Source organism: Sceloporus occidentalis, unplaced genomic scaffold (assembly GCF_023333645.1).
Source record: "Sceloporus occidentalis isolate IW3139 unplaced genomic scaffold, rSceOcc1.0.p SCAF_1, whole genome shotgun sequence".
In the NCBI taxonomy this organism is placed as follows: Eukaryota; Metazoa; Chordata; class Lepidosauria; order Squamata; family Phrynosomatidae; genus Sceloporus; species Sceloporus occidentalis.
Window position 1 is genome coordinate 290,950,881 of NW_028316981.1, and position 55,425 is coordinate 291,006,305.

Here is a 55,425-nt window from a genome sequence, read left to right on the forward strand (position 1 = left end):
GGATTCTGTATCATGTAGTATGGAAGGAGGTCAAGGGGGGGATGACACCATGAGTTATTGGAGTGAGTGATGCCAACACTAGTGCCACTACTGCCCACCAACTATGTCAACATCTTTAAAGTTTGGGGAATTGCTTAGCTCAAATTATGCTTATGAGAGGCTGGGTGACTTGAGAATCAACTCCACCTTTGTATACCAGAACTAACTGATGGGGGACTCCCAGTTTGGTGGATAAAGAAGATTTTTATTTAGAAATATGGAAGATTGAAATCACACACGTGGTAATAGTTCAAACAGATCCACCAAACTGATATAACCAAAACAGAGGTATGGAAATTGGATGGCAGAATTTAAGGGGTGTAGAGAGGGGTAATATTTTCTTGTCCTGGCAAGGAGACAACAGAAGTGGGCTGTGGCTCAGACAGAGTTTGAGGGGACACTGAGGGGGATTGCAGCCTTGTTGTATTCTTTTTACTGTAAAACAGGACCGGATCATTGTGTTGGTTTGCATGTCCTGCCAAACTGGATGACGGGTGTGTATGGGGGGGGGGGGGGTATCAAATGGAAGTGCTTGGGAAGTCCACTTCTAGCTTTGAAACACTGACATTTTTTATCTCAAAGAGCACAGAAGGAAATTGTAACAGGTTTAAAAGGTGAATTGTCATTCATAATGGCTTCCAGAAGGTGCAGTCCACCCTCCAGTTTTGGCCAGAAAAAGGACACCAGAGGGCTTAATGACTACCCCCCCCCCCCAAAGAAAAAGGTCTAGTGGGGCACATGTCACCTGAAGTCTCCATTTTGCCCACCTCTGATGTAAACTGCTCTTGAGTCATTTTAAATGAAAGATGTATTATGTAGAATTCTGCAAATGAACAAACAAGGCAGCCTTATCAGCTGGTCAGGCCCTACTGCAGAGACATGACAGGAATAAAGAAACATTCTTAAGCTATCTGGACTGTTGGAATACATCTGGTACACAAACCTGCTGAGAATGATATGCTGTGAATTTGACTGTGTTTGTCCTGTCTATTTATAGCTCAGGCCTTTGAAGGTTGGATAAGGTTTCCTGTAACAACATAAAACTCTACTAAACAGATCTGAGATGCAGATTCAAACAGCCCAGTTGTGTATGTAGAAAAGAATATATCAATTTTTATGAAGTTTGGATAGGTTAGTTTATAGGGCTGGATTCAGAGGTCTGAGCGTAGAAAATATTGGATGGAATTTGATCTGCTTACTTCTTCCTAAAGTGTCCCTGAAAAGGCTTCCATGGTTTTTGTTTTGGTTTTTTTTTAAAAGAAGAAAATAATGGAAAATAACATGGAGGCACCTTCTGCTCTAGAGCCAACATGATATTGTGGTTTGAGTGCAGGACTAGGACTCTGGAGATCAGGGTTTAGATTCCCCACTTGGCCATGGAAGCCTACTGGCTGACCTTGGGTGAGTCACACACTCTCAGCCCCAGAAAACCCCATGATAATTTTGCCTTGGGGTCACCAAAAGTCAGAAATGAGTTGAAGGCACAGACCAAAAACAAACCTTTTGCTCTACCAGTAGAATGCTGGGCATACACCTCTGCCTGATTTTCTAAGTTTAAAGAATTTCTAAGTTTAAATTAAAATAATAACTGACTAGGCAGAGAATGAGGGACTTGCTATATGATTAATTATAAAATAGTATGTTATGTGGAATGATCCTTTTGAGATATTCATTGTTCTCTCTCTCTCTGTCACTACTCTGCATTGACATTTTGCAAAGCAAAACAAGGAAGTATTTCTTCACACAACAACTCAAACATATTGAATTCACTCAGTCATGTAAGGAGAAAAACTTAAAGAGGCACTCATTATTCTGGGAGATTACATTGATGTTCTGTGATTAGCTTTTTCTCTTTGCTCCATCCCATCATCCACAGCACTTATCATGGTGATCTGATTCTGAACAGAACATTTGGAGGACAGACTCTGAGGACTTACAAGGTGATGTTGAGATGAGAAAGACAGGTTTTGCATCCCCTTTTCCTGCTTGGGATCTGGACTCAGCACACTATGTTCAAAATTTGTTGCACCAAATTATTTACTGACTGATAAGTAAAATTCTAAGAACACACTTGACCATAAATAATAAAGTTTTACAACCCAGTGTTCTTCAGACAAACCTCTAAACTTGGACATTGGTTTATCCTTAAAGCTTATAGAACTCCTTGACCCTGAGGATTTTGACTCGGTCATTCTCATCTTTTGGCCAACCCTAATATCAGTGTTGGGGTTTTTTTTCCAAAATTTATTTGGTTCTTAGGGATCCCAATTCTTGCTTCATAAATTTATCTAATTCTGGAACTCGGGGGGGAGGGATACTCTTTGGATTACAACTATCAGAAACCACTATGGAGTGGTTAGATCTTGAAAGGGTAATTAAGATGCATTGGCTTTACAAAACACTGGATCTGAGTGGCGATGAAAACTAGTAATCTGGATGATGGATATGAATCAACACAGATGCTGGAATTAACCTGAGATCATGGTTATGAGGACCGTCATGATGAGTTCTTCCACTTTAAAAATATACCACTGTGACTCGGTATAAACGGGCCCGAAAGGGCAGGCTGGGGCCACCTTTTGTTGCTGTGCAGCAGCGCCACAGCAAACAAATTGTGCAGTGCTGCTGCCCAGCAAAAAAGGAGCACTAAAAAGTGGCTCTTTTTTGCACCACCACAAGCAGCCTGTGGCGACACGAAGACATTGCTGCTGCACTGCTCCATTTGGACGTAGTACATCAGCGATGTCATTGCTATGCATGCCATCTATATGGTGCTGTGCAGCAATGACACCCTAGTCACGTGCTAGGGTTGCTGCGGGGCATGTGGGCACTCCACCCCGAGGCAACCCTAGCATGTGACGAGGACATTGTTTAGGGCCTGTTTGTAGCGGGCCTGTATCACTCTTTCTTTCTTTCTTTCTTTCTTTCTTTCTTTCTTTTGTAGAACACTAAGTAACCAGACCCCTGTTGGTTTCTTGAATATGTGTGGGTCCCTTACAGAGGTAGTTGGATATTTTTTGCTTTTGAACAATATCAGACTACACTGTTATAGTGCCATTATTCCACTTTAACTGCTATGGCTGCTTCTGGTGGAATTGTGAGGTGAGACCTAAGAGCTCTCTGACTGAGAATTCTAAATGTCCCTCTTCTAAACTGCAAATCCCAGTATTCCACAAGAGGTAGCCATACCAGTTAAAGTGGAATAATAGCACTATAACAGTGTAGTGTGATTCATGTTTGTACAAGCAGAATTGTGCATGCAACATGCACGCAGATGTTCATAAGATGTACACACATGAAAAGCACAAGTACATGAGATGCACACTGAGTTGTGCATTTGGTTGCACATTCAGGTGTGCAACCAATTGCACAATCTTGCTATTCAGCACAAAGAATACATAGTACAATCAATGTATTACCTCCCCACCCTCACCCTACCTATGAGAAGAGTTACTGTATTGATGTCCAGCATAAGCTTTCAAGGCATCCTCTGCTACTGCATCAGATGAAGTGGGTTGTAGCTGATGTCATGGTGCCCGCGGATTCATTGTTTTTACTGCTGTCGACTAACACAGCTACCTTCTTGGAAAGCTTTTGCCACATGTTAAAATAGCTATATAACTTGCTGTTGTTTTCACAATGTATTATTATTATTATTTTCTTATATCCTGCCTTTCTCCCACTATAGGGACTCAAGGATGCAATGTAATCAAGATTAAGACAGCATGGTGCAGTGCTTTTGTGTTGGACTGGAGGTCAGGATTCCAGGGTTCAAATGCCTGTTCAACCATGGAAACCCACTGGGTGATCCTGGGCAAGTCACACTCTCTTAGCTTCTTACGAGAAGACATGGCAAACCTCTTTTGAACAAAGCATCCCAAGAAAACCCTAGGATAGGATCATGATAAGTTTTAGTAAACCCGAAGGCATGTAAAAACAACAGTGATCAAACATAAGCTGTTATCTGTTTCCTTTCTACTTTTTTGAGCAGTAAGGCATTCCAGAGACACTGTTATCAGGGTTCATTTCCTTTGAAGGAGACAGAACTGTGGAATGTGGATAATTAAACTGGCCTAAGATTTGGTTTACTACAAATATACAAGTATGCAAAGGAATCTTGTAGCACCTTTGTGACTAACTGTGTGAAAGAAGTTGCAGCATAAGCTTTTGTAGACTTGGATCCAAAACACACTGCAGAAACCATTCAGTTTGAGACCACTTTAACTGACCTGGCTCAGTGCCATGGAATTCTGAGAACTGTCATTTTCTGAGACATTTAGTCTTCTCTGTCAGAGAGCTCTGCTGGCACAATAAACTACAATTCCCAGGATTCCCTAACAGTGAGCCAGGGCAGTTAAAGTGATTATTTCTGCAGTGTGTTTTGGACTTTGGTCTACTTTCCTAAATGCATGGACATCTGAGTTAGTTTCAAAGGTGCTATAAGATGCCTTTGCATAGTGACATTCCAGATTAAGGAGTTTATCACATGGGGGAAATCCCATGCAAAAATGGGATTTAAAAGCTGGAAAAAAACCCTGCAAACCTGGGTTGATTTTCACACACATCATTGTTAAACTGGTGTTAACCTGAACAGAATGTAGACAAAAGCCACTCCTTTTTACTTTCGGGATTTTCCGAAAGTAAAAAGGAGTGGCTTTTGTCTACCTTCCATCTACTTTTCATTTGGGTTAACCCCACTTTAACAACAATGTAGTGTTAAAATCAACCTGCTTTTGCAGGCTTTTTCTGATTTAAACCCCCATTTCTGCATGGGACCCCCCCATCCCATGTGATAAACTCATAACATAGCACAGAGGTCCTTGTACAAAGCAAAAGATTCTCCAGAGTGCATCTTGGGCAGTTCCCTAAGGCTTTATCCCAGTTTTAGCCAGAGCCTAGCAAAGCTGCTTTTTTGGTCTTCAGTTCCTAGAATCCCTTAGCAATGTAGTCCTAAAACCTGGTTCCAGCTATTTTAAAGTAGAGAACTGAGCTTGCATCTTTCTCATCCTTTTCCCTTTTTCTTTGTCTCTCACACAGTTGTTGCTTCCTCTCAGTGGGAAGGGTGTTACTTCCTCCAAGCTCTGATGGTAAACTCATTGGTAAACTCTCATGGGTATCTCATTCCTTAGATTTTAAGGAGACCATCACAACATCATTAACTTCCATTGATGAAACTTCCACCACAACCAAATCCTCATCAGGCTTTATAATTAGTAATTTGCATCTCAAAGGAATCAACATCCAGTGGCTTTAACCATTTCAGGCAGCCAGTCTCTTTAACTTTGAGTGTTGTCTATCAGAATTTAGCGGGGGAAGGTAGGAAAATTAGACAGCTAATTAATGGAATGGGTGGGGGGTGGGGGTGGAGTAAGAAATACCAGAAACCACTTTCTGCTTAGGGCTATGTGTATGTGCCTTCAATTCACCTGCTCACTTATGGCAATCCCATACATTTAATTTGGTCTTCTTATACTCAGAGGTGGCTTTGCCTGTTCTAGCCTTCAATATAGCACCTGGTATTTATTGGTTGTCTCCCATCCAAGTACTAATCAGGGCTGGCCCTCTTTGGCTTCTAAGATCACACTCAATCTGGTGCCTTTAAGGCCCTTGCTTAGTTATATATAAAATATCAAATGGATGTTTTACATTAGTTATCATACATGTATAAGAGAGTTACAGTCAATCATTTCTTATTTCAATTGAATTGCATTGGTTTTAATAATTCTGATGCATCATTATTGAAATGATCTTTTAGATCTAGTAATGGTGTGGAGGCTGGCCTAAATACCCTAAAGGCACCAGATTCTGTCTAACCTTGAAAGCTAAGCAGGGTCAGCACTAGTTCATATTTGGATGGGAGACTACCAACAAATATCAGGTGCTGTTGACTTATGGTAATGCCATGAATTTCATAGGATAAGTCAAGAAGTACTCAGAGGTGGTTTTGCCAGTTCCTCTGTACAGTATAGTTGTACAATATTTCAGAGGAACTGGCAAAACCACCTCTGAGTACTTCTTGACTTATCCTATGAAATTCATGGCATTACCATAAATCAACAGACGACTTGAAGGCTGATACACACATGCAACAGTGCAGAGAGAAGGAACCAAAACAATGAAAATGTAGGCAACTTGGAATCTTGCAGATGTGTTGTACTACAGTTCCCATAATCCCTGACCATTTGCAATGCTGGTGGGATCATTATTTATTTTGGAGCATTTCAATATTGCAATTCGTTTTTAAAGTATCAAACTAATTTACAATAAAAGCTAAATCCGATAATGGAATCAGCAGCTCAACCTCCCTCCCCCCCAAAAAAACCCCAATAAAAATGATAGAATCGTTGTTGTTTTGTTGTGTGCCTTCAAATCATTTCCAATTTATGACGACCTTACACTACACTACACTATGCTGGTTCCCTAATAAAAACAATGTAACCTATTAAAACAATTAGTTAAAAAACAGGGGTAACTGATAACATGAATAATCAGGAAAATGTCAAGTTAAAGATATAGGTCTTCAGTTGATGACAATCATCCATCACTGGAGGTCAGTCTAAGATCATCCTGAACCTCATTAAACCAGAGTATGGTAAGCGATCCCTTTCCCCAATTATTTTCGGGAATTATAATTTGAAACATCTGGCCGATGTTACACCGAGTGGGTGATGGCTTCCATGTCAGTGGGTCAGAGATTCTGCTTCAGGTTTTAGGCTAAATTTTAAAGGTGCTATCCAAACTGCTGAACTGATCACTAAAACAGTTTCATCACCTTACACAGCTCCTTCAGAATTTGGATTAAAACGCAGAGTGAATTCACTGAGATGGAAATCACAAACTTGCCACTGAAGGCTGGCCATTCCCTTAATGAACTGGAATTACTGTACATGGAAAAGTTAAAGCACTTGGGATTTCTGTGTTTGAGGAAAAGATGGCTGGCCAGTGGCCAGACAGGGAATGATTAATGATGAATATTATGAGGAAAGAGGCTCCTAAGAGATCATCACTATGATAATTTTTTTCCTTTTCTTTGTCAGAGCATCAGGTTGCTTTTAGCACAAAACAAAGAAACACCTCTTCATACTCTTCAAAATCAGCATATGAAATTAACCTAGTGGTGTAATGGCAAATGTTGATGTGGAAACACTCACATGGACAGACAAAATGACCAACAAATGGGTCTTGGAGCAGATGGATGGACTCTATTAAAGAGATAATGAGTATGAGTTTGCAGAAACTGAGCTGAGCAGTAGAGGACAGAGGGTCTTGGAGATGTCTCATTCGCAGGGTCACCATGGGTCGAGATATGACTTGAGGGCAGTTAACAACAACAATGGCAACCCTATCATGGGATTTTCTTCACAAGATTTCTTCAGAAGGTGTTTGCCATGGACATCCCTTGAGGTTGAGAGAGTGTGACTTGCCCAAGGACAGTGGTTCCCATGCCCAAGCCAGGATTCAAACCTCGCTCTCAAGTGCTCAAACCACTACATCACAGTGGCTTTGTAGCTGTGATAGCTCCCAGCACTCTTTGGTAGAGAAGTTTAGAGACTTTGGAAAAAAATTACAAATCCCAGGATCCCATAGGCTTGGAGTTACAGCATTCAAAGTAGCCTGAAACTGCATTCTTTCTACAGTGTAGATGCCTCTTAGTCCAGGGAACAAGGTTTGGCATCTTGGACCCAAACCTGGCGCAGAGTGGCTGCTTATGTTGCCCTGGGGGAGCTTTGGTCCAAAACACACTGCAGAAATAATCCAATTTGGGACTGCTTTAACTGCCCTGACTCAATGCTAGGGAAATCTAGGAACTGTAGTTTTGTGAGCAACTGAGTCTTCTCTGTCAGAGAGCGATGTTGCCACAAAAAACCCTACAATCCCTAGGACTCCCTAGCACTGACCCAGGGTAATTAAAGTGGTCTCCAACTGCAAAGTTGTTTTGGACCTTAATGCATTAATTTCATTTGTACGCCGCCTTTCTTCCAGAAGGGACCCAAGGCGGCTTACAGCCACCCAGGCAGGAGAAAAGTTCTATTCTTGCCGCTGCTGCTGCTGCTGCGCCGCCTTCCTCCTCCTCTGCCTCTGAGTCCGCAGAGCCGCTGGCGATTGGCTGGTGGTCCTCGTGACGTCACCCTCCCGGCGATGAGCCTTTCAAGAAGAGCTGGAGGAGGGCAGGGTTGAGCCTCGATCAGCCACTAGGGGCACTGCGGAGTCCGGTGCCCACCTTTTTGGCAGTGCGCTTCCAGCCTCCTCTGGACAGAGATGATGAGCGGCTGCTGCATCTTCTCTTGGCGGCTCCTCCTCATCCTCATCGCCTTGGGTCTCCTGGATGCCAATAGCACCCCAGGTAAGGCGTTTCTTCCCCCTCCTTCTTTCGTTCTTTTGATGCGATGCAGCCAGGGGTGATGCCTGGGTCTGCTCCAGAAGGGAATCAAGTCACCTTGAGAAGGCTGGCTCCAAGGAGGAAAAGCTATAAAAACACTCCATGTTATCATGATTGTCCCCAGCCAGGAGATGGAGGGACAGATGATTTAGCATTTTATTTTATTGTATTTATTTGTTTTGGAGGGGAGAGGGATGCTTTTAAAAAAATTGTATTTATAATGTGGTTAGTTTAGTGTCTGATGTAATTATAATGTTGTTATTTTAGTTTAGGTAAGGGATCACGGATATGTGATTTTGACTATGTTGTATTATGTGTCTGATAAATTTTGTGTAATCCGCCTTGATACTTCGGGAAAAGGTGGGAGATAAATCATAGAATCATGAAGAAGCCACAAGGCCCATCCAGTCCAACCCCCCTGCCATGCAGGAACTCTCAATCAAAGCATACCCAACATATAAATAATACTAATAATACTAATAATAATAATAATTTATATGTCGGGTATACTTTGATTATTATTATTATTATGCTTTGAGCTTGGGTGCTTGCTTTGATTGCAGTCACCCACTGTGTCAAAAGAGAAAAAAGGATGGGGAGCATTATTGGAGAGCCCTAGAATGTGCCCCACAAACTGGCTATGCCTGGCAGAGGTGCCAGAGATCCCTAAACTTTGCCCCTCTCCTCCTTTGACCAAATTCCTTTTCTCTTTGCAAAGGGGACTAAAAAAAATAAAATAAAATTTCCCCTCTCTCTTTCTACTTTGCTTTTTTAAAAAAATAAAAGGAAATAAATGGAAATGCTAGTGGGCAATGCGGCGGAAGAAGCAAGCCAGAGTTTTTGTGTTGTGTTGTGATCAGTGGTTTGGGTAACTTGGGGATGCTGGAGGCATCATTTCCCTTTGGCATTAACCGAGCCGATTATCTCAGTTAGCCTTAGTTGGCTGCCTTTACCTACATTGACACTGGGCTGCTAAGGACTAAGCACTGTCAGGTGCCTTCAGTGGGGCTTACTACCAGAGAAAGATTGTGGCCTCAAGTTTTACTTTACTTTCTTTTCACAACTCTGTGGAGTCTATCACATGAAGGCGATCGGGAGTTTATCCCATGAATATCTTGGGGAAATTGCATAATTACGATTTCACACGACATTGCACAAATCCCACCATTAAAGTGGCCACAGAGAAGCATTAACGTGCATCTTTTTTACTTTCTAGGATTTCAGTGACAATGCATTTCCGATATCACTTTATTTGCGCAATTGCGTGTGATAATCATTCGTGCGATTACTCGCCATTTTCGTTTTATTTGTGGGATGCTTTAAATGCACTTTAATCTCTCTTTCAGGCTGAAGTTAGTGATAAACTCCTGTGAAAGTTACCTGAGAAAAGGAGTGACTCTGGGAGGGAGGCCCCCCTCAAAGAAAAATTCAGCCTCCCCAAGAACATTTCCTTCAGTCCCACAATTTTTTACAGAGCCAGAGTGGCATAGTGGTTTGAGGGTTTCTTCGACAGGGAATCGAACCCTCTTCTCCAGGGTTGCTCAAACCACTAGACTATGCTGGCTCTTGTAAAACAACAAATTCCAGGATCCTGTGATTCAAGTGTTGGATTCTGACTCTGGAGACCAGGATTTGATTCCTGCTCAGCCATGAAACCCACTGGGTGACCTTGGGCAAGTCACATGCTCTCAGCCTCAGGGGAAGGCAATGGCAAAGGCAATCCTCTTCTGAATGAATATTACCAACTAAACCCCATGATAGGTCTTTAGCCTCCCCTGCCAAAGAGTACTGGTACTTTCCCAACTAGGAAGACACTGTGATGTAGTGCTTTGAGCTCTGGAGATTGGGGTTCGAATCCTGGATGAGCTTGGGCAAGTCATATGCTCTCAGACCCAGGGGAGGGCAATGGTAAGCCTCCGCTGAACAAATCTTGCCAAGAAAACCCCATGATAGGTTCACCTTTAGGATCACCATAAGTTGGAAGTGACTTGAAGGTGCACCCATACATTTCTAGCATTGTAGAGAATAAGAAAATCACTCACACCTAGAACTTGTATTTGCTGTGCTTCCCTTCCCTTTGGTCACTTCACCTTCCTTTTTCTTTAAATGCTTGAATTATATTTCTAAAAGCTGAACCAAAGTTTCAGGTTACTGCAATGCTGGAAATTGGGGGCAGAATTATTATTTAGAAGGGGCAATGCTCTCATCCCCCCCCCCCATAATTATACCCCTTGCCCAATATCACTCAATGACTGGGTAACTCTTGCTCTTATTGGTATCAGAGCCAGTGTGATATAATGGTTAAAGTAGCTCAGAAAAAAAATCCTTGGTCTGTAACTCTATTCTGTCCAATAAAGCATGATGCGTTGTTGTTGTTGTTGTGTGCCTCCAAGTCACTTCTGATGAATGGCAACCTGTCATGGGGTTTTCTTGGTAATTTGCTTTCCTGTAAATTTCTACAGAAAAAAAAATGTGGAATTATTGATGTTTATCACACTATACTCTTAAAGTGCTACTATTCCACTTTGACTGCTCTAGCTGCCTCCTGTTGCATTCTGGGATTTGCAGTTTTAAGGAGGGGTATTTAGAATTCTCAGGCAGAGAACTCAAATGGTGATTTTGGGTCAGTCACTCATTCATTCAGGGAGATCAACTTCACATGTTGTTGTGCAATAAAGGAAGGAGGAAGGAAGTCATGTGCAATGCTTCAAACTTGTTGGTGGAAAGGCAGGGCATAAATATAACTGTTGTTGTATGCCTTCAAGTTGTTTCAGACTTATGGCAACCCTATCACAGGCCTTTCTGGGGCTGAGAGTGTGTGACTTGCCCAAGGTCACCCAGTGGATTCCCAAGGCCGAGCAGGGAATTTAACTCAGATCTCCATAGTCGTAGTCCTTTCAAACCACTATACCACAATGGTTCTTACAGAAAAAAATGTAACTGATAAATGCAGAAGTGTGACCTCACAATTTTCAGCCCAAGAAAAAAACTTATGCTTCAGCCTGAGTGGCCTCCATTCCCCTAAAACCTATGCCCTATGCATTTTGTTAGTCATTATAGTGACAAAGTGTTCTTTGTTATTTCCTTCAAACCCCCACCTCCTCCCCCTCTTCTTCCTTTTGTCTTACACTCTCCTAGAGTTATAAAGGTTCTGTGTATTTTTTGAATTTCCGGTGAAGGAGCTTAATGTGTATCTTGTGGACAAAACAACCAAGCACTTTTAAAACATGCCTCATTTGGCATACGCTTTTGTGCAGGCATCAAGTGCCTGCAATGTTGGTCCAGAAAGCAGACATTTATACACACACTGGCATGGAAGATATTTTGAAAGAATTATATATAATTCTTGTCTGTTCCAGTACTGGGGCTTTCAGGAGACAGGGAAATATTTACCGGTTTACTTTACGTGTAGAGAAGTAGAAGGGATAAGAAGCCAGAGCCAGCAATTCTTTTGGACTTCGGACCAAGATCTATGATGGGTGGGGAAATTGTGACCTGTACATTTCATGCAACCTCAGCAACTTTCCCGTGTAGCCTCAACCCCCCCCCCCATCCCCACACATGCTTGTCCAGTCCCCTCCAAAGTCCCCGCATTTCCCTGTTTGGGAGAAGGAGACCCATGAAGGTCAGTAACCAGTCTTGAAGGTATTTATGGGGAGCACAGATTGATCCCCTGTTGCTCACCCCTGTTGCTCACCTCTGGCCTATAACTAAAGGTTGAAGAACTGGTAAGTTTGGAGAAGAGACATATAAAAAGTACCATGATGGCTTTCTCCACATGTTTGAAGAGCTGTTCACATAGATGCTGGAGCAAATTTGTTTTCTGTTGCACCAGAGGGGACTACCTAAATCAAAAAGTCCATACTACATGAGAGTAGCAGTTTGAGTACATTTCAGGAGAACAACCTCTTCAACAGCAAAACAGACAGTTTCATAAAAAGACAGACTTTCCTTCATTAGACATGCCCTATGAGGAGCAGCTTTGTGAGTTGGGTGTGTTTAACCTGAAGAAGGTTAAGAGATGACATGATAGTCACACATAAATATTTTAAAGGATGTCATATTGAAGATGGAGCAAGCTTGTTTTCTGCTGCCCCAGAGAATAGGACCCAGAGCAATGGATTCAAGTTACAGGAAAAGAGATTCCCTTTCAACATTAGGAAGAACTTTCTGATGGTTAGACTTATTTGACACTGGAATATGCTGCCTCAGGATGTGGTGAGTCTCTTTCCTGGAGGTTTTGAAACAGAAGCTGGGTGGCTATCTGTCTAGAATGCTTTGATTGTGTACTCCTCTATACACACACTCTAAAACCAATTTGTGTTTTATTATGCCAAGGGAGAATGATAGTTCATGAAAGGTTTCTTCCAAATTATATCTGTTCCTAGGAGTCTTTCAAGAGCCACAAGATGCCCTATTTTTCCCTCTGAAGTCTTACCACAGATACCCCATTGAAAGCAATTTCATTATATGTTACATTCAAACTGAGTTTTGCACAGGCCTCATTTTGCACAATATCTATTAATCAGATTTGCATCACCACAAACTACTTGGAAAGTGTCCTCCATTCTTCCTGTCTGAAAGTGAATTGGGAAACCATATCACTAGATCACATTAATTTTTTTTTTAAAAAAGACTCTTTTTTCAAACAGGTGAACATCTGTTAGGATTAATTAGGGCCTAAATCTAGTTGTTCACCCTACACAGAGTGGGCTCACAGAATGAATGGGAACTTGATAAGTTTTATTGATTGCAATTCTAGGCCACATACAGACAGGCCAAAATAAATCTGCTTTGGGTCACTTTGGAGGTATGCTGTTTAAATGATGCATGCCAGGACTGGAGCATGGCTTAGGCATGGCTTCCGGACTCTTAGAATGCCTGCATCATTTAAACAGCATACCTCCAAAGTCATCCAAAACAGTTTTATTTTGGCCTGTCTGTATGGGGCCCTAGTTATGACAAGTGATAGCTGTGATGTAGTGAATCCAGGTTTGTTTCTGAACTTTTAAAAGATGTATCCAAGGGTGCATCTGCACTGTAGAAATAATGCAGTTTGACACCACTTTAACTGCCATGGCTCCATACTACAAAATCCTTGGCTTTATAGTTTTGCGAGGCATCAGCACTCTTTGGCAGAAAAGGCTAAAGACCTTGTAAAACTACAAATCCCAAGATTCCATAGAATAGAGGTACAGCTTTTGAAGTGATGTCAAACTGCATTGTTTCTGCAGTGTAGATGCACCCCAAGATACTGAACCTATTTTGGGGATCAGGTCCAGCACCTTGGATAGATCCTTAGTTCAGATTAAAAACCAAGATGGATCCAATGATATTGAAGGCATCAGCTACCACTGGTTGTGAGCTGGATTTAGACCTAAAGGTTGAATGTTTATTAAGTTTCATTGCACATTTGATACTCTTCTTGCTATGAATGCCTTGGAGAACAAACAGCAGTTGACAAACAGTAACTAGGGAGATTATCGCACTGCGTTCTGAGAACGTTCTCATCACGTGATGAGAACGGAACGCATTTGAGTATACCGCACGTATGTGTTCCAATCGGGTTCTCAGAACGTTTAAATGTGTTCCAAATGTGTTCCAGGAGGGTACAGATATGAATGTGTTCCCAGAGAGCTGAAACGTGATGAGAACGTTCCAACAGAGGTGTGTGCGATATTCTTATCTGTTCTCAAATCCGTTCTCTCATTCCTCCGTCTCCTGATTGGCTGAAAGAATGACAGGCAGGGAGGGAGGCAGGCAGGTGAGCGACTGCAGTGAGGGAAGGTGTGTGTGTGTGAGGGGGGAAAGAAGGAGGGAGGGAAGGGAGGAAAGTTGGGACAAGTGAGAGAAGAGGAAAGAAGGGAAAGAGAGAGAAAGAGAGAGGGAAACAGGGGGTCCAGAGCAGAGAGCAAGAGGGAGAGGGTCTGGCTGCTTCTGCGGGGGCCTCTAGTGTCATGTCCAGCGGGGCTTCTGTGCTGGCAGCCTGCAGGAGGCAAGGATGGCAGGGATGCCCAGGACCTTCTCCTCCTTCCCTCCAGGAAGGAACCCACAAAAGCTCCTCTGTTTGGAGCAACACACAAAAGCAAGCAAACAACTCCCAGAATTCCATAGCAAAGAGCCAGACAAGAATTAAAGCAGGGAGGGAAGCTCACAGGCCCCACCTGGAATATTGTGTCCAGTTCTGGGCACCACAATTCAAAAAGGAGCGTGTCCAAAGGAGGGCGACTAAAATGGTGAAAGGTCTGGAAACCATGCCCTACAAGGAACGACTTAGGGAGCTGGGGATGTTTAGCCTGGAGAAGAGAAGATTAAGAGGTGATATGATAGCCCTGTTTAAATATTTGAAGGGATGTCACATTGATGAGGGAGCAAGCTTGTTTTCTGCTGCTCCAGAGACTAGGACCCGGAGCAATGGATGCAAGCTCCAGGAAAAGAGATCCCACTTCAATATTAGGAGGAACTTCCTGAGAGTAAGGGCTGTTCAACAGTGGAACACACTCTTTCCTCAGAGTGTAGTGGAGTCTCCTTCCTTGGAGGTCTTTAAGCAGAGGCTGGATGGCCATCTGTTGGGGATGCTTTGATTGTGATTTCCTGCATGGCAGAATGGGGTTGGACTGGATGGCCCTTGTGGTCTCTTCCAACTCTATGATTCTATGATTCTATGAAGGCACACATTACATGCGCACACACACAGGAGGCAAAAGGCTGACAAGCAGCCAAAATGGGGAATTGGGATGACAGCAGAGGACTCTTCTTTTCTAACCGGTTTAAAGAGCTGCTATGGCTGCCGGGGCTCTGCCCTTGGCCCAGTCCCCTCCCTGGCAACTTGCTTTTCTTTGGCTTGAAGAGACCTGCATGGAGCTCCTCCTTCTTCCCAACCTTGCAAAGGAGGTTTGGGATGTAACTTGCAAGGCTCATCTCTCCCCATTTCTCTTTCTCCCTGCCTTCCTCCCGATCCCTCCTTCTTCCCTCCCTTCCCTCCCTCCTCCTTTCCCCCCTCTCTCTCACACACACACCCCTTCCCTCACTGCAGTCGCTCGCCTGCCTGCTTCCCTGCCTCCCTGCCTGTCATTCTTTCAGCCAATCAGGAGACGGAGGCGGCCTTGGTGGAATATGTTCTCGGAACGGTTTCAGGAATCGCTGTGCGGTAAAATGCAGTTCTGATCACGTTCTGATCACGTTCTAGTTTACTAATGCAGTAATATCTGTTCCAGGAAAGTTCTCATCCCGTGATGATAGGAACGTTCTCAGAACGCAGTGTGATAATCTCCTAGATTTGAAATTGCTAGCATACCAGGGTCATTTAAAACATATGGTTAAGTCTATACTAAGGCCTACATCCAATTAGACCCAACAAAACTAGATCTGTTCAATCCATGGAGCTAACATGTTGACTTAAGAAGTGCCCTTTAGTTTGTTTGGTCTACTCCAGTTGGAGCTGACAACTGGATTTAGGCTCAAATTAGTCATAGTTAGACTAACATTCTATATACCAACATATCTATTTAATATTTTAAAGCTCTGATTTACTTGGCCTGATCCAGCAGGGTTTCTCTCTGCACATACACCTTAAGAGAACAGGAAGAGATCAGGCCAAAGGCTTATCTCATTCAGTGTTCTATTTTCACTTTGGCCTATGGAGATCCCACAAATAGGTCATGGGTATGACCTATTTGGGCATTCCTAAAGCTGCCCATCCTCCCACTAAGGCTTAAGTATAACCATACTAAAATAATAATTGATGGTTTTGTCCCTGATACAGCACCCCCCATACATTTTTTTTGAAAAAATGAATTTTTCATCCTTTTTTTGTATTTCAAGATGGATGTTGTAAGATCCAATGTGTTCAGGCCGTGGTTGTTCTTCCAAAGATACAATAATGTCTGCAGTTTTAGGAATGCCCAAGATAATCTTGAGAACTAGTAGCCACCATGGGTCTTTATGTTGCACTAAGGCAGTAATCAATAAACCAATGAATAAAATATTTAATTATATAGCATCATGATCCAATTGTTCCAATGTAAATAATGTCCTGAGCATAAATATTTTGTCCTAAATCCAGTTCTTGGTCCCAACTAAACTAGACTAATTGAATCAAAGGAAGATATAAAGTGTTGATTTACCAAATTCCTACTGATTCTATGGGTCTAATTAGTATTAACACTGTGATTCAAATCATTAAAAGAAAATAAATTAATATTATTTTTATTATTTTATTTTATTTATTAGAGTACAGTACTTATACCCTGCCCTTCAGCCTTAAAGGCTATCAGTAGTACTATTCTACATTTTTTCTCACTTTTCTCAATTTATTCAAATACTGTGACCCAAGACAGCTCACAGCATGATTAAAAAAAACAAACAATCTGAAATATTAAAATACAGGTAAAAAAATTAGCATATTAATTCAACAGGCAAATTAAAAACAATTGGAAAACACAAGGAGGGTGTGGGAAGTACTATACAGATACAGCAACAGTATTAAAGGCCTTCTTCAACACCCAGTCAGCTGCCAAAGGTCCGCTTGAATAAAAAGGCCATTGCCTGCCAAGGGAAGGACAACCCTGTGATTTATTATTTTGTGCAACACATTGAGCTGGAGTGTGGAGGGCATGAGCCAATTGAAAAATACAAGCAAAACATTACAAATTCTGATATACATTTTTATGGAAAAATTAAGTCCTGCAATTGCTAAAATGTGAAGGTTGCTGCTATGTTTCTGAATTACTGAAAATTCTGGCTAAGAGGTAGGTTCTCCCCTTCTTTCCCCCTGTATATTGCCCATGAATGGACATTCATAGTTATATAATCCATGAATCAGTGGTGCTGGTACCTTCCATGGTAGTATAATAAATTCACTTGAGGCTTTGGTCTGACCTTTAAGAAATTGATACAAGATACTGAATGTAATTGGTAAAACAGGTTCAACACCTTAGATAACTCCTTTAACATTGGGAATAAAACCCAGAATGGCTTATTCCACTACCCTGGAAGCAATAGCCATCATTGCCATACATAGACCCATGAGTTGTCCAAGATGATATGAGTTCCTACATTTTGTGGAAACATATTTCAAGTTTAGACTTATGTTTGTCTAGATCTTGTAGTTCCAAAACATACTGCAGAAATAATGCAGTTTGAGACCGTTTTAACTGCCCTGGCTCAATGCTAGGGAATCCTGGGAAGTGTAGTATATTTTCACACCAGAGTGCTTTGATAGGGAAGGCTAAATGTCTCACAAATGACAGTTCCCAGAATTCCCTAGCATTGAGACAGAGCAGTTAAAGTGATGTCAGACTGGATTATTTTTGCAGTGTGTTTTGGACCTTAGATGAATAATTATGTTGGTAATTATGTTTCAGATGTATAATTTGAATCCCATTTTGGGAGAAAGATGGGATATAAATCTAATAAATAAATAAATAAACTAATGCATAAGTCTAGACATTTTAGTTAAAAAAATGACTAAAAATAGTGGGTCAATTTATCCATGAGTCAATGTAAGTATGGTATAACTCTTTTCACACACACAAAAAGGAACCATCCCCTTCTCTGAGTAGAGTGGCAAAAGGCAAGAGCTTAGTCCATCTGGGAGCATCTAAATGTAGCACAGACCCTTTCTACTCTCTTTACCATGGTTCTGCTTCTGACCTTTTTGAATGCCTGGGTGGGCACATGACACCTCTTTGGTGCTTCCACTCAATGGAGTGCCAAGAGTAATTAGTCTTTGAAAGATCTGAATAAGACATTTTTGTATGTTTGTCAGCTTTTCCGGGTTAAAAATCAGGCAAAGTTATAAGCGTAAATTTAAAGGCTTTAATCACTGCTAATTTGCTTTGCTTTATCTTGTCATTCTTTTTGACATCCATGCATTTTCTTAGTCCCATCCACAACTGTTCACCTTCCCCTGCCCACTTAAGACAACCAACATTTACCATAGTTCCCCTGTAATCCATCCATCACAAACACTCGTGCTTGCCAGAATTTTGTACATTCTTTTGCACTGTTTTCCTTTGTTTCATCCTATTATTATTGTTATTATTTATTTTATTAATCTATATCCTGCCTTCCTCCCAGTACAGGGGCACAAGGCTGCTTAAATCATTTGTTACATGCCCCTAAGTTTTACCCTTGACTTTTCCATGGATGATATCAAAATCCATAATTTTGGCACCAAAACCTGCCCTCAATTTATAGATTAGGTCAATTTATAATCGAGTATTATAAGGTAAATAAATAAATATAGTCTAGAAGGGTTTTTTTAAATGTAAATTTGTTTTATCTGTTTTTAGCTTTTGTTTGTTTTAAAATCAGTTTTATATTATTTTATAGTGGTGTTTTTAAATCTATGTTTGCAACTATTTCCTGGTATAATTTTAGGATCTCTTCAGGAGCTCTTGCTAACATGAGAGACTCCCGCAATCTAAGATTATTTTCTGTGTTAAGCAATGCAGTTACCATACTTTCTACCCTAGTAGACCATCTCACTCTAGGTGCTCATGTGTCCAGTTCAGTAGTCAGCAATGGTTCGTAATCTGCATGAACAACCTGATTCTGAACAGAAAAAGATGCCATTAAAGGGAAATGGTCACTCTCTTTTACACGCCCAAATTTTAAAACTAAACACCAGGTTTAATAGCTCATAAGACACAATAAAATAATTAGTAGTAGAAGCTCCATGTCCAGTCAAAAATATATATTCTCCAGGCTTATCTCCCTCCATTCCACCATTAAGTAGAACTAAATCTAAACCATTTATCATCTTAGAGAGATAAAGCCATGAGATATTACAAATTAGGTCTTTGGACTGCCTATCAGGAATTAAGTGGGCCTTTTCTACATCAGGTGGAAATTCACTGAAATGGTTATAGAGAGCATCATTTTGACCAGTTCTGGCACTGAAATCACCTACCAATATAGATGCATTGGGATATAAGGAAGACATTCTACTAATAATTTTTTGTAATTCAACCCATCTGTACTTGTTTTGATATTTATTCTGGAGTGGTATAAACATTAATTGATAATATAGAACTAGTTTGAAACTTAATAACCAATGATACTGCAGTATTAGCAAACTGGAAAAACTGATGAATTTTAGGTATCTTATTTGCTGGCAGACTAGTGCCCAGTAGTAACAACAAGGGTGGCCAATTTTTGCGCAACAGCAATGGTCTGTCGGCGTAAGATGGTTTATTAAAAGTTCATAATATTTTTTAGTCTGAAGTCGAAGGCTTTCATGGGCGGCATTCATAATTTTTTATGGGTTTTTCAGACTATGTAGCCATGTTTTAGAAAAGTTTCTTCCTGACGTTTCACCAGCATCTGTGGCTGGCATCTTCAGAGAATGCTTGCCTGGAAAGGAGTTGGATATATATATTGTGTGACCTGGAAAGGCAGGAGTGATTTGCATGTGTATAGTTCTGTTGCTAATGGCAGGCCTCAGGGTGGGAGGGTCTGCAAAAGAGGATTAGTGTCTGCTTGATTAGTACTCATTGTCTGCTGGGAAACCCCTGACCCTGGGAGATTTCTCATTTGCATTTGTTGAGTCTTACTCTTGCTATTTTTCAGGACTGGTAGCCAAACCTTGTTTACTTTAAGGGTTTCCCTCTTTCCTGTTAAAATTGTCCAGGTGTTTGTGGATTTCAGTGGCTTCCCTGTGCATCCTGACATGATAGTGGTTGGCATGGTCCAAAAACAATATTCTACTAACAACAGATTACATATGGATTGTGGTAGGGTTAGAGAATATTGGAAAGAATATAGTTATTTCATTTTTATATGTTGTAGCAAAAGAGGAATGCTTTATTTTTCTGCAAAGACATTGTTCTCTCTACTTCCATTCCAATATCTTTTTATCAGAGAAAAGACTTTGCAATTGAAGACGTGTATTTCCTTCCCCAGCCTCTCATAAAAACAGTGACTGTGTCCCACTTTCCTCAGAAAATGCAAAAGCTTAATTTATGGTAGGTTTTAGTGCTGGAACAATGTGGTTTCATTAAGCAGAGTCACTAAAAATAGATTCTAAAGCAGGGGTGGGAATTGTAAAGCTTAGTTTTTGTGGGCCCTTCCTGCCCCTCTCCCACAAATCTGGAGTGTGCAAAACAAGATTATTGCTGCCCGTAGAAGTATTCATGAGTAGATATTCTAAGGTTCAACTACCCCCTATGCCTTGTTTGGATCACCCCACCCTAAATGTATTTCTAGAAAACAGAAAATTGCTTACAACTATGTCAAGTTTTGTTTTGTTATCTTTTTTTGGTGGTGGTGGGGATAATACATCCCTTCGTCAGTTGCAGGGAAGAAGCATAGTACTTGGACCCCTAGAATTTTCCTACCCATTTTTTGAACACAGTTGCCAGACTGAAAACTGGAGATGTGTCCTATGCCTTTAATGACTGTGTAGAATGGAGGATTTCAGTAGGAGTTGCTGGTCACACAACCAGGCAAAAAAGAGCACCAGCTCGAATTTTCTCTTTTACATAACTATTAAAGGTATAGGAATCCTTTCCAGTTTTCAAACTCGCAATCTTTATTTGGAGGGCAAAGCATTCCTTTAATAGAGTAAAAGAGCTATACAGTTGCACAAAAGATCAAAATAAATAACAAGATCTCCAGGGTAGATGTCATTAAATTTAGTCAGCTTTACATACAGCTCTGGACATACTCAGTATTCCCTTCCCATATCACAGTATACGGGGAGATTTTATTAAGCAGCTGTTGTTGTTTTTAAAGCGGCTGTTGCTTTGTAAAAAAAACAACAACACTAAAAACCAAATAAACCCTAAGAATGAGAAGTATCTCAGAGTTCTAACATTGTTATGCAGTTTCAATGAAATGTCATACCTCTAGTCAGTGTTTCAGTAGCATCTAATCTGAATTTGTTTTTCTTGGTTCACTGATTAAATTGTTTGTGTTCATTTTGCTCCACTTGAATCCAAAAGCTAGGACTGGGGTGCATTTGGACACCAGGCTGTAACTTAAACATGATTTGGAGTAAGTTTAGAACTCTGTTCCAGTATGCACTACATATGTAGCTTGTTAAAATATTAACAGTGATATATTCATTCATTCATACCAGGGCCTTTTATCCAGATCCTTACTGTACATATAGCCTTCTTTCCATCATTATCCACTCCTCTTATCATCATTATCATTTTGTGTGTTAATTATAGGATCAGAAAGCATGTGGCTCTCCAAATGTTGGACTAAAGTTTCTATCAGTCCTAATCACCATGGACAGTTCTGATAGATCATAGGTCTTACAGTCCAACAATATCTGAATGACCACAGTTTTCCTTTCCTGATGGAATTGCCTAAATGACAAAAGAGAATAAACAAACAAACAAACAAACAAAAAACACACACACAACCCCCCACATCCTCAGTAGTGATCAAATACCATATTTTGATTGATCTGTTACCATTCTGATGTATTTTGAGTTCTTCCTGTAGTCCACTGAACTCTTAAGGAAATAATATATGAATTAGTCTCATATGGTCTTTGATTTCATTTTTTAATTACTCATCCCTCGCCTAAAGATGATTCATAGGTTATGTCTGAAATGTACTTGCTTCATAGAACATTAAATAAAAGTTTGGTGTGCATATTTGACCTAGCTCCATTACACTTAGAGGTCCTGTCTAAATGTTTTGACATGAAGAATACTCATGTGAGTGTGTGTGTTGGGGTGTGTGTGGTATTTTCAAATGATATTCATCCCTGTGAATCCTTTAGGCTTGCTCATCCTTTTATCCTTTATGAGGGCTATCTGCGTCTGTATCTTGTATCTGGAATTATCAGTTTGCCCATTTCTTTGTTTACTTATTACTATTATTGCTCTTTGCTGTCAACTTCAATGTATGACCACGCAATGATTTAGAGAACTCCTAGAGCCCTGTTCATGTCTTGCACACTCAGGGCTGTGACCTTTTTTACTGATTTAATTCACTTGTAATGTAGTCTTCCTCTTTTTCCTACTGTCTTCCAAGCATTATTGTCTTTTCAAATGAATCATGTCTTCCCATGATATGTCCAATTTACAGCAGCCTTTGTTTAGTCATTTTAGCTTCTAGTGAGAGTTCAGGCCATTTATTTGTTTTTTAGCAGTCCAAAGTATTCATAAAACTTGTTCCCATCACTGCTTATCAAATGAGCTGCTCTTCTTCCTTATTTTCAAAAGAGTTAATTTTGTTGCCTTGTTGACATTAACAAACACATACATATAAAACCATAAAAACTATAAATCAGCTGTATAGATTTGCAAGGGAACAGTTGCCTGGTAACATCATGGGCACCAGCCAATGGATGCCACATATCCAGCTTCTTCTACAAACTTGCATTAAAAAAACAAAACAAAAAACAAAACAAAAACAGGAAATTGGCCTGGAAACCAAACACTTAATTTGGACTGAATGCAGTAGGGCATTTCTGGAGCATCTCCTTGTCTTAAACGTCTTGTGTCTAGAGCTACAGAAAATCAGAACCAACTGTTTTAAGTTTGTACTTCTTACTATTCCTGTTTGTGTATTTAGCAATGGATATGGTGGCTGGGGATAATGGGAGCTACAGTCCTACACATCTGAAGAAGATCAGCTTGAAGAAGCTTGGCACATAACATTACTCACTATTCTTTCACAGACAGCATTGCTCAACTGTGGCAATTGAGGAAGTCACAGCATACTGGAAGCCACAAACAAGTTTCTGTTATTTGGCATAGCACTATGAGTCAGATTAGCTTTGAAATACTGATTTTAAATATTTGGGGACAAAAATGGGGAAAAAAAATTTTTTGATCCCTTGGGGGCTCTAAGCATGATAAAAATGGTATGGGAAGGCCACATACAGCCTGTGGGTCACACCTTGCCCACTCCTGGTCTAGCTGAATGACCTGCTGAATTCATGACCTGCTCCAAAGTGAAACCAAGAATTCAGTCCCAAAGTTTATGTGTTCCCCTTCTCCCGTTCCATCCCATTCTCCTTTCTGTTTGGTATCTTTTGCATTAAACCCTACAGGCAGAAACTGTAAGATTTTTAAATCTGTGAACCCCTCAAGGAGCATTTTGGAATGGACAGCGGGATAAAAATCTGACAAATCAATGTGGAAAATAAGACTCTACAGAGCTACTCATTTTCAACAGGGATGAGCAAAGAATGGCCAGTGGGTGGCATGTGGCCTCTGGACCCCACTTCTATGATCCCTGAAACCCACTACCTGTCAATCCCAAACCCCAGTCCCCCTTAAAAAACTACAGAGACAGCTTGACACATGCATGAAAACACACAATAGTCCAGAGGAAAGTATCAGGCTAATTTAATTTCCTAGTCATATTGACAAAGGCATCATTAGCAATTATGATCTCAGATAAGACATTCTGTCTTCTTTCCACTTCGGGAACCTCGCTGAGATGATTTCATCCGTCTGGTACTGGCACAAAATGTTCTTTGTGGATTGCCAAGAGAAAAAGAGGAGCAGAAATTGTGGACATTAGACAAAGGTGAATTTCAGCAGCTGTGCCACTCCAAAACTCAAGACTGGCATCCAAAACGTCTTTGCATCCAGACGTTGCCCCTTGCAAACTCAGCACAACATTTTATTATTCTTTCCATGACTGTGCAGGAGGAGGAAGCAAAGCAAGCAAGGAGGGTAGAGCATTTGGGGCCCTTTTAAATTACAAGCACCTGCTTGACCCAGATCTTGTCTCAAGTAAAACATCCTCCAGCAGCATTTCAGGAAACCGTTTGACACAAAGTGGAGCTAGAGTGAAAGAAGCGTATGAATATTAAGCACCCTGCAGCCTAAATCCAGTTGTTAGGTAAAACAGCCCCACTGAATCAATGGAGATTCAGTAGATTTAGCCAGGACTAAGAATCGGATCAGGGATAAACTTCTAAGAGTAACATGGAATTAGAACTTCAATTAGACGCTCTGGAATTAGCAATTAGACATTCAAGCAGAGGCTCAGCAGACACAAATCTTACTTCCTTTTTTCATTTTTATCCAGCCTTTTCTCTAAGGAGCCCAGGACAGAATAAACAATTTCCCCATTCTTATCCTTGTAGGAGATACAAGAAGTGAGGTAGACAGAAAGACAGTCACTAGTCTGACATGAAAAATCAAGATCATTGGCTTGCCCACGTACCAAGATTTCATGTACAGGCCATTGATATTTCATGAGCAGGGCACTACTGTGGAGTTTATCACACAGCCATTTTTGTCCAATCCAGGCACAGGACAGGATTGGGACTCAATGGGAAAAAAACAGGTGTTATTACATGGAAAAATGCATATTTTGTTGCAGGGTGACCACAAGCTGTCCCCCAGCCATGCTTCTCCTGCTGATTTTGGTAGTATGGAAGCTTTCTGTCCCACAAAATATGCTGGCTAAATGTGGCTGGGAGACAGCTTGTGGTCACCCTGCAACAAAATACACTTTTTTTCCTGTGCAATAACACTGATTTTTCCCTGTTCAGTACCAATCCTGTCCTGTGCCCGGATAGGACAAAAATGGCTGTGTGATAAACTCCTATGTATTCATAAATCTCAGAACCTTTTCTGTGGTGGCACCACTGGTGATTCCAGTACCAATGGAGTATTGGAATACGAGAAGTAATATAATTTTGGAGAGAAAACTGGGGAAATTCCACAGTTATATAGTTTGAAAATTATTTTTTGAACTTATGGCCTTTGTTCTATATATGTGGTTCATATGTGATATTTGTTGTTGCTAATTTTTTTGTAAAAAAATAGAAATATTAAGCAAAATTGTGTAATCTGTATTGTTATAAAATATTGTCAAATATTGCTATTTTCTATCTCTCTCTCTCTAATAGATGCTACTGCGGAAACACAACATGTCAGCCAGCAAACTACAGAGAGCACTTCTAATAATGCAGCATCGCTTCCAGAAAGATCCAACACAGGTAACAACTTGTTCTTTTTACTCCAGTAAGATATAACTACTTTTCACATCTCACAGTTATGCTGTTTTTAAAGCAACAATGATGACTATACAACAGACCTATGGCCTAGATGTTGCACTATATTTTCCTATGCTGGCAGGAATTGGTGGAAGTTAGAATCTGACCTAGTTGTGGATTTCCCATAACTATGTATCTGGACATTGCAGTAACACAATGCTTAACTCAAGAAGATTTTGCTCTGACCCAGCAGGCCTCTTCATATAGTAACAACAACAACAACAATTGCAAGACCACGTTTCCTTCCTTTGTCAAAATAATCTCACTCAACAAGAGTTTACACTCTGTACTCCTGAGAAAAGAAAGATAAGCCTCAGGAATGCTTTGTGCTGTGTGTGTGTAACTTCAGCTTACAAGACTATTGTCAGTCATACAATGGGAAGTGTTCACCTTGTTCTACATTGATGGATGCACATTTTTCAGGTCAGGCCTCTGGACCAGATAGCTTTACTGTTAATGCTGTTTATGGAAAAGCAGTATATGAGGCAGCCCTTAATGAAGCAGAAACTGCACGTAGCAAAATTCTTAAAACTGCAGCTCATAGTTCATTTACATTAGAGACAGACACATGACCAACATGTCCTCTTGACATGAAACAAGAATGGGAAGAAACTTCATGGGATTTCGAGAAACTCGGCAAAATCAAGACCGAGAGGTTTTTACATTCCTAGTCTAATGGTCTCTAAGAACTTCATGTCCTTTTAAATGTCTTTGGTCCCATTTTTGGATATTCAGTGATATCAGGAAATTCTTTTTCAGTTGGCCATGCTTCCTGTGTACAATGTCTCTCGGTTACAGTTAAGGAAAGTTCAGATGTTTATGTCTCACTTTAGAGGCTTCCAGTTCAGGTTTCCTGTAATGTAGCCACTTTCTTCACTTGTGGTGGAGCTGCCTGGAAACATCTGCATAGCCACTGCAGGGAAACAGGACACGGGAGCAGATGCTACTTTCATGTAACCCAGTGGGGTGCTTTTGAAGTTCTGAGATTCCATTCTCCATTCTCCAGTTGGGCCTCTCATTGCATTGTGGAGCCATCACCCAAGGTGTTCAGCAAACAATTGCCTTTATATTATGCTCCTAAAGTAAAGAATATTCCCAGCTCCCAAACATTTAAGCTCACCTACAGGAAGAGAAGAACTTTCTCAAAACAGCAATCCAAATATTATATAAGACCTAGCTTTAAAATGAACCAGCCATCCTACAAAGAGTAATTCTATTTTCCAGCAGCCAAGGCCTAGTCTCCTAAATGTCTTCTTTTCCCTAGTAGCTTCTCATCAAGAACATAGATAGACAAGGCCAAAGTAAACATGAATATTAATACGTATGTACATAAAAGACAGATTCTTTCCCCCATAAGTAGCCTCAGGTGAAAGAACTGCAAGCTGGTTTTGGATTCTAGAAAACAGGAAATGAGAGGATAGTTAACACTTTCTGCTCTGCTAGATCCTCAACCAGAGACCTTCTTGCACTCAGAATTCATTTCTCATAGTTCCAGTTCTGCTCTCCTGGGCAGTGGCAGCTATTCACTCTCCCATTCTCAGAAATATAATACTAAATGTGATAAGACATTTCTGCTCTCCTGAGCAGTGGCAGCCATTTGTTCTCCCACTCTCAGAAATATAATGCTAAATGTGACAATACATCCAGCCTCCTGTTTAATTTGGTCAATGGATTGTGGAAGGAGAGATGTCTACAGTGACAGCTAATTATTAGGAAATGTGAGGGATTACAGTGGATCACTCAAGCAGAGTAATCACACTGGCAAGGCAGAAGTTGAACACCACTCTGCCCAGTAGGCAGAGAGAGAGAGAGAGAGAGAAGAAAATGGATGGAATTTAGAGTAATGTGGGAAGAGAGGGAGTGTGGAAACCCACACAGGAAGGCACATAATGCAAAGTTAGTGAGTATAGGCATGCAGCGGTTATTAACTCTAACACTAATTTCCAGTGAACATTTGTTAAAATTGAGCACATATTTGTATTTGTATTTGTATTTGTATGCATAAACTTAAGTGCAGATCTTGGTATTTCTATTAGAGGAGGAAATCTGGTAGATCCTAATGGGAAAGATCTCTGCTGGAGAAGAACTGTCTCTCAGAGTAGACAATACACAACATTTGGCTCAAAACACACAAATGTATGTGGCAGCTACCTTGTTGTTGTTCTTGATGTATGTCTTCAAATGGTTTCTAACTTACGGCAACGCTGAGGTGATCCTGTCATAGGGTTTCCTTGACAATATTTTTTTCAGAAGGGAGTTTGCATTTCCCTTCCTTTGAGGCTGAGAGAGTGTCACCTGCCCAGAGTCACCCATTGGGTTTACATGGTTGAGCAGGGATTCAAACTCAGGATTCAAACTAATACATTATGCTGGCTCTTGGCAGCTTCCCATGTACCTGTTATTAAGCACATTTCAGGCCTACCAAGCAGATTCTCCCCATTGTCAATGCTATGCTCACAATAACCATGGTAAGGAACTTAGATTGGGAAATCTAAGGTTAGCAGTAACTAGAGTCAGCAGTGACTGGTTGTTCTGTCAGTGAAGTCATGAATCTGCTCTGAGTTTTACTCCAAACTTCAAAGGAGATAAAAAAGCAGCAAGGTTTTTTTTTAAAAGCTAGTTTTCAACATTGTGTTATTGTTTCATGGTCAGACTAGAACGAGATTTGGTTGACCACCTCCATTACATCAGAGCCACTACTTGCTACTGGGATGACCCTTTATTGAAGTTTGTGTCTATTTGAACTCTTAAAAACACACCAGATTTGGCTTGGCTATCTCCAGATATGGCTGCGTCCTTTTTACATTTGATGAAATGGCATTGGCCAGAGCATGTGGAAGTTATTTGTTTGGACTACAAGTCCTAAGTTGGCTAGTGGCCATGTTAGTTATGACTGTTGGATCAAAAAAGTAACTTTTGCCTCAGATGTTGCTGTCAAATAACCACAATACAACAGGTTGGAAGTAAGGCCACAACTTTATTTGCAAACAATTGGTAGGGTTGGCACAAAGCATAAGGTCAGGATCTGTGAAATCAAACAACCCGATGTTGTCTGATTATCCAAACCTGGCACCCACCAGGTGCTTGGGATGACCTAGGGGCTATGGAACACAACTTGACCACAAACATTGTCTTGTGTTCACAAATTCACTAAGCCCCTAGTCACCAGGAGGCGCTCCCGCATTCTGGCCCCTGCAATGGCCAAACGCCTGCCCTATTCGCCCCCGGGTACCTATTGACTCCCAAACCAGAGCTCCATAGCCCTGGTACAACACCGTGCAGATCCTGGCCTATGCTACCGCCAAAGTTGTGACAAAAAAACACCCACAAAACAGCGGTGGGCGGGCGGGAGAAGCTCAAAGTCTTTCTCCCTTCCTCAGCTTGGCTCCGCTCTGCTCGAAGCCAAGCGCCAACTGAGGAGTGGGGCCGGCAACGTGGCCTAAAATAGGCTTAGGCCCCGCCCATATTGCATGCTGTGCGGAGCCCCTCCTCCAAGGCCACCCAACCAATGGGCAGCCCTGGAGGACCGGAAGCTCCGCACCAATGAGCCCGGCTCCCAGAGCGTCGCAGAGTGATGGGACCGCCCCATCCGCTCCGTGCACCAATAGGGAGCCGGAGCAAGCCCCAGTGCACACTGGGGCTTGTAGTTCCAGCTGCTTCTAGCGGCAAAATGGTCTGCCTGCCGAGTCAGGCAACCGTTTTTTTCCTAAGCTCTGGCAGCACCAGGTGTTATATGTCAGAAAATATACTTGAGAATAGAAGTGCCCATGTGCATACAAGGGAATCTATGTAAGGTAAGAAGTGGATGCACCAGCAAAGGTGGATGTGATGGAGCTGGAGTACAGCATATTCCCAATATTTGTCCACAAAGAGGATAATCGTAATGCCTGAAGAGGATTGTGAATGAAATAAAACGTGTGCTGAGAATTAGACCATATATGAAGCAAAGTTTGAGTGAGCATTTTTTGGTAAAATTATTTTTTCCCTTGAAGTCCTTTTGTTTTCAGTTCAATTGATTGAAAAGATTTTATACAGTACAAATTAATGCTTGACTAAATCCTAGGTAGAAGAAAATAATTCGAGTCTTATTTTTTTTCTTTTGAACAGAACTATCCACCAGCACACAAGATTTTGACCAAACTGCGACGGCGTCTTCCCTTGTATTCAGGCTAGAGAATATTACTATAAGTGGTCAGTTTTTAACTTGTATGTTTGTTTGTTTGTTGTTGTTTTTTGTTCTGTTTTTTAAATATTGCATTGAATTTAATACTTTTTTAAGGAGGGGAGGGTACCAGGGATTTTATATGTTTTGTATTTTTAACTTTGTTAGCCGCCCCGATTGTTCTCAGAGGGGCGGGATACAAATAAATTTTATTATTATTGTTAAGTGGTATGATTTTCATCTTCATCATGAACTTTGGCTAGCAGTAGAAAAATCTATGCTTTCTCTTTTAAAAACAAATTACTAGGAAGTTTCTAAGTATTATGGAGGTAGGTTTCAAAGTATCTAGCAGTTATTGAGGTCAGTTTCAAAGCATTTGAGTAAAGTTTATTCAAATTTCAAAGAGTACTACTTCAGGAGACTACTTGCAGTGAAGGCTGAACGGTATTAGTTAGTCTGTGTTGACACTGATACTTGGATTTTTGACACAGGACAATTTTTCATGTAGAACAAAACAGTGGATGTTGAACTGGCAGGCAGATAATCTTTTAATATACTTGTCTAAGGCCCTGTCCAGACTGACCTGAAAGTCTGGCCTGGGAGCAGAGTTGGGGAGTAGCGTCCTGATGACACACACCTGTCTCCACACCCCCCCTGGCTGCCATGTCACTACGTGCCACTCTGGATGGTGGACAGTATACTGGCATGCCTCCAGCACTGCGTCCAGAAGACCCAGCACCGAAGGAGCACCATATAGCCATGCCCACTTCAGCTATGGCGCCCTTTCAAGTGTGCAAAAAGGAGCCACTTTTTGTGGCTTCTTTTTGCTCCCTCAAAGGGCCAGATTGGGGCTGCGGCATGAGGTTGCCGCGGCCCCGATTCGGCTGAAGAAGGAGCGGATGGAGGCTGCCCCTTCAGGGCTGTTTGTACATCCCCTATGCCACCAAACAGACAGGGCAAATAGCATGGCTTCCAGCCACTTCAAGGGCTTGGTGTTTAGATGATGCATTACCCTGAAGTGGCTGGAAGCCACTCTATGGCTACCAAAGGTGGTCCCAAACCACTGGCAGCATTAAATCTGCTCCTGTCAGCAGCCCATTTGGGACTACTGTGGCAGCCCACTTCAGGAGTGGGCTGTCTGGTCACCATGGTCCTGGAGCAATCACAGCCAGAGTTCACTCCTTCCGGGCCATGTGCTTTGGCCCTAAGGCTAAGGGTGCATCTACACTGTAGAAATAATGCAGTTTGACATCATTTGACACAGCTTTAACTGCCATGGCTCCAACCTACAGAATCCTAGAATTTGTAATTTTGTGTGGCACCAGCACCCTGCGGAGAAGACTAAAGACTTTGTAAAACTACAAATCCTCAGATTCCATAGGACAGAGTTACAGCATTTAAAGTGTTGTCAAACTGCATTGTTTCTTCAGTGTACTTGCACCCTAAGTTTTCTCTGCAAAGAACTCACTACAGGCAGGCATGCAATAGATTGACTCACAAGACCTCTGTTTCCTGCAAACCTTTCATTTGATATCTGCTGCAAGAGTCATGGTTTTCTTCATCCCCTTTCTGGGTCCCTCCATGAAGTATCTTCCGTAAACCAGTTTGTCAAGTTTCCCCTTTCTGCCACAACAGGTAGTTTCACTCTCTTTTCTTGTCATTTTGATTACTTGCAGAGGCTGCTTTTTACTCTCTGAGAAAGAAAAAATGAACAATTTGAGGAAGATTTTCACAACCTAGCCCAGTGGCTTTGTGCCTGATTATTTTCTGAATTGATTTTGCTTTATTAAAAGGTGTATGTCCTACTCAAATGCTACCTGTAATGAAACTGAAAGACAGGAATCAAACATCAGAAAATAAAACTAATACAGAGTATAATATATACTCGATTCTACAACACTATAGAAAGGGGAAGAATCCCAAAATGTGAATATGTTAAGCATTTGTACTAAAGTTCCCATGCAGTCATGCTGACTGAGGCGGGTTACAGACCACCATTAGGGACGTCCTGAGGACGTCCCAGTTTGAAAAAGGGGCGTCTCTTCCAGACGCCCCTAACCCTATCACGGACAGAGTCCGTGACAAATGGTGGTGGCCTTTCCACACAGCTGCCGCCATATTGACGTAGCGGATGCTGTGTGTCCGCACATCGCGCCCTGGAAGTGATGCTGCGAGTGTGCGACTAGCGCCTCGTGGCATCTCTTCCGGGGCCCAGGAAGGAGCGCGATTTCCGCGCTCCTTCCTCGGAGTGTCCAGGAGCCGCGCGGTTTGGCCGCTGCGGCTCCCAGACACTGCAGGCGGAGGCGGAGCCAGACCGCCGCAATCCGGCGGTCTGTAATGCGCCCCCCTTATGGAAGATTCAGTCCCTAAACGTAACATTTCTAAGCTGTGGCTCAGAGATGCTGAAGGGAAAATTGGCAGCTGTCCTTTTTTATTATTTATTTTTTAATTAATTTCTATTTAATTTTTGTTATGTGGGGAAAAATAAACACTGTGTGACATCAACCATACACAGAAGAAACTTCAACAAAGAACAATTAACTACAAAAACTCTTTTTATTTTTGAGGTCCTTCCCTCTCCTCATACCTAGACAAAACAGGCCATGTCTAACTGGGTAGTCCATATTTCCCAGTGCAAAATGAGAGAATTCAGAAGAGCAGCATATCTCTGCTAGGTTGGAAACTGTTATTGTTCAGGAATGCAGGACAGACTTGCATCAATTTCAAGTCTATCAGTAACCCATCTCCATGTGAAGGAAATAGAGTTTAAAATTACCAGCCTAGGTTTCCACTTACTAACAAGGGCTTAAGGGTATTTATTTCCTTTCTGTTAGCTGCACCTTAATCAGAAATAAAATAATAGGTCTTATTTTTAAAAAGTTCAGAAGAAGAGGTTAAATGTAGTTATATCCCCACATTCTATTGTTATTCCTAATTTAAGTAAACCTACAAAATCTGTTGGATTTACTCACATGTTTACTCATCATTCAAACATGATTTAATGGTTCTCTCTTAGGTGAGATTAACTAATGGGACCCCACCTGTTTAGGTTTTTCTCAGTTTCTTCTGCAGTGCTGAAAACACAGCTCCATTTAGATTCTAGGTGTTATAGTCCATACAAAACCAGGTCCAAGTGAACATTTCATTAGAAAGAACAAAAATTGGCCATAGAACATGTAGGAACATAAGATGAGCCCTAATGGACCATCGAGAGGTTCATCTAATCCATCATTCTTTTTACACAGTAGCCAATTAGTTGTCTATGGGAAGCGAAAAATAGGGCTTGAGAATAAGTTGTCTATAGTTCCCATGTTCAGTTCCTGGCATCTCAAGGTTGAGCTGGAAAAGACAGCTGAAGTCAGATCTTAGGAAAATATATGCACTTTTGGAGCATGAAGCAAAACAGATGGAGAAGAACACATTGTGTGGTTTAGTGTAAGACAATTTTTAAGACACACACATCATTTCCATTTAAAAATAATGATGATGTTATGTCAGTCTAAGTCGTTTGAAGTATGGACAGATCTAACAAACAAACTTATCACACTAATTGCCTTTAAAACCTCTTCAATATTTTTATCAGAAAGTTTTTGAAACAGTAATACTTCATTTTTGAAATAGCAACACAATGATACAAAGTGTGCTGCTTATTCTTCTAAAGTTTGTGTAGCATGGGGAAGCGGAGTATGTGCGATTCACACTGGAGATGTACTTCCTGTTTCATCAAAGGAGATGAAGGCACTGAAATGAACTTCCATGTGCAGATCCCCAGGCACAAATGAGATTGCAGTCCACATGTGCAATGGCATGTTGCCGAGTGGCTGCATATGGAACAACTGGTGCCTCAGAAAAAAAAAGTCCCTTGAAAAAGAAGTGTGTGAAAACAAGGGATGAACAATTTCATTAGAGCTGGGGGGCAGCCTGTTTCCCTCCGATAACTCAACATGGGCTACAAGTGAGGTGGCAGAAAGGACTGAAATCCACTTAAATTTTTCAAAAAGAAACGTTCTTTTCACTAATAACAAAGCACACCAGAGGCCATGCACCCTGTTTTAGGGTGGCTTCCACGAATGTAGTTTCTCCTTGTTTAAGCAAAATAAATAAATTAAAAAGGTAAAGGTAAAGTCGTAACTGACTGTAGGGAGCGATGCTCATCTCTGTTACTAAGCTGAAGAGCCAGCATTGTCGGAGGACTACTCTGATGGTCGTGTGGCCAGCATGACTGCGCCAAATACTGTTACCTTCCCACCAAAGTGGTACCTATTTTTCTACTTGCATTTGCATGCTTTTGAACTGCTAGGTTGGCAGACACTAGGGTTAGCGACAGGAGCTCACCCATCATGCAGCAATCAGGCCTCAAACTGCCAACTAGATGATCTTCTGGTAATCCTAACTGATGTCTTAACCATTAAGCCACTGCATCGCTTCCCTAACCTGGTACACCATGGTATAAATCCATCTGGCTGAGAATTCTAAATGCCCTTCCCTAAACTACAAGTCTCAAGATTCCACAGGAAGCAAGCATAACAATTAAAGAGGAATAATAGAGCTACAACACTATAGTGTGATATTGTCCTTGGAGGCAAGCACCATAAAATGACATGAAGCCTAGGATGGTATAGGAATGCTAGGCATGACTGTGGTGTTTCAGGAATGTAGAACTGACCTGCTATCTTAATTACAAAATTAATATAAATTTATGTCAGTCTACTATTAAATGGTGTGTGTGTGGGGGGTGGGTGGGTGGGTGGAGAAACCAAGAGATGTCTGAATATTAATGTCATATTTTAAGTTACTTTCTTTTAATCAGATAACAGGTGTCTTTTAATTATTTCCGGCAGGATTTCCTAACACTCCAGTAACAAAAAGTGTCACAGTAGAGAAACCAACTAACCTGGAACTGTTGTGTAGTTTGGTTATTGGACCTTCTACAGAAGTGGAAGAAATGGAGGTTGCCTGGAAAACTGGTGACAACCTAATAAAAGAGGAGAGCCTCAAAAGGACAGAGACCCATACTAAATGGTGCACTCGATACACGTGAGTTGCTTTTATAAGATTTGTTTGGCATGGTGTAAAACATATGTGTATGAACTATGCAAAGAAGGAAATGGCATGCAGAGATATCAATCTACATTGATTACTCCCTCATTGAATTTCCTGTCGCATGATAAATGTAAATAGTGTTTAAAAAATTGTTTGACATGATATGAGATACAAAACTGTAGCCAAAAGTGGCATCCCTGTGCTGTTTTTTCCCTCTTCTCATTCATGATCATGTCTGTAGAGATAATTACAGTGATATATATTTCACACTAGTGGCAGCCAGCAATAAGACAGTCATAATGAGATCATGCCAGAGCATAGAAAAGAGCGGGATACAAATAAATATAATAAATAAATAGGTATTACAGTATTTCACATCTGTGCAAAGTATAAGTCAATATAAGGATGCCATGCCTCCCATAATGAATAATTCCACTAGGAAAAAGTCATCTGTAGTGTTTAATCTTCAATGGCCCATAATGCAAAACCTTTCTGCCATCAACTGATGGACCTATATTAGTATAAACAAGCTATACTGTACAATTTGAATATCTCTTCCATAAGGTCAGAATATCATTCTTTGTAGCTGATGTAACTAAACATTTCCTTTCATACTGTTTTCAGTTTTTACTTTTATTATAAAATCCTTATTATTATTGTCTCATTTTAAATCAGTTCTGCATACCATCAATTATTTTACTATTCTTTTAAGGATACAACTGGAAAGGAAAGACCAAATGGAAAGTTATATGTGCATTTTTAAAACTAAGCCAGAAATAAATGCTACATTTCATTTACAAGGTAAGATTCCAGATTTTTCTTCTTCAATGGTCAAATTAATAATACAGTAAAATTCTTTGATTTGATTCTTTTCCTGCAGTTGACTGCCACTGTTGATGGATGTATATGTTGTTATGAGAGAATAGCAATTTGATCTTATAAACAGCTGCAGTCTTATAGAACTGTGATTTTATAGTCATAGCTAGAACAGTTACATAGATGAGAGATTGAGGATTTTTTTTTAAAAAAATAGCTTTTCTACTCTTTTTTAAAAAATGCCTGACTTGTTGTATGGTTATACTATTTAGTACATAGTTTGCAACTCAAGAAGCTTTCCCAGATCTCTTTTGAATGGACTCCCAAGTGCACTTACCCTCCCTACTTTTGACTCTTTGTTGATACAGAGGTATATCTGCCTTACTGAAGGGAAGAATCCTGTTTTTCCATTGTGAATCTACTGACAAATAATTTTTCCAAGAACAACATATCAATACAGGCTACTCAGATTGGTTTAAAGGAGTAGAATATTTGACTCTGCTCCCATTCAGCCAAGTGCTGTGATCCCCATTTTATTAGAACTCCAAGCCTTCATGTTTTGATCAGGCATGAACAAAATATGGTCCTTTTTGCAGCCCTTAGCTCCCCAAAGTGCCTCCTTTGTAGCACCTTTTTGATAATAAAAAAGAGCCATTTGCTTCTTTATTAGGCATGCTGCATAGGGCTGATGGGAGTTGCAATCCAGCAATATCCTGAGGGCCAAGTATGCCCCATGCTAACATAGATCAAAGAGCAAGCCAAATTGAAAGGCATTAGATTTATGGCAAATTCTAAGATATGAAACTCTTCTGATTAATATGCATGAGAAATTCTGCTTTGCATAGAATGCATTGGTTTAGACTTTTTTGAGGGATGGGGCATATATAGCTTTATATTTTAAAACATTAATATTTGTTCTCTATTTCTGTCTTCCTGACCGTATGTACATTGGTTTATTTTGCTTTGTTTTTTTACCTTCTCCTTCAAATCTGTATAGGATTTGTACCAGTTTTTACTGATATTGCCCATTTTACTGTAATGGGATAGAAATAAAAGGTATCCAGATGTAAGATGATGTTTGATTAACGATGCAAGTTGCTGAATTATTAAGATGTGACTAAATATAGAATGGTGATGCACATTGATAAATGTTATTTAAACATTAATGATGTGTTGCCTTTTATATGGTTACAGTTTTAGATCTGAGCAAGAACATTTAGAAGACCCATCCCCTTGGGCTATGACCAGAGCCATTGTCCTTCTAGTTATATGGCTTTTTTGGAGGGGAAAATAACAATACCCTGATTCTCTCCATGAAAAGCCATAATTTTATTGTACTTGAATATCATTGTTGCACACTCAAATTCTCCATTTAAGCTGTAATAAAATGACAGACAATAATAGTCTCTAGCAGTGTGATGGAATCAGGGTTCACAGATTTAGAGGATTACATTTTTTTTTATTAGTAGGGCCAGTGACAATTGTCAGAATGCTTTCTTCATTGTTTGGAATGCCTACTGATTCCCAGAAGTATCCAGTTTATAGCATGCTGACAGCGTTGCCTACTTCATGACTGCTTGGAGAATCAGAAACAAAAAATATAATTGTAGGTAGAGGAGCACTTATATTTGTCCATAAAGTTGCATTAGAGATATGAAATATATTTATTTAACCTTCTCCTGATCATATGTTTGTTTCCCCAGAAGGCCTTTGTTTTTGTTGTTGTCGTGTGCCTTCAAGTCATTTCCAACTTATGGTGACCCTAAGGCAAACCTATCATGGGGTTGTCTTGGCAAGATTTATTCAGATGGAGTCTGAAGTGGCTTTCTGTGGCTGACTGGGGATTCGAACCATGAAATTACATTGGCTCTCTCAAAAGGCCTTCTAGCCATAGGCTGAAATTTAATACACACACTAGGTTGGATCCAGATTTAGACATGCCTAATAGAGAATAAAGATAGCCAGCATGATATAGGTGTTCAGAGCATTCGACTATGACTGTGGAGGATTCTATTCCCCGCTTGACCATGGAAACTGACAAGGTGACCTTAAGTGAGTCACATACTCGCAACTCCAGAGAACCCTGTGATAGGATCACCTCAGGGTCACCATAAGTTGGAAATGACTTGAAGGCAAACAACAACAGATACAGAATATGAAAAGGGAACTTGTAGCACCTTTGACACTAACTGTGTAGTTTCATCTGAGGAAGCAGAACAAGTCTATGAAAGCTCATGCTATAACATCTTCTACACAGTCTCCAAGATTCTACAAGATCTCTTTGCATACTGATATTCCAGACTAAAATGGCTGTCTCTTAAATATAGAAAAATAGAGAGAAAAGGTAGTAATTCCTAACTTAAGTTCTACTCAGGTTAGTTCCCTAAACATGAGTCCATCTTGATACAACCCCATTACCTGAGACCCATTGTTACATTGTAGTCAGTGGGGTTTACTTCTGAATGCACACTGAACAGAATGGACATAAGATTGTGTTTTCAGTTTTTGTCTTCTAATGAGCTCAAGTTGGCTTGTGTATAGACTCTCTTTCAGCTAACCGATATGGCCACACTGACTTAGTTTACCATTGGAACTCTTCCAGACTGTGCCAAAGGGGGACAAAAATAGGAGAAAGTTGTGCACATATCATGTTCACACCATTGTGGCTGTGGCATTTTATCCATAGCAAAGCAGGGGTTGAAATAGTGGGACCTTTAGGTGGGAATGACTATTTTCTCTTGGGGTTTGTTATACAGGAAGACCAGTGTAATCAGAGGCTTATTAGGCTCAAAGAAAGCTGATTTTAGTAAGATTAGGGAAATACCATGGTAAAAATGCTCAAAGGGAAGGAAAGACATGGTGTATGGGAGTTCTTTAAAGGTGAAATAGTGAAGGTACAGTTGCAAACAATTCCAATAAGGAAGAAAAATGAGAAGTAACTAAAGAAACCAGGGTGAGTGTACAAATAAATTTCAGATGAACTGAAACCGAAAGAGACATGTTTAAGAAATGGAAGAAGGGGGAAACTACCCCAGAGGAATACAGAGAAGAAGCCAATACAATATTAACAAGATGGAATGTGTTCATAAAAGGGCAACCACAATGATCAAAGTTCTAGAAACCAAGCCTTGTGAGGAATGACTTAAGAACGGATATGTTTAGCTTGGAGAAGAGAAGACTGAGATATAGCATGATAGCCTCTTTAAATGTCTGAAGGGATGTCGTGTTGTAGAATGTGAAGCAAGCTTGTTTTTCTGCTTCTCCAGAGATTAGAACATGAGCCAAGGGACTCAAATAACAACAAAAGAGAGTCTACCTAAACATTAGGAAAAAAATATAATAAGAGTGATTCAACATTACACTAGATTGCCTCAGAGGGTGTAATAGATCTCCATCCTTGGAAGTCTTTAGACAGGCCTCTTTCATGACTGATTTAGTTCATGGCAGAGGGTTGAACTAGATGCCCCTTGTGGTCTCTTTCATCTATATTATTCTATTCTGTGATTCTGGTGTGTGCTAACTAAAAGAAATTCCATTAAAATAAAAGACCATCGCAAGAGAGAACATGCTCGACTGACAAATATTAATCAGACAGAGATGTGCTGATAATAATCAGATACATTTTATTTCATGGTTTATGTGCTCAGCCATAATTGATTGGTGAGATGCAAGCAATATGTTTAACATTGTTCTACTTTTCAGTTGGCTGGGCTTTCAGTTATGAGAGCAAAGGAAATGCAGTAAGGACATTCAGAATGTGTTGTTCTTTCTTGGCTTCATAGATCCAGCTTTTGCTTTTGTTTTTGCCCTCCTAGTTCTTACATTTAATGAGGGGAAAGTGCCAATATGGCATGGGGGGAAAGTGGCACAAGACCACTGGAAGCACATACATAATGCACAGTGTGGACTGGACTTAGAGGAGTTCCTTTTTTGGCTGCAGTTCCCAGAATTTCTCAGCCAGCAAAACCATAGACCATGTTGGCTGGAGCATTCAATGAGTTATAGGCCAGAATCCCACCAAATTCTGGAATTGTTGTCTGATGTGATATCTGCATTCAGTTAAAAGTTGCAGAAATTGAACTTTTCATGTGGTGCACATTGTACATTGCGTTGTACATTCTATTCTGCAACAGTGAGGTAGTATGCAAACAACAAATAAGGCTATCACTGCAATATCCTATATGGCTCAGTGTAGTGTGGTAGGTCCACATGTGGTCCTGTGTTAGGCTGACCCATATACCATCACCCTGACTTACTGAACAGTCTCTGAAGCCTCCTGCATGGCTGTTCTGTGCTTTGTTGTGAGTGGACAGGTTACATCCCAGTTGCCAGATGCAAAATGATGACATCAAAACTTAGATTTGCTGGGGTCTTCCAAAGGTCTCAGCACTGTTGTAATTATTTCTCATCTCGCTATGGTGACATATCCCAGTGTTTCTGTGATCCTACCTACTCCTTACAAAACAGAGAATAGCCATGCAGGGAGCTTCAGAGGATGTTCAGTAAGTGTGTGTGTGTGTGTGTGTGTGTGTGTGTGTGTGTGTTGGGGGGAGAGTTGGGCATTGCAGAGGGAGGAAGAGACTATCAACCTCGGCATCACCCAAAGGAGGAAATGCACATGTAAGGGAAACGTGTGTGTCCCAAACATGATGTCACTCCATGAGGGTATATTTGTCTTCATCTCTTCAGTGTAGGATTTCAGTCAGTGTCTTTAAAAACAAGTGTTCTGACCTTTAGAAACAGATGTCATCTGTATGAGTCCTTTTTAAATTGACTTCTCCTAATTTCTTTCTTTCTTTTTGTGAAAGTAGGGAAAAATCACGCAAGCCAGTCCTCTGTGTGATGGGTCACTCATACAGAAAATGAGAATCAGACTGGTTATTTATCTCGCAATGTGCAGGGTTTAGTATCGCTCATTCACAGTGCTAATGCAGTGTCATCCAAAAATAGAATTATGCATCAGCACATATGCAGACATGCCTCCATTCTAGAGAAAGAAAGAAAAGAGAGAGAGAGAGAGAGAGAGAGAGAGATGGCATATTATTTCAGTTCTGTCTGGAAATTTTATATTAAATTTCAGAGAGACTTTGATTTAAACACAGATATGCAGTACAGCTAATCATGGTTTCTCAGGAGTTAATCATCATCTTTTGGTAAGATTTAGTTTTTAGAGAAGTATGTTCAGGACTATAGCCTTTTGGGGAAATCACCCAACAACTGAAATTGGCTGGGATCTTATTCCTATGCATTTGTGATAAGCCTGTGAGCCTGCTGCCTCTGGGTAGAAGTGGGTGCAATCCAGAAAAAGCTACTTATCTGTAGGATGCTATTAAATTAATTTCAGTTGTTTTTAAGAAATAGTTTGAGGAGTGGCACCACCCTTCCCCAAATGTGACCTCATGGTAAGAAAAATTTAGTAGGTTGACCAAAAGGTTAGAAAAATGGTTTCTTTAGACTACTTCTCCAAGAATCCCAGAGGACATACTGGTTTGGAGATTCTCTGAGATGTAGTCCAAAAATTATTTTTGTCCAAGCTCTGCTCTGCCCAGTATTCAAGTGTAGTTACTCCAGTCTCTTGGACTATTATATATCCTATACATTTCATGTATATCAATTACCCACACATCTACTACTTTTTCCCATTCAGACATGGAAAATTATTCCTTGTTGTGATTTAGAGGATTATTTGAATGCTGGTTGCTGCTTTTCAAGTGTTGCTAAGTTTATTCTTAACTGTCTAATCCTACTTTTTCCTCTCCCCAATAATATGCAAACATTAGAAATCATACATTTAATTACAAATCCTGTGAAGAGGTGACTGAGAGAATATACCTGCTAACTCTGCGTGTACAATGAAATAATTGTAGTAAATGACATAGACAGTGTGTATATGCTATTGATACTTGGATATGTGCTCCAGAGGTTTCCTGTTTTTTTTTCTTAGTGCCTGAAATACACATAAAATCTAAGAGTATCATCAGTTACGTGGGTGATTATGTGGTCCTAACATGCACAGTTGGCGATGAGGCTGTGCATTATAGCCCCTCTTCTTGGGTCTGGTATACAACCAATGGAAGTGCTGAGGTAAAGTTCTGTTTCATTCATCATTGAAAAATTGAAAAATTCTTATTTCATGTTATTCATATTCTAAACCACCTTTTATAGCAAAGGTGAGCAAGTACACCAGAGGTAAGGCTGATTTTTCATACTTTTCTTTGCATTTCTGGAAGTACTGCAAACCACCAGAACAAAGTGTGTTCTGGTTTCATTTTCAGCCAATCATTTTGCTTTTTTTTGGGGGGGGGGTATTTTGGAGGATTGGAGGAAGCCTACTACGAGCAATATAGCTGCATCTGCAGAAGTCTTTGAGTGGTTTTTGACCATTGTATGATTAATTTTCACTTTCACTTTTTTAAAAAAGGTAGTAATGTTCTGGAGTTTGTGGGATGTCCTGATGGGTTACAGGGACCATAAAAACAGATTGGTCCACATGCTGCCCATGGGTGCACTCTCTACACATCCTCTTTTACAGGTCCATTTAATGCTTTGTCTGCCTGAACCAAAAGTCTGTTTCCTCCCAGTTCTGATGCCATCCTGTTCAGATGATGAAGGTCCCAAACCCCTGTTTTAATGTGAACAGCCTGGACAATGTCCAGCACATTCAGCACAAAAACTGGGATATAACACCTTTCAAATGAATTTTAAAAACATACCTCTTCCTCTGAATCTCCATTCCTGCACTAAGGGTGACTGTCTGCACAAGTGTCCCACCAAGCTGCCCAGTGTGTCTGCCACTGTTGCCAGTCACTTGTTCTGAGGTTAGAATGAGGTGCCTAGCCATGTGATTATCACTGGGCACCTCATTTTGACCTCAGAAGCAAGTAACCCTTGGTGGTGGCAGATTTGCCAGGCAGATCAGCCCATACAAATAGTCCCTAACAGGGTCAGATGTAAGGTGTACTGGGTGGGGCAGTGCTCTTGTTCCTCAAGCCACTGAGGGCTACATGGAATCACCTGACCTTCTCCTGCTCAGCCAGTGCTCCATTTCTGCTGTTCAACCTGGCTTTGCCTGGAAGCTCCACTACTGATGCTGATGTGCCCCTGTCACATGGAAGGTGGGAAGGTGTCTTCCACATTCCAACAATAATAGGTCAATCTCTTAGGAGTCACCCACAAGGCACCCATCAAGGAAAAAGGCCATGACACATGACCTCTACTTACCTTTGTGCTTTGGGCACTAAACTAAACCACTGGAGCTTAAGAATTTGTTTCTGTCCAAACCTGGACTGAGCTCACAGGACCCAAAAGTCCACTTAGCCCAGATTTTCTTCATATAGCTTAATATAGATAGGGTGGGGAAAATCAGGACCTTGTTTGCTACTGTTAAATGACTGGGAGAAAATATTAGGGTGTCCATGTGCCCTGTTTATTTATTAGGGTGGCCATGTGTTCTCTGTTTGAAGTGCTTTCAGAGGACTCTGTGAAGAATTATTAATGTCTCTTTTAAAGATACACAGTCATTAGAAGGGGAATGAAAAACTCTGCCAGTAAAATCCCATGAACTTTAATGGGATAACATATTTGATAGAACATTGTAGCCAAAGAGAATACATGCTTCATGAAACAACATCCCTAAATTGTGCTGTGGGTCAAATACTTGTGCATTTGTTCCCTGATTCCATTCTCATTTCAAATACATATTTACAGTCTTCCTGATGTTATGCTTTACCCCAGTGTGTAAACATTTATGTTTCTAAATTTTATAATGATAGAATACTTTAATGTTACTAAAAATTTTAAACTTATTTTTCCAGCAGCTTGTTAATATTGATACCACTACTACTGTGCCAGAGAAATACATCACAACCCAGAATAATGCCAATGTAACCAAACTGAAGATCTCAACCCTCTCTGAGATAGACAGTGGCTTTTACTGGTGTGAAGCAATTTTTCCGTTAGGTGAAAGCAAAGGAAATGTGTCACTGACGGTTCTCACCTATATGGCCCCACTCAAACCTTTTCTTGTCATCGCTGCTGAAGTTATTGTTTTAGTAGCTGCTATTTTCATCTATGAAATATGCACCAAAAGGAAGGAAATTCAAGTTGGTAAGACACAAAAGAAGTACATTTTTCAATACATTCTTTTTTTAAACAGCATGCATTTACTGTTAATAAATAGCAGGGTTTGGGAGAATTATATTTTTTGGACTACAGTTCCCTACAACAATCAGCTAGTATGGCCAGTGAAATTCTCTGAGGAACATCCCTCCAAAAGTAGATTTTCTAACCTTTGATAAATCTTATATCTCTGTCTGTAGGCATACATACCTGATTTATACAAAATTAGACTGACAGAACTGTGTAACTACAGGGAAGGGAAAAGGAGGACATTGTCCCCTCAAATAAGAATTCTGCCCATCCCATTAAATTTTCTTTCAATCCCCCCAATTTCTAGCATTTTTTTTTTTTTGGGGTTAATTGCAGTCAAGTCGACTTTGAGGTGACCCCATGAATGAGAGACATCCAAGTCACCCTATCATCAACAGCAGTGCAGTAACTTAAAGCATCAGTTGAGCTTTTAGAAAAACAGTTTGGACCGCCAAAGGAAAGGGACAGGGGAGTTACCAAGGGAATGTGCAGCCCAAGAAAGAGTTCTAGGTGTGAACAATTTTCAGTGTCTCACTCTGCAATTACAAAAGACACACAGGGCCTTTGCACAGACAAGCGTAGAAAGAGAAATGATAATATATGCAAACGGAATGTTATACTAAACATACAATATGAAAAATAACATGTAGCATAGTCAGGAGTAATATTACATATATGACAGGAGAGTACCAAAATCTATCTAAATGTAACCTAAAACAAATAAATATGTCCTAGAACAGATCAAGCTTGAACTCTTCCCTGCAAGCCAAGATGACTAAATTGAAGCTATCATACTTTGGCCACATCATGAAAAGAGATGACTGACTAGAAATGGCAACAGTGCAAGGAAAGGTGGAGGGCAGTTGAAAGAGAGAAGGACCACATAGACTCAATGAAGGAGGCCATGGCCCTGAGCTTCCAGGACTTGAGCAGTACAGTTAAAAACAGGGGGGCCTAGGAGTGTCTCATTCACAGGATTGCCATGAGTGAAGGCTGACTCGAGGGTAGTTAACAACAACAAATATACCAAAACATGTGGTGTAAAAAGAGCATAAACACAAAATAAATGGAATATTTTATACATAAATATACAAAATTAAGATCCAAATTTATGCATGCAAACAAACTCCAGCTGTGAGACCAAGTAGTTGTTGTACAAATATTAATTATAATGACTAGAAAAATTCAAACAAACTGTGAATGAAGAGCAACCCTACTATAATAAAGAACTTATTTAAATGTCCAGCAACCAATTACTGGTAGGCCACCTAATGACTAGCAAGCTTGAATTAATAAGCAGCCAAAAATGGCCCTACCCAGGACTTGTATTTAACATATTTGCTATAACTGCCATATTTATTGTTTCTTTGTACTTCCTACAGTGGACCCTTGTTATAACCTGGGCTTTGGTTCCAAGATCCCCGGTGTATAACAAAATCCATGTATGCTCAAGTCCCATTAAATATAATGACATAGCAAAATGGTGTTCCTTATAAAAAATGGAAAATCAAGGTTTGATATTTGAAATTTATACATTTTTTGAACATTACAAACCGTTTATGCTTGAATCCGTGTATAAAAAATCCACGTATAAGAAGGGCCGACTGTATATGTTAGTTTTGTCTGTGTGGTGGTCTTGTTTTTGGTTTTTGTTTGGGGGGGGGGGTTGTACTTGTGGTTGAGAGTACTTTTATTGCTGATGACTCTCTGCAAATACCAGAAATTTGGAGAATGAAGGAATGGGAGGGCAAAATTCTTATAAGGTGGAACAACCTCATTTGTGAGGTCTTATATGGGGAATTCTTATATGGGGGAATGAGTCCTGTCATAGATGAATGCCTACTTTTCCCTTGAAAACACAAAACCCTATAGTTACTACACTGCCTCTTGCAATAAATGGATTCATGCCAAATTCATTTTACTCCCCCCCCTTGAATCAATGAGAGTTCAGTTTATGTTTCTCATTAATTTCATTAGATCCCAGGTGCAACTCTCTAGAAGAGCAATCCTAAGGATGCAGGAGTGAAATAGTGGACTATCTGCCTCTTCCCAAGCCCTGAAACCAGAGAGAGAGATACATTTTCCCCAAAGAGTTCTCCAACAGTTACCCCACTTCCTTTTCCTGACATTGCTCTTGATTGGTTTCACTTGAGAGAAAAAACAAAAAATGAATCTGATCACACCTGAAAGACTAACCAGTTTTATTTAGCATATGTTTTCCTGAATTTGCTTTGTGAAATATGGGCAGGAGTCTATTGGTGTCACATAAAACCTGTTAGTCTTTCTAATGCCACAAGACTCTTCATTGTTTTTGTAGCAATAGAGTAACATAGTCCACCCCTCCACTGATTTGTTTTTGGAGGAAGGAAATTAATTAGCTGGACTATAATAATAAATTATAAGTAGTAGGATTGACCCTGGGACCATTTGGCGCTATGGAGATGCTTTCTATTTCCATCCAGTAGACAGATGGTCAACCCACTCCCAGTATTATTACAGAAGCTACTAGCAATTATAACAATGCTGGTGGTAGATCATAGGGATATAAATCTTCACAAATCATTAAGAATTGGAAGTCCTGTCCTGTTACTTCAACATGATGCAGAAGTCCATGTTTACCTGTCAATGGTATATTTTATTTATTGCTACATTAAATAATACAAAATAATCACATTATTTTCTTTGTCTCATAGAAGCTGAAAAAGAATTTGAACAAGCAGAAACACTGTAAGTAATCCTCTTATTCTATATTCTGTGTGTTTATATTCTATATTATAAAAAATGGTCTGAAATTTATACCAGGATTGGTTAAAGTTTGTTCCATAACTGGCATTTTTGTCTGCTCCTAAATTCCTAAATTCATGATGGGAGTTATGATCCAAAGTATCAGGGTGATCAAATATTATTCATCTTTGGAGATTATCACACATCATTTTCTGCCTGATCTGGGCAAGGGCTGGGCATGGGCTTGAACAGATGAAAATGTGTGTTATTTCACAGCAAAACACCGCCGATGCCTCTGGGCGACTACAACCCATTTCCAAGCCATACTTAGCCTGCCAATTTTCAAATACGGGGAGCTTCCATCCTTGCAAAATCAGCGGGCTATGAGCATCTCAGAGATAGGTTGTAGTTGTCCTGCAGCATTGGCAGTGTTTTGCTGTATAACACCCATTTTCACCCATTCAAGCCTGTGCCCAGCCTGTGTCCTGATGAGGCGAAAAATGATGAGTGATAATCTTCTCTGTTTTAGTGAAGAGAGTGCTGAAGCACATTAAAAGCAGAGAACAGTAAGGAGGCAAGCTCCACATGCTATTAGACTGGCAGCTGTTTATTCCTTTTTAAAAAGTCCAGCATGTTTTCATCTGTATGAGAAAAGGCCTTCTTCAGAGACCATCAGAGAAATCACAGGAGATGTGAACACTCTCCAAAACACAAGATACCTCCTGAAGAAGGTCTTTTCTCATATAGGCCAAAACACATTGTGCTATTTTAAAAGGAATAAACAGTTTACTATTTTATAGCATGTGGAGTTTGTCTCCATACTGTTTTCTTCATTTTTATTTTAGACAGTTGGAGACAATCACCAGCTTCTTAAGGTCCAAGTATGCTTGGCCAATGCTTATGTTCCAACTGCCCTGATCAATCCTCTGTTATCCCAGTTTTCCAGCTACTTTTAAAATGTCTCAGTTTCTCTCTCTCTGTTTCTTTTTTAAAATCCCCATCTTACTTCAATTGCTGCAAACTGAGCTCAACGTGCAAACACAGTTTACATTCAATTAAGCCAGGGGAGAGGAGAGGAGGGGAAAAATTATTACATTGCTAATAGGCTTAGGAAAAAACAAACTTAAGTAGCCTCTCTGAGATTATGTGTTCTTCCTTGTGAATATTTTTTGTATTTTGGCCCCACTGATGTTGCTTGGGCACACATTCTCCATTTTTCACCTGTGAAATATTGGAGGGTATGCAACTGAGCTAAGCTGATGCTGAATTTCAGCAATTAGTTACTGGCCATTGAATTTTCATGAACAAAAACATCTCTATTCTTGATATACCTCAATTAGTAACTAAACATGGAACTCCAAAATAACAGTGGGTCTTAATTTTTTAGATGAACAGAAAGAAAGTGCATCAATGGTATCTTAGGCAGGGTACAGACCGCCAGAAAGAGGCGCATACCTGGCACCTCTCTTTGCTCCTCAGGAGCGCCGCAGCAACCAAATTGTGCGGCGCTCCTGCACAGCAAAAAAGGAGCGCCGGGAAGCGGCTCCTTTTTGCAGTGCACTTCCGCTGCCCCAAAGCGCCAGCGATATCACCAGTACGCGCCGAGTACGCTGCAGTGCCCTCGTCACATGCGAGGGCTGCTGGGCATGTGGGCGGTCCTCCCACCAGGCAGCCCTCGTATGTGATGAGGGCGTCACAAAGGCCCATCTGTTCCGGGCCATAGTCCTCTTTCATTAGGATAAAAATAATTTTATTGCTTGAACAGTGAGGCAATTTCTAACTCCATTGTGAATTCCAGAGTTTTTGGTGGGTAGAAATATGTCCCTATTTTAAGTGTTATTATATGCACAAACAAATGTATTTCATCCAGACACCTAGAGCTGCAGAATACAAGGCTGGATAAGAATAAAATAAAGTCTGGGATCCTGTTAATTAGTCCCAGCTAGAGTAAACTCATTCAAATAGTGGTTAGAACTAAGCCTAGGTGCTTAGGTGAATCTAGTTGATTTAAGGGCTCGACTCTAATTGGGATTAAGAAGACAATATAGGCAGATAGATAACTACTAGGCACTTTGGCCAGGAACACAGTACTCTAAGGATGTGTGCCCCTTTAGTGACCATTGACCCATGGATGGGATTTGGGGAAAATCCCACAAGGTTCCTTTCCTCTGGATTTAAAATTCTGTACACTTGTTCACATTGACTGACACTATGGGAAGAGAAGACAGTGGTTGTTGGGGCAGAGGGACAGTGTGCCCTTTTCTCACTCTGGAGGGAATAGAAACCCAGTGGCTGCCTAAGTGGGAAACACAAGTCATAGTTTATAAATACATATTGACTCTCTGTATCCATAGATTCCTTTTCCACAGATTCAACCATCCATGGTTTGAAAATAGTTTTTAACAATATATCAATTCCAAAAAGTGAAGCTTGATTTATACATTTTATATAAGGGATGCCATTTTACTGTGCCATTATATTTAATGGGACTTGAGCACCCATGGATTTTGATATCCATGGACGGTCCTGGAACCAAACTCCAAAGGATACCAAGGGATATCCCACTGTATACAGATGACCTCAACAGAAGGCAAGAGTAATTGATTGGGAGCTGGACTTTTTTTTTTTTTTTTAAACTCTTTTATCATCTTGCATTTGCCTGTTCTTGTTTAGTTGTTAGTAGGATCACCAGGTCTCAGGTCTCCACATGCCTCCTTAACCCCGCCTTCCTGCCCTATGCCCTATGCCCTATGCCCTATGCAGTGTGCCTTTTGGAGTTTTTTAAAAAAAATAAATTTTAAACACAGGCCTAATTCCCACTTACCTCTTGATTCGCTTCCTGAACTGATTCCTGAAACCTGTTCAGCAAACATGGTGGTTTCCACTATGTTTGCACTGGTTTCAAGAACTGGAGCAGGAAACAACAGCCGTGGCTTCCCCGCCATGTCTCCCTCTGTCTTCCTGGTCATACCAGGGTTGGAGGAGAGGCCGGGGCAGAAGGAAAGAGGCAGGTTGGGAGAACTGAGGAATGCTGGGGTGGAAGGAGAGAGGCAAGCCGGGAGGACAGAGGATTATTATTATTATTATTATTATTATTAACCTTTATTTATGAAGCGCTGTAAATTTACACAGCGCTGTACATGCAATCTTTTTAGTTAGACGGTTCCCTGCCCTCGGGCTTACAATCTAAAAAGACATGACACAGAAGGAGAAGGGAGTGGTGGCGGGAACGGGTAAGAGGTCCAGCAGTTCCTCTCTACCTCCGAGGCCTGGACCAAGACAGATGGACTGGAGGGAGGGCTTGGCTTCAAAATGGAAGGTTAAACTTCATCCAGGGAAAATACATACCCTCAAGAAGGATAATACATATACAATACATAGCAATACAGGAAATGGTTCGATAAACAGGCAACAAAAGAACATCAGATAGTAAGCGACAATTATGCAATGCCTGGGAAGGCTTCTCTGAACAGGATGGTTTTCAACTCCGTTTTGAAGCTAGTTAAAGAAGTGATGGCTCTTGCTTGTGGGGGAAGAAGGTTCCAGGAGTGAGGGGCAGCAAGTGAAAAGGGTCGAATCCGGGATGGGGCAGAGGAAATCCTGGGCTGAGACAGGAACCCTTGACTACCAGAATGGAGGGCCCGAGTGAGAAGGTGAGGAGAAAGAAGGTCTGATAAGTAAGGAGGGGCCGGTCCATGGAGGGCTTTGAATGTCGACAGTAGGAGCTTATACTGAATGCGGAAAGGGAGAGGGAGCCAGTGAAGGGATGCCAACACAGGAGAGATGTGGTCAGAGTGGTGGGCGGAAGTGATAATGCGTGCAGCTGAATGCTGGACAGAGATTAAAGGACGGAGGTGAGAAAGAGGAAGCCCAGCCAGGAGGACGTTACAGTAATCCAGTTGTGAGATCACTAGGGCATGGACCAGGATCTTGGCAGTAGAGGCGGAGAGAAATGGTCAGATTTTGGCAATATTATACAAAAAGAATCTACAAGCCTTGGCTGTGGTCTGGATCTGAGGGATACACGACAGAGAAGAGTCAAAGATAAAACCAAGAGTGCGGGCTTGCTGGACTGGTTGAATAGAAATGTTGTCCACAGAAACAGAAAAGGAGTGTTGAAGGGTGGGCTTAGGAGGAAAGACAAGAAGCATGGATGGAGCATGGAAGTATAGCCGGGAGGCTGGGGAACCTGCTGCCAGTGGGAACCTTGTTCCCACTTAGGCTGAATCGATTTATTTCCAAATAAATCGATTCAGCCTCAAAAACACCCCATTTTACCAGCATTTTTTGACGTGGGTTAAATGGGGAAAAATGGAGGAAAACCATGGCTTCCCTTCCAAATAGTTTCAGGGATTTGAATTAAGTGGGAACCATGGTGGTTTAAAGTGGATCATTTGGAATCACAATCCACTTTAAACCACAGTGGGAATTAGGCCTCGGTTCCCGAGATATCCTACTACATTTTTTAAAAGCCTGTTCTGGAATAGCAACAAGGAGTGGTGCGAGGCGGCGGGAGGGAAGAGGAGACACTGACACCACATGATTGCCCAATACCAGAACTGCCACATAAGGAACCTATGGCACCTGAGAACCGATGCTACAGCTGTGTGTTTGGGAGCTTATTGATGGTTTTTTTCCCATCAGTGACTAGGTGCACTCTAACAACTTTTTGAGAGCAAGGCTGCGATGAGACTGAGAAGGCGTTATGTGATAATTATCACCAAACACTCTATTTTTAATCCTTAAAAGCTCTGTGTGATCAAGTCCTAAGCCTCCAGTTTGCATGTGAAATGTCCAGGTGGAAGATGAGGGTGCAAATTCTTCAGTTTTGGTGACTTCAGCTCTGGGCAAGAAAAAGTACTGTGCAAGTATCAGCTGGGAGAGCAACAGTTTTGTACAATTTAAAAGGCTGAATTGATTTATTGATGCAATTTACAAAGATTTGGGCCAGGGGGAGCTGTGTGTATTTATTTAGAGGCAGTACAGACTGGCCTGACCGCATACTAGGGCTGTGGTAGGGCTGAGCGTTCACATGCTCCAAGCTCTTGTTCCGCTGCCCATGCACCATTATGGCATGCCCTCGTCCACATGGGACGCACCATGATGATGCATGGACGGTGGAGTGCTCAAATGGTGCTGTACAGAACGGGTGTCATCATGGTGTGCCGGCGTCCCTGTGACTCCCTTTTTAGGGTGCAAGAAGAAGCCAGCTAATGGCATCTTCTTTTTGGATCCTGGAGAGACTGGATCACTGCTGTGGCGTGTGATTGCTGTGGCAATGATCTGGGGCAAAAAGGGGCACCTGTAGGTCACCCATCTGTAGAGGCCCTTAGTTAACTTCTTCATTTCCTCCAGTCCTTATGGCACCAGGACTCACCTTCTATTCTGCTCCTCATCAACCTTCTGGTTATAATCAAGTAGGCTACATTAAATGTGCCTTATCTTGTCTCCCTAAATACATGAGAATAATCTCCTTATTTCAGTTCATCTGGGAAGGGCCCTTTTAGCCAAGATTTCTGTCTTAAGTAGCAAACAGAAAAATACATTCTCTGTGCATGTGTTTCTGGCTGAATTACTAGCTGTGAGCAATGATGGTTGGTACTTAATGCATAATGCTTAATGACATCATTAGGGCTGTCCTTAGGGCTCAGGTGTTTGCCTGGAAACCTCAAGGTCTGGTAAAATCCTAAACTGGCAAAGTCCTAAACTGGCAACTCATGAGAGGTAACAATAGAGAATAACAGAGTAGACAGTGCTAAAAATAAGTAACATCATGCTTTGTGATGTAAAAGTTTCAATTTATTGCCACTTTTCTGTGCAGGAAATCAGAAGACAGCAATGGTTTGGAAAACAGTACTACCAGACAAAGAAAAGTTTAAGTCCTTTGTGGTAAGTTCGAAGTACATTTCAAAATTCTGGAATTATGGAGAAAGTACTGAATGTTTTTTCAGAACATTTATCATGACAATTTCAAAAACTACAAATCAACCCAGATCAACTCCACACAAAAAATTATAAACATCTGATTTTTAAAGGGATAAGTGATATGCATATCCTCCTAATGTCCTGATTTGTTAGGGGCAGTTCGGATTTATCTTTTGTCTTCCCAGTTTTTAGGCTGCTTTTAAAATGTTACAGTCAGTCTTTTCATCTCCCACTTTACCCTTTGCCTTCAGCTTATTTTACTTGCTGCAAAGTGAGTTGAAAGCACAAAAGAAATAAAGAGGAGAGGAGAAAAATCTTACTTTTTCCTGCAGGCTCAGGCAAAAGCAAATTGCTTCAGCCTCTCCTAGCTCCTGTCTTCTTCCACATTAATAGCTTTTGCCATCTTGACCAAACTGATGTTATTTGGTCACACATGTTCCAGTTTTCATCTTTAAACTCTTGTATATCATATGAAATATTGGATATCATATCATTTGAAAGATTTCATCTTTGAAATATGGATATCATATGATTGCAGACTCATGTGATGTCTAGTTCTGAAGACCATTTTTCTGCTCCCAGAACCTACTGTGGGCCACATCTGCCCACAAATGTTTTAAAAAAAATATTAGAGAAAAAAATCAAAACAGGAAGTTGTAAGATATGTATGTTCAGGTTTACCTGGGGGTTAGAAGGCTTTTGGAAGTGTTGGTGCAACATGACTGCTCTTGGGGGCTTTGAGAAGCAGAAGATTATGGGTTTTGGTGGTGCTGGGGAAACATGAGGAGTTTTTGGTGATATGGAGTGCTGCAAAAATGTCCCTAGAAGCCATGTACAGTGCACAAGTGCCCTCTGCCCACCCCTGCATTATGAGATGTCCTTTCAGTATTGGAGGAATGGCCTTTAATGAATGGTTGCTATTGAGTAACAAATGGTTACTAGGTCAGCCCTGCAACAGGGAGAAAGTGGAACAAAGAAACAAGGGTAAGTTCTTCCATCTTTTCCTCCTATTCTGGGGAAGGGAAGGCAGAGCATTAGGAGCAAGTGTCCATACTCTGCCTCTTCTATTCCTTCCTTTCCCTACATTTCCATACTAACACAGTCTGAAAGCTAAAAATTTGTTCTTCCTCCTCCTTCCTATCACAGGGAAGAGAGAGGAGGAGCAAAGCTGGTAAAGGAATCCCTATCCACTTCAATCAGTGATTGCAAGGAATCCCTTCAGTGTAGCCTATGAATGTGGCTTAGATGAAATGGCGTGATTAATGGAAGAAGTAGAGTTTGTTCACAGCCTTCCAAAAGTCCATTGTGGAATCTCAGCAGGGCTCATTAGACCTATGGGTCAAAGATATTCCTCCCTTACTTTAATGTATCTTCTGTCTGTATCCTGCAAGCTCTTCCCTCAAATGTCTGGACATACATCCTATGGAAACTGGACCTTATCGATCAAGAAAAATTAAGCATTGATCAATCAATAAAATTAATGCTATTCTGAATTAATTAGTGCTACTGAATAAAATTTATAATATGTATTTTGCTTTATCTAGGCAAGACAAAGGCAACAGATGGATATCTGTTACATCAGAAAACTTCGGGCAGATATTCCTTCAGGCAGGAATTCAGCTCCTGATTATGGCCTTTTATATGTCTTAAGAAATGTAATATGCTTAAATTGCCTTTTTAGAAATGAAATTATGCAATGATGCTACTGTCATGCACATCAGTGTATAAGTACTGTATGAATCCATGTTGTTGTCAGTTTTTCCATGGTTATATCTATTGGAGCCTTTTGGCTACACTTAGCAATAACCCAGCCTTAATTTTAGCCATTAGTCTGAATTTATGTATATGGAGACATTTATTTTACTTAATTGTATTGTATTGTATATGCTGACCAGCTGTAGTTGAAGATCTTACCCCAGGCTACCATTATTATTATTATTTCATTCAAAGAAAGTAGGGCAGCATCAGATTAATCTGTACAAGTGATGATTCAGAAGCAAAATAAGTGAGTTTGACTGAAAATTACTGTATTTTCCGATATTTTAAGCTAGCAACAGTTTACTCAAAAAAATGCCTCAGCTGCTGAAAATATTTTGTGTAGACAATGTACGTATCTTAAAAAATCAAACATCTCCTTCTTTTCCTTTACATTTTGCTTTTTGTAAGGAAACAAGTTGCTGACCCTCATGTTTGAAGAGTGGATTGGAAAGTTAAGATAGCAACTGAAAGTCCTAAAAACTAGAAAATAACAGCTCACCCCATTTGGGGGATGTTAAGTTGTAATATTAAAAGCAATAGAATGACTTTATTTACAGTATATGTACAAAGACTAGGTTAATTCTATCTGATCTAGCTAGAAACATCTTGAGACAGAAACTATACATTTAGCGGAAACCCTCCTAAGCACAACTATATTGCTTATTAATGTACCAAAGAGGTGAAATTATATCAAAACATAACTGCCAAATACTAGCAGACCCACATTTCAAACAAATTTTAAATATAGTTTTGATGTTTCCCCCATTTTTCATTGCAATGACTGTCTGCACCCTGACATTATTAATCTTCAATACCCACAGTGATTACAGAATAAAAAATGTATTGCTCATCAACAACTTGTATACTTTGTCTTTAGATGTTCAAATGTTTTAGTTAAATATAAAGTTAACTAAAATAAAAAAGTGCTAAACTTCAAAAAAAAGTGTCAGCCCCTCTCATCAAATGATACTCAAAGCGTTCTGTATAATTAAGTTTGTGTAAACTATTGAAATGATCCAGCCATAGTGAAAAGACATGATCCCTTCTTAATTATGAATAACATCACACTTCTTCCTCCATGGATTCTCTTCAGCTGCCTGCACAGAGAAAGTCTACCCATGAGCTCCTGATGTATACATTGCTTCGGTGTGCACAGTTCTCACCAGTTGGATGGATATACAGGGCATGTGAAGTGGTTGCCCTCAGAAATGACATGACATTCGCCTTTAATCCAATTGAGGTGTGAAGGGGCAAACTAACTGTATGCTTCATTCTGTCCAATTGAGAGTGAAAAGGATTATGATTAACCGTAGTTTAGTCATCTTATTTTAAAAAAATAATCCAAAATATCTTGTTCTTCCATGTTAGACTTCATAAAATGTGGCCCTTTGGCTATTTCCTGTGTGATCCCACAAACTGGTGCAACGCCACCAACTGGGTGGAGAT

At 40.6% G+C, this 55,425-nt stretch overlaps 1 protein-coding gene across 2 annotated transcripts; it reads left to right on the plus strand.

Moving 5' to 3' along the window:
• The first annotated feature begins 8,248 nt into the window (after positions 1-8,248).
• Positions 8,249-54,836, plus strand: EMB (embigin). Of its 2 annotated transcripts, none has more exons than XM_089513265.1 (10): positions 8,249-8,383; positions 25,257-25,346; positions 29,511-29,594; positions 34,407-34,602; positions 35,321-35,409; positions 41,369-41,508; positions 43,239-43,530; positions 46,266-46,299; positions 52,118-52,185; positions 53,766-54,836. In XM_089513265.1, the coding sequence occupies exons 1-9, from the start codon at positions 8,299-8,301 to the stop codon at positions 52,173-52,175; spliced, it is 1,068 nt and encodes a 355-aa protein (XP_089369391.1). In that variant the 5' UTR covers positions 8,249-8,298; the 3' UTR covers positions 52,176-52,185; positions 53,766-54,836. The 2 variants fall into 2 exon arrangements, with proteins under 2 accessions (XP_089369391.1, XP_089369392.1); XM_089513266.1 differs by having other exon boundaries at positions 43,242-43,530.
• The last annotated feature ends 589 nt before the right edge of the window (positions 54,837-55,425 follow it).

What these genes read in the sequence shown, in the direction of transcription:
- EMB (XM_089513265.1), top strand. Translation starts at nt 8,299, where the DNA reads ATGATGAGCGGCTGCTGCATCTTCTCTTGGCGGCTCCTCCTCATCCTC. An exon ending in GGATGCCAATAGCACCCCAG is followed by an intron (nt 8,384 to 25,256) that starts GTAAGGCGTTTC and finishes TCTCTCTAATAG; the next exon opens with ATGCTACTGCGGAAACACAA. An exon ending in AGAGAATATTACTATAAGTG is followed by an intron (nt 29,595 to 34,406) that starts GTCAGTTTTTAA and finishes TATTTCCGGCAG; the next exon opens with GATTTCCTAACACTCCAGTA.